At 37.6% G+C, this 72,089-nt stretch overlaps 4 protein-coding genes and 1 long non-coding RNA gene across 6 annotated transcripts in view; 2 read left to right on the forward strand and 3 right to left on the reverse strand.

Annotated features, from left to right (window-relative positions):
- The window catches only part of LOC109235323 (protein yippee-like At5g53940), a 13,624-nt gene extending 2,875 nt beyond the window's left edge, over window positions 1-10,749 (reverse strand). Inside the window, exons 1-2 of the mRNA XM_019401387.1 lie at window positions 10,496-10,749; window positions 10,301-10,344 (exon numbers count right to left, since the gene is read on the reverse strand). Coding sequence (XP_019256932.1) covers window positions 10,301-10,344; window positions 10,496-10,591 — 140 coding nt within the window. The 5' untranslated portion in view covers window positions 10,592-10,749. The remainder of the gene's footprint in view (window positions 1-10,300; window positions 10,345-10,495) is intronic.
- On the forward strand, window positions 15,217-19,539 carry LOC109235324. 2 transcript variants are annotated; one of them, XR_002069367.1, is made up of 5 exons: window positions 15,217-15,280; window positions 15,609-15,685; window positions 15,807-15,948; window positions 16,618-16,674; window positions 18,967-19,539. It is a non-coding gene; the product is annotated as an uncharacterized LOC109235324 (long non-coding RNA). The 2 variants fall into 2 exon arrangements; XR_002069368.1 differs by lacking the exon at window positions 15,217-15,280 and adding an exon at window positions 15,289-15,440.
- On the reverse strand, window positions 33,273-34,519 carry LOC109235911. The gene is made up of 2 exons (XM_019402155.1): window positions 34,153-34,519; window positions 33,273-33,937 (listed from the first exon to the last, which is right to left on the reverse strand). The coding sequence occupies exons 1-2, from the start codon at window positions 34,517-34,519 to the stop codon at window positions 33,273-33,275; spliced, it is 1,032 nt and encodes a 343-aa protein (XP_019257700.1).
- On the forward strand, window positions 50,939-53,588 carry LOC109235325 (putative pentatricopeptide repeat-containing protein At3g15200). The gene has a single exon (XM_019401388.1). It carries the CDS (start codon window positions 51,031-51,033, stop codon window positions 52,549-52,551), a length of 1,521 nt encoding a protein of 506 aa, XP_019256933.1. The 5' UTR covers window positions 50,939-51,030; the 3' UTR covers window positions 52,552-53,588.
- LOC109235326 (30S ribosomal protein S20, chloroplastic-like) lies at window positions 53,923-55,903 on the reverse strand. Its single transcript, XM_019401389.1, has 3 exons — window positions 55,671-55,903; window positions 55,190-55,356; window positions 53,923-54,353 (listed from the first exon to the last, which is right to left on the reverse strand). The coding sequence occupies exons 1-3, from the start codon at window positions 55,813-55,815 to the stop codon at window positions 54,105-54,107; spliced, it is 561 nt and encodes a 186-aa protein (XP_019256934.1). The 5' UTR covers window positions 55,816-55,903; the 3' UTR covers window positions 53,923-54,104.

Consider the following 72,089-nt stretch of genomic DNA (forward strand, 5'->3'; position numbering starts at 1 on the left):
ACCTCTTCATCACACAACTTTCTTTTGTTCATTCATCTCAATTGGGAGAAAAAACAACTTAATAACTCAAGTTTTCATGTGGCCTCACAATCAAAAGAAGATCCCACACACACAATATGCATTTTAAAAAAAAAAAAAAAAGTGGGATATCAAATAAAAAGAATTAAGCACTCTCTCTCACAAAAAATATTCAAATGATCAAAAGTGGTACCATAGGCATGCCCCTTGTGTAAATCAATCATTAATGTAGGTGCGCCAATTTCAAAATTTTTTAGGATCTGCGGGAATGTAATGTAGGCTTTTTGTTAGAGGTAGCATATCAATTTGGGTTATAAGTGACAACGACCTTCCTGAGCACTACACTTTCAACAATTCAAAGCACATTTCTTTTCAAAATTCTACCCATTTTGCTCATATTTCAACTTCAAACACTTTGTCACACCCTTTATATCACAACTCTTTTTAATCAATTTTTTTAATGCATTTCTCTATTTTCCTTTTTTTTTGTGAATATGTATAGGTAGGGTATCAATATGGTAAAATCACTTCCACCTTCAATTTAACTTCATTTAGCTTCCACCATACTCTTTTCCCGTCTCTTCCCTCAAACTTAGGCTAAGAGCCAAAGTTGTAGCTTCAATTGCTCAAGAAGGTCGGGGCATCAAAAGAGGTCAAGACAAAAGGGAAAAGACTTGTAATGTGGTTGCCAATGAAAATGCTAAAGGCTCAAGCAGGTTGACTAGGGTAAACATGCAAAGGGTAGGCAATTTAAGGCACAAGCGTCCAAGGAAAGCCTAAAATCATTTTTCAAACCAAGTGCAACCTGCGTTTTTTTCTTGAAACACACTTAGGCCAAGTTCTAAACCACAAGAATGCAAAAGAACTCAACAAGAACCTCAATACTCATGGCACATGTGAAACTCAAGTAGGATATGTATTCAAAAGCCCAATAAAAACAAATGAACTCAGAAAGTCACACATAGCTTGAAAGGCCACTGAATGAATCGAAGAACCAAAGATAGAACATCACAACAAAGACTATCACTTCAATTATTATTCATTTCAAAACCACCAACAACTCATATGCTAAGGTTTAACTTGTATTAGCACCAAACAAGTCACAAGTTGACTTTGGGACAACTACATTATTTTATTCACTACTACTATTAAAAAGCTAGAAACAATTAAGAGTGTCTGGTTCAATATTCTTTGGGAAAGAACCATGGCAAAAAAAGATCCAAAGAGATTATTGCTAACTCCAAACATGAACTAAACAAAAGCTAGACTAAAATAAGAGAAAATATCAAAGAGACCGAAAATCGTTATGTGCAAATGGCATCATGAACAACCCCAAACACAAAAATTTGCACTGCCCTCAATGCAATTAAAATAAAGTTGGGGGAAAGGTACAGAAAACTTCCTCAATCCAAGTGTGGTGGCATCCGAGCCGATCTAAGCTCCTCAACACTAAGTTCTCCTAGACGCGATGTCCTAACCACAATAGTGCGAGAGTGAGCAGACGCAACTGTGTGCTTATCAGTAGGCGGCTCACTCTCTCATCCTCGTCTAAAGCTTCATCTCTAATGGCATCCCCACAAGTCTAGGAATCATCTCGTGGAGATCGGCCCACACTGTGCTCCTCCAACCTGCTATCCATATTCGTACTATACCATCCACGGACTGAAGCGTATCCAAAATGGCATTTTCCTCCTTACTCTTCTCCCTAACTTTAGCAGCTTCTTTCTCCCGATTGTATTGTGCCGCTTGAAACATCACCAAACTTCGCAATGTTGACTCCGTTGGTGCTAAAATTTGCATGTGCCAAATGCCTCGAAGGGGAACATTGGATGTATACGTCAAGCTTGTCATTTGTGTTCCGAACGGATGAGCCAATCTATTGAACCTCCTTTATAAACTCTACAGAATTCAGTAAGTAGCCAACATAAGGCATGTCAAGGAACAAGTGGTTGACTTTGAAACAATAAGAGATGTGGTAGAGCCACCAGGGGTAATGGTGACAGAGGGTGGCAATGATGGTAGAGTAGGAGCTCTTGATGGTTTCTTCTTCTGTGGTGCACTAGTAGCTGATTTTTCGTTGATGTGCCTTATGATATGGACTAGAATAGGAGTGGATTGAGTAGGCACCTTATACTTCTTGAGGAGATTGGTTATATAACCAGGGACATGGCATAACATATGTGCTACTAGAAAATTTATCTCGCAGCTCCTTCACGATTACCTGACTCACATCTATAGGCCATGTTGACATAATTCCTACAATGAGGATGGTCCTTTGTTGAGAGAGCTCAAACTAATTCTTCGTTGGCATTAATCTGTTACACACAAAAGCGGTCCAAGCCAAGGCTGTGTTGTTAAAAACCCACCTTATGTATGCCCCTGAGGTTAACTATGTTGGATCTGGCTCATCCTTCTTCACGATCACTGCTGCTCAGACTCTATTAGAAGCAAGATTAACTTTACGCAAAGAGGTGTTAAACTGACTTTGATCTTGCAATGTAAATCTCAATTGATTGTTGAACTCTTATGCATTAAATAGGATGCTCACACCTCTAGTTTTGAATTTAGACACTGCCTCTTGCTCCTCCTTTTTCAAAGCAAAACCGTGAGCAAAAAATTCCGTCACAAGTGTCTCATTGATAGGCAAAGATTGTGTGAGGGGTAACCATTTCTTTTGTACTAATCCATCATAAAATTCTGAGCAATATTCTTTAGCATCGTCTACAATGAGAACATGGTCCTCATTAAGCAATCTGTGTTGTAGCTCTTCAAATGCTTGTTGCATCTCTTTATGAAGTATCATTAGGAGGGTGTTTTGATTGGCTTATTTTAAGTGCTTATTGGCTTTTAAGCACTTTTTTAGTTTGTGTGGTGTTTGGCAATGATAAAAAGTGCTTAAAGCACTAACTTTTAGGCATAAAAAGTACAAAAATAAGCCAAAAGCCAAAAAGTTAGGTATTACCAACTTATGGCTTTTAGCTTAAAAGCTACTTTTTATAAGCCAATCCAAACACCCTCTAGGTCCTCGCCCCTTGGCTCAGCTTGTTGCAAAAACATATATACAAATATCAGCATTTATTTTGTTTGCCGATATCAATCATTTTCTAATATGGACAATAACTTACTCTCATCTTCTGGGATAAAGTCATGTTTTTTTGCACCTCTTTGTTGTATTTTTTCCAAAAGGAAGGTGAATGTACCCTTTGCATTCAATAATTTTTCGTTATTCCATCGTTCCAGAAGTGCCCTCATGTACTCTAATAGCTGAACTACGGGCAGCTCTCTTGCATCTTTGTTTACTGCATTCAAGGATTCTGCAATATTTGATGCCATCGTTCATGTTCTATTCACTGTTGCATGTACCCGAGACCATTTGTGATAACCATATCGTAAAGGTGTTCTTTTACCCGTGTGTCGATCTCTTCAATCTTTGATATTCTTTCATTAAACTCATCAAGAGTGTATGATCATGCCGGGGGAAAGTACAATTTACTTAACTTTGGATGACCTTATATTTGTCCAAATATGCCACATGAAAGCATAATGTGGATGCTGGTAAAAACAGTTGTAGTTGCCTTCAATATACTCTCATTTCTGTCTGAAACAACACACATATTTGATTTTTCACATGCATGTTTGAACTGCTCAAAAAACCATATCAATGATGCGTTATTTTCTGAATCAACTATGGCGTAAGCAAGTGGTAATATGTTACCTATCACATAGTATAAAAATAATAAATTCAATTCAGTAAAACTACAAACATACAATTCATAAACAACTTGAATTTAACAAAAATACAATTAATCTACACATATTAAACAGAATACTAACTGCGAGTAAAATGTACCTGTTGCATCCATTGTGCTAGCTGTTAGCATGGTTCCCCTATATGCCGATTTTAATAAGGTGCATCGACTACTACAATTGGCTTATAATACTCCCAACCCATTATGGATGTATTAAGAGCAACAAATACATACAGGAAACATTCATCTGTAGACTTTTGCAATTTCACCACCGACCCCGAATAAGACTTCTCCAAAATGTACAAGTAACTCAGTAGGCGACTGTATGATTCAGCAGGATCACCTCTCAAAAATTGCACAACCTTTTCTTTTGCTCTCCAAACTTGCATGTACGTTATGTTCACACCATGTTCTGACAACATGTCTGTTTGTATGTCTTTTGGTGTGTATATTGTCTTAGGATCTGCATATTTTGGCATGACAATGTTGCCAACTACCATGGCAGTAGCTTTACGTTGAATAAATATATTGTCCATCAATGTGCATGTTGTTGAATTTTCCAACATTAAACAGTGTTGATTCATTTATGCCGGTGGACTTAAAGTATCATGTACAATTGTCACCAACACATATGAGGCAATAGCTACAGAAGTAAAACAATGATTTTGTTATGAAATATTATCATGAAGACAGTAGGCTATTGTTGTACTATAACATGTTTTGAACAATTTATATACAATTTATACCTAAAAAATACAACCTAAAAACATTACTCCCTCCGTTTCATATAAAATGAGGTACTTTCTTTTTTAGTCTGTTCCAAAATAAATGATATATTTCTAATTTTGGAAATAATTCAACTTTAAACTCCTCATTTTACCCATTTTACCCTTAATGAGAAGCTTATAACCACACAAAAGTCATGGTCCCACAAAGCTTTACCCCTTAAGCTTTTAAGACCACAAATTTCAAAAGTCTTTCTTTTTTCCTTAAACTCCGTGCCGAGTCAAACTACCTCATTTAATTTGAAACGGAGGGAGTATGTTTTTAAAGACAGATAAAGCCAATAATGTATTCCTTACCTTGTTGCACTGGACCTTAACTAGTTGTAACAATTTCCAATTTAGGGATAAGGTCCGGTGCAACAAGGTAAGAAATACATTGTTGGCTTTATATGTCTTCAAAAACATAATGTTTTTAGATCGTATTTTTTATGTATAAATTGTATATAATTTGTTCAAAACATGTTATTGTACAACAACAACCTACTGTCTTCATGATAAATATTTCATAACATTATTGTTGTTTTACTTCTGTAGCTATTGCCTCATATGTGTTGGTGACAATTGTACATGGCACTTTTATGTCCACACGCATAAATGAATCAACACTGTTCAAGGTTAGAAAATTCATGCACACATGCTCATTGATGGACAATACGTTTATATAACGTAAAGCTACTGCCATGGTAGTTGGCATCATTGTCATGCCAAAAGATGTAGATCCTAAGACAATATACACACCAAAAGACATACAAACAGACATGTCGTCATAACATGGTGTGAACTTAACGTACATGCAAGCTTGGAGAGCAAAGGAAAAGGTTGTGCAATTTTTGAGAGGTGATCCTACTGAATCATACAGTCGCCTGCCGAGTTACTTGTACATTTTGGAGAAGACTTGTTCGGGGTCAGTAGTGAAATTGCAAAGAACTACAGATGAGTGTTTCCTGTATGCATTTATTGCTCTTAGTACATCCATAAGGGGTTGAGAGTATTGTAGGCTAATTGTAGAAGTCGATAGCACCTTCTTAAAATCGGCATATCAGGGAACCATGCTAACAGCTGGCACAATGGATGCAAGAGGTACTTACTCACAGTTAGTATTCTGTTTAATATGTGTAGATTAATTGTATTTTTGTTAAATTCAAGTTTTTTTTTAATTGTATGTTTGTTGTTTTCAAAACTTAACTGAATTGAATTTATTGTTTTTATGCTATGTGATAGGTAGCATATTACCACTTGCTTACGCCATAGTTGATTCAGAAGATACGCATCATGGACATGGTTTTTTGAGCAGTTCAAACATGCATATAGTGAAAAATCAAATATGTGTGTTGTTTCGAACAGGAATGAGAGTATATTGAAGGCAACAACAATTGTTTTTACCAGCATCCCACATTATGCTTGTATGTGGCATATTTGGACAAATATAAGGTCAAAGTTCAAGAAATGTCATCTAAAGTCAAGTGAATTGTACTTTGGCACGGCACGACCATACACTCTTGATGAGTTCAATGAAAGAATGTCAAAGATTGAAGAGATCGACACACGGGTAAAAGAATACCTTTACGTTATTAGTTATCACAAATATTCTCGGGTACATACAACAGTGAATAGAATATGAATGATGACATCAAATATTGCAGAATCTTTAAATGCTGTAAACAAAGATGCAAGAGAGCTGCCCGCAGTTCAGCTATTAGAGTACACGAGGACACTTCTTGAACGATGGAATAACGAAAAATTATTGAATGCAAAGGGTACGTTCACGTTCCTTGAGAAAAATATACAATAAAGAGGCGCAGGACAACATGACTTTATTCCAGAAGAAGAGGGTAAGTTATGGTCCATATCAGAAGATGATTGATATCAGCAAACAAAATAAATGCTGATATTTGTATATATGTTATTGTAAAATTGTTGCAACAAGTTGAGCCAAAGGGCGAGGACCCAATGATACTTCCTAAAGAGGTACAACAAGCATTTGAAGAGCTACAAGACAGAACGTTTACTGAGGACCATGTTCTCATTGTGGACGATGCTAAAGAAAGTTGCTCAGAATTTTATGATGAGTTAGTACAATGGAAATGGTTACTCCTCACATAATCTTGGCCTATCAATGCGACACTTGAGAGGGAATTTTTTGCTCCCCCTTATGCTTTGAAAAAGGAGGAGCAACGATCTATTGCGGTTTACATTGCAATATCAAAGTCAGTTTGACACCGCTATGCATAAAGTTAATCTTACTTCTAATAGAGTCTGGGCAGCGGGGATCCGGAAGAAAGATGGGCCAAATCCAACATGGACAACCTTTAGGGAAACACATAAGCTAGATTTTAACAAAGCAGCTTTGGCTTGGACCACTTTTGCGTGTTACAGATTAATGCCAAGGAAGAATTACTCTGAGCTCTCTCAACAAAGGACCATCCTCATTGTAGTAATTATGTCAAAATGGCCTATAGATGTGGGTCAGGTAATTGTCAAGGAGCTGCGAGATAAATCCCCTAGTAGGACAGATGTTACGTAATTCCCTGGTTACATAACCAATCTCATAAAAGAGCATAAGGTGCCTACTAAAACCCACTCCCAGTGATCGCACTTTTAGTGTTCTCATTCCGGTCCATATCATAAGGCACACCAAAGAAAAAGCAGCTACTAGTGTATCACAGCCACAGAAGAAGAAACCATCTAGAGCTCCTACTCCACCATCACTGCCACCCCGACACCGTTGTCACCACCACACCTGGTAGCTCTACCACATCTCTTATTGTCCCAAAGTTAACCACTTTTGAGCATTTTAATAATTTTTTTTTGTAAAATAGAGTGCTTAATTCTTTTTATCTAACATCCCACTTTTGTTTTGAAATACATATTGTGTGTGGGGATCCTCTTTTGATTGTGAGGGCACATGAAAACTTGAGTTGTGAAGCTGTTTTTTCTCCATTGAGAATTGAACAAAAGAAAGTTGTTGTGTGATGAAGAGGCAAATTTCAAGGCTTTAATGTCATCACTTAGGTTGTTACTTTGATTGGTTTAGTGTTTGAGCACTCATAATGAAAATTGAGTTTTTTTGAATGTTGTGATAATTCATATGCTAGGGAATTAATTGTTGGTACCAATTGAAGTCGTGAGTTCTTGTGCTTGATTGCTTCTTGGCTTGGTTGTTGTTGACTTTGATTGCTTGTCTAAGTATCTAGTTAGTCTTAGACGTAATGATTGTGTTATGATTTACTTGCGGACAGGCAAAAATGTAAGTTTGGGGGAGTTGATAGAGTTTTATGTCCATTTAATTTTCTTTGTGTTTTGATAAGTTTTATGCCCCATTTATTAGAATAAGTTGACTAATGCTTTGAATGGTATACTTTCAGGTCTTGAAGTTGTGTGAGAGCTTAGAGATTGAAAAGCATCAATTTTCCGCAAGAAAGGGATCAATTTCAAGCCAAAAATGCTAAAAATTTGAAATATGTAGATGGAGACCTTGCGTAGCTAAGCAACAAGACGCCCGAAAAGCTGAAAATTTGGGGAATCACTGAAATCAGCTACGCACAAGAGCGTAGCTACACAGAGGAAGAAGTTGTTGTACGTAGCTAGACACAACTTCTTGCATAGCTGCATAGGCATCCAAGGGACGATTTTGTCACAACTTTTAGACGGCTATAAATAGATTCTTAGCTGATTTTATTAGGTCATCTTTCATTCTGTCGTACTCCATAACAGCTTTTAGCTATTTTGGGAAGGATTGAAGGATTTTCATTATAGTGTTTAAATTTTCTTATTCTTTTAGTCCTAATGATGTTTATCTTTTCATCTCAACTCTTATTTTCGATTTCTAGTATGAGTAGCTAAACTCCATAGTTGGGGTTGTAAACTCTTATGGCATTAATGTGAATGGGTTTTGTTTATCTTGCTTATTATTACTTGGGTTGTGATTATCTACTTGTTTTCATGTTTTATTGTTAATTTGGTGGTTGCAAACATTAGATGGAGCCCATTTTATCTATTTCTTACTTGGAAAAGGAGAAATTGGATAAAAAGGGCTCAATAGCAACTTAAGTAGTAAGCTATTTATTACTTTTGCTTTCCTGATAGGATATAGTGCTATCAGCCTCTAACCCTTTCCTTTTATTTTTTAAATTAAGCTAGCTCTAACCCTTTCCTTTTAATGAAAAACAAAATGGTTGTTGCTGCTTAGCACATATAGATTGTTAAATGTGAGATTAATATATGGGTCTAGTTTTCATGTTGATGACGACATTGTTGATTAGAAAATAGCTGAGTATAATTTGTTGGATAGTTTGATCGGTGGGAGACAAAGTGAAATCCCACAGTGGTGGACTTCTAAGCTATTTGAGGGTATAAAATAAAAGGCCCACCATGTGTCCTTAAATAAGCAAAACCCACCAAGTACAACTATGTCTCCTTTTCTATATGTATGTATATAATATTATACACATATGGGGTCTTGTTAACCTATTACATGAAGGTAGTACTTAGTAGGTTAGCATTGTACCCATTTTTTATTTCTCTTAAATGCCCCTAAGATAACATCCATAACACATGAATTAAAGGGACATTTTTGTCATTCTATTATCCAATTCTTCTTCTCAACCCAAAGCATATTCTTCCCAGCCTTTCTTCCTCAAGCAAGAGCTCCAATCTCTCATAGCCCTTTCTGTTTTTCCCGGTATCGCTCTCTCACCCGTGAGAGTTTAATTTTTCCTCTAACCAAAAAAAAGGGCAGCCCGATGCACTAAGCTCCTGCTATGCACGGGTCCGGGGAAGGGCCGGACCACATGGGTCTATTGTAAGCAGTCGTACCCTGCATTTCTACAAGAGGTTATTTCCTCTTACCATGAAAAAGAAATCTGGACTAGCTGTTCGCTAAGAAGGGAAGAGAAGAGAAAGAAAGCTGGGCATGAAATATCTCACATATAGAACCAGAAATTTTGCGCCTCAGCTACCGTTGATATGTATCCATTACTCCAACAACAAACAACAACAACAACCCAGTAAAATCTCACTAATGGGGTGTGGGGAGGGTAATGTGTACGCAGACCTTACCCCTACCTCGAAGGAGTAGAGAGTCTGTTTCCAATAGACCCTCAGCTCCAATGCTCCTTAAATCAATCTCCGGATTATGTTTTGGCTAATGTTTGTGTTAATGTGGCTTGAAAGTTGACAGAGTTGTTGGGGAAGCCATTAACTTGAGATTTTTTAATTTTTATATTCTTTAGACCTAATATGTGCATAATATTGTGGTTATAGTATGATGGATTTGAGATGAATAATGATGACAGGCCTAAAATTATGAATTGCTTCCGATACCAAGAAGACTCCACCGGATTTTAGCATGAAAAAAGGTAGGCTTAGGATCACTTAGCGCCAATCATGGTTCCCAAGTTGGGTTATGACTTATGACATACCAACTCTCTAGCAAAAAGAAAAAACTCAGTTCAGTAAAGATAGTATCATCAAGAATCTAATATAAACTACAGCTAGAAGGTTGTGAAAAGTAAAATTAGACTTAACCAATTAGGGGAGCGCCTTCATTTCAAAATGATCAATTGCAACAAAGATTTGCTGATGTACCAAACCTAATATAAATCCCAAGCTCTTAAAAACATAACTAGTCGCATGTATCACTCAGAGATAAATGCATAACAAAATCAATTCAAGTGCGAAATAAGCAAATTAACTCATACAGAACCGGTTATCATCAAATTGTTGTTAACAAAATTACAAGGCACTCACGCTTTATTGAATAGGTATGCTTTTCCTCTGCGGCAATGAAACCCCTGACCATAAAACCAATCGTTAGAAACCACAAACCAAGCATGCCAAAGTACAACAATCTTGAAAAGTACCATTACCAACTGAGAAAAGTGAGATTTTTATTTGTATAAACTTAGTTATATGACCAGAAGAAAAAGGGGGAAGAAATAATACCCTGGAAACAAGGTCGTCAGCAAGGGCAAGATGGGTTTTGCAGAATTTGCACTTATATGTCCTACCTTCAAGATCTACCACAAATATCCTTCCCATTTCCAAAGATTTCAACCTAGAAAGAGTAGTGGGATTTTGTAGAACGAGACTGATTTTTGGTCTGTGACCGTGCGGCTGAGGGTTTAAGGTAGAGAAGTGGGTTTGAGGGTTTAGTCAAAACTCAAAAGTACACCGCCCCGCTTGTGGACCAGAAACTTTTAAGCTCCAAGGAAAACTAGAACTTGGGGTCCCATTTATTTTGAAAAAGAAAAAGGTGAAATTATATAGGGTGAAAATGTTTTTCGAAAATTATTCTTCACACTAAATTCTGTTTACTATCCAACACTCTTTAAAATTTAAAAAATATTTCAAATGGATCATTGGAGAAAAATATAAGCGAAAAAGACATATTTTTTCATTTAATAAAAAAATTGTTTTTCACGTTTGAATGCCAGAAAATGACTTGTTTTTTGAAAAATATAGTAATAACTTATTTTCTGAAAATATTTTCAGAAAATAATTGGCATCATTATCATTACTAAATACACGCTTAGTTTGTTTGTTTCAGAAAAGAAATCACCCCCTCCGTCCCAAATTAGTTGTCACATTTGACTTCCCAGGAGTCAAATTATATGAACTTTGCCAATATTTTGAAATATATATTTTTATCATATTGACATGAGAATAATTGCTACTTGTAATACTTTTTATATAGTTGATCTAATCTAATTTAGCTTTGAAACTTGGTCAAATTAACTCTCGAGAAGTGAAACATGACAACTAATTTGGACGAATGGAGGATTAACATTGTTTTCCCTTCTTTTTAATAAACAAGTATCAAATGACCCAGAGGCAGCCTATACTATGTCAAGAGGGGTCATTGGCACCTGTAAAGTTTGACAAAATTTTATATATTTTTATAAAATAGTGATATGTTAGCAGTGACACCCTATATATAAAGCAGATTTTGATTGAATCTAAAAGTATACCTACGACCTTCAAATCTTGAGTCCGCCTGTGAAATGACCAGAATATGATATTAGTTCATTTTTGAATTGTTAACTGAACTTCATTAGGTTGAGTTCCATTCTTCACTTTATAATCCCCTCATATATTTTTCCTTTTTTTTTCTCATCTATAAAAAGTTCACATAAAATACAATTGAATCAAGCAAATATAAAAGCATATGGGAAATGTGCACCCGTATTTCATTTTTCTTCCTTAATAGTCATTTTCGATCTCTTCAACCGTATACTTATGTGGCCTGTATTTTGTTTATCTTTCAATTCGTCGAAAAACAAGTGTTAAAAAATTTGTGAAAACTTCAATTATATTTGGTTGATTGTTTCAAATAACAATAGCATCTATATATTCATATATTTTCACAGTACCCAACGTGGAACTCGACGTTGTGCTTGACTCCTTGGTGCAGATTTCGACAACTTTTGTCTTTGATTATTCCTTTTAGCACGATAGAATTGGCAGATACCTTCTGATATTTCGCATGTTTTCACGGGAATCGTCCCTTTCTGACGTGCTTGGTGCCACAAAAAAGTAGGAAAATTGTGAGAGTATTTGATAGTTCCAAGGATCATATTAATGGAATGTCAAAAATAATTATTTTACTTATGAATGAAAATTATTTCTCTTTACAACTATCTCAACTCTTAATTTCATACTATTGATTCAAACAACACAAATATTATTATTAATTTTTAGTATTAAAGTTACATCAAAACACTAGTCAATTTGCCAACATTACAATCAAGCTTTAATATACCAACCCAACCCAAGCTTCAAAAGAGGTGAATTAGTTTACCGAAAAATATATTCTTAAAATTGTTTTGTTCAATTCAAACTGGTCGCTTGTGACATATTATATCGAATTCAATCCCCAAATGTATGCTTTGGGCTCTAAATTTCAAAGGTGTAGTAAAGAGAGCAAATTGCATTTAGGGATGTAACTTATAAATCACATTTATAATCGAAATTAATGAACGACTTATACGGGGATGAACACTACGGATGATACAACGCACATATCCCCATTGACAAATACGACTTATATACCAATCGACAGATTGGCGTTATTTGATAATTGCGACTTATATCGCAATGCGACCTATATATTGTAACTAGTTAACTTAGCGCGATTATATATATAAATAAATGACCGTGAGTTTGTTAGTGATCATTTTATAAATTAGTTCATATAGAAAAAGAAGAAACGTGGCAAATACTAAACTACTTTTTACTTATAAAAATCAGATCTAAACTCAAAACTAATCAAATGTATAATTTTAAGTAAAATTGAGAGTATTAAAAAAAAAAAAACTTGATTGAAAAATCTTCTAAAATTATAGAAAATTACAACAAAGTAAACACTTTTTCAATCATTCCCCATTCATCAAAAAAATTATCTAAAATAACCAAAAATACCTACAATAAAAAAAAGGAAAGAACGAATTCCTCTTTTGATCTAAATTTAAATAGGAAAGGAACTTATGGATCCTAATCATAAAATTGAAAAGCATATAATCAATGCTTAATCACGCAACGGAAAATAACTTGTATCTTTCTCTCGATCATGTTAGAGTGCATACCATATTATAGTAGATATAAAAGATAATATAAAAGATAAACAGAAAAGTCTAAAGAATATGAAAAGGAATTTGTGTAAGTTAGCCTCAAAAGTGAATCCATTTAAGTTACTTTTTGTAGGGGTTGAACATGTCATTGTCATAGACTATTTTTTAAATGTAATTAGATATTTATGAGGGGCTTAAAAAGAAAGCTATATTAAATCAAGCTGAAAAAAGGAGTTATTCATATAACACAAATGAAAAAAAATAAAATCCATATAAGACTAATTTCCGTCTAAAGACTATGAAGAGGAAACATGAAACATTCTTTTCCTTTCGTTATGCTATTTTCTTTGGAAAAACGATTCAACCTGAGACCTATTTTTTCAACTATGAACCTAAAAAATAATTACTTTTTCTAGATAATTTTTTCTATCATTTAATCTCACAAGTTACATTTCTCTTCCATATAAATCTTAAAAGCAAATTCTTGAAAAAGAATCAGACTAATATATACGCAAGGTCATCGGTGATGATTACCGTAACAAAAATTACTGAACAATTTAAAAGTAGATATTCACTTTAATATGCACTCAAATAAAAGTTTGGAGGAACCGTTAAATCTCTCAATTGCTTTTTAGAAGTTAAAGTGAAGAAGAACAGCCAAATTAGAAGTTAGAGCGAATGAAAGAATGAAGATGAATAGCCAAAAAGATAAGATTTCAAGTTGAGAAAAATTTCAAGAACTGAAATTATCTAGTGCAACAATTTATAGGTGCTAAAATTATATAGAATAGTAGTATTTACACAGAGTGACATATTAACTACCACACCTTTTCAAAGAATAGATATGTTTTATGAAAAGAAATGACACATCCTCACAATTAAATTTGTTATTCATCTAAAATAACTACACTATTCTTCTTAATTTTCGTCATTTATTTCTCTCCATTTTTATACTTTTTTGTTACCCATTGAATGCTAATTTTCAACGTTTAGAGAATTTATGTAAAGAAAACAGAAGAGGCATAAGACTAACATATTTTTTTCCAAACCATGACTATGAGAAAAAAGAAAAAGAAAAAAAGAAGAAGATAAAATGCATGTCGTGAAAGCATGAAGCAAAACCAATTTAATTCCTCCATCATATACATTATACAAAGAGCATAGCAACAATTAAAGAGCATAACAAATATTGAATCACATTACCTGTGAAAGAGAAAAACCATGGACAAAGAAAAGCACATCAAAAACAAAAATCTTTACTTTAACACAAAATGTACTTCAAACCACACTTGATATACCTAAACGATAACAGCGGGAAGCCAAACAACTAAAACAATAATCTATTAACATACTCTTGGAAGCCCCCGAAAACGTGAAACCAATTGGAACGTATAACACGCCTAAGAAAGAAATTTTTTGGCGTTGAATCGGGTCAGGAAGAACAAGTTGTTCCAGCTCCGGGGAAAAGATTTATCAGTCTATCAGCTGCAATAAGGGCTGTGGGGACGAGTGCTGTGCTTGCCCCGACCGATACCACCATTCATTACCGTGAACCAGCCCCTCTTCAGTATAGGCAGGTCTTTCTTTAGAACAGATGTTGACCAGTTTGATTACTGCTCCAAGTCAATTTGCTGTCATTGAAAGCCCAATCAAATACTCCAAACGAGAAAATCATATCTTCAAAGCTCATCACTTCAATAAAGGCATTGAAGTCAGGAGGCCGACCCCCAAGTTTTTTCTAATGGCTAAAACACTAGTCAAGGGAAGAAGGTCGGTAACAAAAGGGAATCTTTCTTTTTCAGTTAAGTCTGCGGCAGTGAAAGGGAAGGAGCCTAAATCGAATCCCTTCTTTTTTTCTTTGAAAAAAGCAGTAAGGAGTAAGGAGATTAAACTCTCGGATGAGTCTAAGCAGCTACGGACCGTTCCGACGCGCCCTTGACCTATTTTCATGTCTGTTTTGTAAAGGTCGAGGATAATTTAGTCATTTTGCATCATTTCCTATCAATCTTATACGCGTGGCTTGATATGTAAAAAAAAGACACGTGTAATTTATATGTTACTCCAGCTGTATTTTAATAATTAACATATTAGGTTTTCCATTAATGCATCTGAATACACCGCTTCTCCCTGTTTGTCTTCTTGCTCTCAGGGCTAGCTGCAGGTACTTTTTTTTCCTCCTTTATTCTTGGTTCTTCCTTTCTTTTGGGTCATTATTGTTAGCTTTGAAATTTAATGGTTCCTGATATGTTTTTCTCTCATTTTTTCATCTTTTTTCCCCTTTGTATTTTTTGGCTAATTCTGAAGTTTAGTGGCTATTGCAGGTTCTCTTCATCTGTTTCTTCTCTGATTTTTCCCAAATCCCTTTCCCTTCTCTTTTTCTATTTTGGGTTCTTTTCATGATTTTTAATTTTGCAATTGAAACCTTTCTGAGTTTTGAAATTGCGTGCTTTCCTGGGTGCTTCACTTACTGTTTAATTTTGCAATTTCAGGGCTGTTATATGCTGCGATACTTAATAACTCTTCATTTTATCACCCAGATACTAAATTTTATCACCCTGATAGTAAGGTATTTTATGTCATGCTACGCTGTTGATCTTCTTTGTTTTATTTTTATTTTTTAGATGGTGTGTAACTCTTTTTTCATAAAGCTCAATCTTTTATGGACTCTCTTGAATATGGATCTGCAGATAAGTTAAACTGGAGAAGGAGCGCTGACAGGCATAGAGACGAAGAGGAACGGAGAAGGAGAAACATCAGGAATACACATCCGTAATCTATATATGTAGTCCAGCTGAATCCACCTTTCCAGAAAATCTTCAAAAATTCAAGGTAATCAGGTTTAGAATTAGGGTTTGAGAATTGACAATGCTACGTTTATGCTTTGTGAATGATATCTTCTGCTAATTATAGTAGAACTTAATTACCCCAATTTTTGCAACAATAATATTTGAATAATAGAAGTTTTGGAATAACGATACTTTCAATGCTTTACTATGTTATTTCTTTATGAAGAACATGGATTTGAGTTCATTTTCTTTCATTCAAAAGTAGAATTGTTTAGTGTAAAATTTGTGGTATCTGTGTAAGACAAACATAATACTTTCTGATGATCGTTAATTGTTTTTTCCTCTGCGTGTGAACTGTCAAGTTTTAGACCATTCACTAAGGGGACTTTTGTTGGCCGAATCTATTATTTGAGTACTTATATCTAAGATGGAAATATTTTTTCCTTCAAGTAGGCAGGTCAAAAGTTTAATTGATACTGGAAAGAAAATTTTTACACGCAATGACTCTTTGTGGATTTTTCCTAATGTGTGCTTAAACCAATAATGAAGATAAAGAAATTATTGCAAATATTTTGCTTATAACTTTATCTTTGGAGCAATGTATTCTAAGTCTTTGGCCAATTTTATGTCTCTATTTAGTATATTGAATCAATAATCAGGTTTTTTATACGTTTTAGCAATAATTTCGGTTAACTTTGTCTTACTTTTGCAGGTGGTTTGCCTATGATGACGTCCACACTCTAGAGGAGATATATTATCTATGTGAGAGGTAAACTGTAAACAAATGCAGTTCAATACTTAGTCAACTAGATTATAATCTTAGGAATTCCTGTTGTTAAGAAAACTAATTAGATACTCTTAATTTTTCTTCAAAGGCTGCCTTGATTGACATTTCCATTCTATGGGAAAAACTTATGCCTATGCTCAAGATAAGTTCACACATGAAATCTTAGTTCCGCTTTCGTATTGTAGACTTAGAGCAGAAATTTAATCATCAAATATACAAAATTTAATCAAAAAAGACCATACAATTCTCAAATTTTTGGCAGTTGTCCTAATGATTGAGGAGATTGGTGCTTTTAATTGGTTGTTCTCCAAGTGCCTTTTCCATGGCAGGAGAAGATGGATATAGTTAGAGTTTCTAAAAAATAGTATTATAAGAATGGTAGGGAGAATAAAGACAAATGGGAACTTACAGCTTTTGTAGGTTCTTGAATTTGGTCAAAATAAATATTTTACCTGTACGTTCGTTGCTCCCCAACCACCTTTAAATTGACTAATTTTGAATTAGTATAATATTCCATTGACAGAGAAATATTTATAAAACTGGTAGTATTATAAGATTGGTAGGGAGAATAAAGACAAATGAGAACTTACAGCTTTTGTAGTTTCTAAAAAATAGTACTTATAAGATTGGTAGGGAGAATAAAGACAAATGGGAACTTACAGCTTTTGTAGGTTCTTAATTTGGTCAAAATAAATATTTTACCTGTACGTTCGTTGCTCCCCAACCACCTTTAAATTGACTAATTTTGAATTAGTATAATATTCCATTAACAGAGAATATTAATCTTGGAATTAAATTAGAAAATTACCATCTCAGTTGTGGTGTGGACGAACCCCCCACATATTAAGCTTAGAAGTGCTGTATTTTTTTATACATAGATAAGATAGATGATAATAATCTTTGTATGTAGGTCATTATAAGAATAATACACTTACGTATTTTGAGTTTAATATGCTATAGAATCTTTTTAGATTGTCTATAGATATCAACCGATGAGGTAGGTATGCAAGGTGATTAAATGGCTAGCAGCGAATGATATATAGAACACAGAAGGATTATAAATGTGAACTGATTTGGTCTTTTAGACATATTGCCCGGCAAAATAGAAAAATTAATATGAATGCACCTATAAGAATTAGAAGCTCATTTTAATCAGAATGAACATAGGAGCTCAGAAAACATTAGCACAAAAGGTAAATGGGTGTTCTGCAAATCTCCCTCAAATACATATTATAGCGATGAGCGATCTAAATATGTCCACAGTAGCATGTTTGTGTTCCCTCTTTATTTCACACTGTTGGTTTGTTTTTGAAAGAAACAGAAAATGCTTTCAAAGGAGTAGAACATGATTTTGATCTTTCCTTGATTTTTTCCCGTACTTTGGTGCAAAATATAAATAGTATGGATCAAATGCTAGATTCTATTAGCTTTATCAATAGCTATAACCAGAGTGTGCTTTTGCTTATTTACACCACACTGAAGATTTGATTGAAGGATATCATTGAATTATACTGGTCTAAGTCGGAATAGAGGGTAGAACTAATAACACGTTCTATGATGATGCGCTGCATATCATAATGAATAGTTATGAAATAACGGAAGTAAGAACTAATAGTCTGTTATATAATGGTGTAGCTCATGTGATAGAATATACAAAGCAGATAAAACTACAATTTACTATTGGATAGGTTTCTTTAACTTGGTACCACAAATTAAATTCTCAAATCTGGAAAGGAAAGAATGAGCTAGCTGGACCCTTTATGCTTTTTTTTGCATGAGACAATATCTGCAATTGACACGTGAAGCTATCTGACTAATGAGGAAGATTTGTAGTACTATTAGTACAGAAAGAGGGAAAAAATAAGATGGCATTTGTGCAATACTAGACAGGCCGTGAACTGTGTAAATCGTAGTATTACAACTGGGACAAATTCACATATAATATATTTTTGTGGCTTCTTTTTGTTATTCACTTTATGATTGCGTTATACATAGTTTTGCCTAGATATTCTCTGTATTGTAGCAAGCTATAAAATTAATTGTTGTATGCTTACCGAAACATATTTTTTGCATTAGCATGTGTGATCTTTCTGTATCGTACATCCCTTGATTGTGTTGTAGATCATGTAAATTCTTATGCTTTATTCCATCAGGAAATGTACCCTTTTTATTCTTTCGAGGAAGTCTTACTTGACAACTTATCTACATACTTCTTCCAGATACAGATATACCTTTAGCTTTTTTTTTTTTTTAATATTCTCTTGTTGCTTGTAGGATGCTCCTGTACCGACGTGCATCTCACAGTTAGAGGGTGAGTCCGAAACTTAAATAGTGCCCTTTTGGGCACAAAATACCTTTCTACTATTAAAAAAAAGTTACATAAGTACATAAAATGCAGTATAATACTACGTTTCACTTTAACGGAAAGTTAGCCGTTAAAGTTAAACGCAGTACTATACTGTGTATTATTTAAAAAATAATTTTTTTTAGGAAAACTCAGTACAAAACTGCGTTTCCCTTAAAAGCATTATATTGTACTATGTTTTCCTTTAATAAAATATAGGGCCCCTTCTTCTTCCCCAAGATAACGACAGTCACTCCTCCATTTTTAAAAAACTCCCCACTCACTGTTGGACCCCCCCCCCCTCCCGAAATTAAAAAAAAAATTTGGGCCCCATCCGTCACCCAAAAAGCGAAGAGTGTAGGTCCCGCACACATCACAAGCCTTGGATTCCTTCTTTCGGGTTCAAAAATTCGATTTGGATCTTTTTAAAAAAACTTAAATCGAGGTATTTCGATTTTGTTTATGTCAAAACTCGTAGAGTATACGCATATTTGTTTTGTTGATTGTGTTTCCATGTTAATTTGTGTTATGTTTGTGTTTAAATTTGTATCTTATTTATACCTGGATTGATTTATTAGCTTTGGGACAAATAATAGTTAAAACTTGATAAATAATTTTTATTGTTAATGTTATGTTTTTATTTGCTTAAATAATAAATAAATATTATTTATTTAGTTTGTTGTTCATATGTATGTTATGTTTGTTGTTTTTATATGTAATAGTGGCCTTTTAGCGTAATAAAATATAGAGCCTTTTAGCGTAGTAAAATATAGAGCCTTTTAGCGTAGTAAAATATAGAGACTTATGGCGTAGTGAAATGTAGAGCCTTTTAGCGTAGTAAAATATAGAGCCTTTTAGTGTAGTATAATATAGATCCTTTTAGCGTATAGTCTCTGTAGTTTAAGTATGTACTAACTACAAACTCTATCCAATTACACTCTACAAAATTAATTATTTAATTTATAAAAATAAACTTGCAAAACTAATAAATTAATATATGTTGTCAAATTAATTCAAATATCGAGCTTGGAACCCATATATAATTACTCAGTCCAATTATAAAAATAATTGGACTCAAATATCGAGCCTGGAACCCATAGATAATTACTCAGTCCAATTATAAAAATAATTATTTAATTTATTAAACTAACACACACAATTAATTTTGTTTAAATTATAGTAGACGACATGGACTTGCCGCCTGCGCATCTTGGACCAGCCGAGGATCAGCTATTAGTGTTGCAGGGCGACCATAGGTCCTCCTTTGTATGGGAGGGACATCTATCGGATCAGCCTCTCCGCGCCAGGAGACCTGACGATTTGTTGGAGTTTTTGAGGCAGCATCATTTCTATGCCCGCGTAGTCTCGCGCCTACCGGCTACGGGCTTCTTTACGATTTTGCAGATTGGGCGGATGCAGCTTGATTGGTCTCTCATCACGGCCTTGGTAGAGCGGTGGCGACCGGAGACGTACACTTTTTACTTGCCCACTGGAGAGGCCACCATCACGCTTGAGGATGTTCAGGTTTTGTATGGGCTGCGCGTAGATGGACGGGTCGTTGCACTGCCCCAGTACATGAGATCCATGACGTGTGCCCAGTATTTGGATTTGATGGGGCAGTATACTGGTTACAGACCTTAGGGTGACGCTGTACAGAGAGGGGGCAGTCGGGTTTCTTTGTTAGCTATCAGAGATCATATGGCGTTTTTGCACCCAGACATTACCGGCAAGACAGAGGATCTCCATATTGAGCGGTACACGTGCTCCTGCTTTTTGGGGGTGTCTTGTTCCTGAACACTTCGGGAAGTCTAGTGAGTATGCGCTTTCTGCATCATCTGCAGCAGCTAGATGATTTACCCCTGTACAGCTGGGGTGCTGCTGTTCTAGCATACCTGTACCGGAGTATGTGCCGGGCGAGCATGCTTTGCCAGGTGGACATATGTGGTTTTCTGCCCCTTTTACAGGTGACAACATTTTCGAATACTCTGTTCATTACTTCGAACCTGTAGGAGGGGCAGAAAATCACATATGTCCACCTGACAAAGCATGCTCGCCCGGCACATACTCCGGTACAGGTATGCTAGAACAGCAACACCCCAGCTGTACAGGGGTAAATCATCTAGCTGCTGCAGATGATGCAGAAAGCGCATACTCACTAGACTTCCCGAAGTGTTCGGGAACAAGACACCCCCAGAAAGCAGGAGCAGCGCCAACCTCGTGTACCGCTCAATATGGAGATCCTCTGTCTCGCCGGTGATGTCTGGGTGCAAAAACGCCATATGGTCTCTGATTGCTGACAAAGAAACGCGACTGCCCCCTCTCTGTACAGCGTCACCCTGAGGTCTGTAACCAGTATACTGCCCCATCAAATCCAAATACTGGGCACGCGTCATGGATCTCATGTACTGGGGCAGTGCAACGGCCCGTCCATCTACGCGCAGCCCATACAAAACCTGAACATCCTCAAGCGTGATGGTGCCTTCTCCAGTGGGCAAGTGAAAAGTGTGCGTCTCCGGTCGCCACCGCTCTACCAAGGCCGTGATGAGAGACCAATCAAGCTGCATCCGCCCAATCTGCAAAATCCTAAAGAAGCCCGTAGCCTGTAGGCGCGCGACTACGCGGGCATGAAAATGATGCTGCCTCAAGAACTCCCACAAATCGTCAGGTCTCCTGGCGCGGAGAGGCTGATCCGGTAGATGTCCCTCCCATACAAAGGAGGACTTATGGTCGCCCTGCAACACGAATAGCTGATCCTCGGCTGGTCCAGGAGGCGGCAAGTCCATGTCGTCTACTATAATTTAAACAAAATTAATTGTGTGTGTTAGTTTAATAAATTAAATAATTATTTTTAAAATTGGACTGAGTAATTATTTATGGGTTCCAAGCTCGATATTTGAGGCCCGGTAGCACCAAGTTATCCTTAATTATTATGTGTGTCGTTTTTAGAATTTTGTTAGTTTTATGAATTAAATAATTATTTTTATAATTGGACTGAGTAATTATCTATGGGTTTCAAGCTCGATATTTGAGTTAATTTGACAACATATATTAATTTGTTAGTTTTGTAAGTTTATTTTTATAAATTAAATAATTAATTGGATAGAGTTTGTAGTTAGTACACACTTAAACTACAGAGACTATACGCTAAAAGGCTCTATATTTTACTACGCTAAAAGGCTACTATTACATATAAAACCAACAAACATAACATACATATGAACAACAAACTAAATAGATAATATTTATTTATTATTTAAGCAAATAAAAACATAACATTAACAATAAAAATTATTTATCAAGTTTTAATTATTTTTTGTCCCAAAGCTAATAAATCAATTCGGGTATAAATAAGATACAAATTTAAACACAAATTAACATGGAAACGCATTCAACAAAACAAATATGCATATACTCTACGAGTTTCGATATAAACAAAATCGAAATACATCGATTTAAGTTTTTTGAAAAAGATCCAAATCGAATTTTTGAACCCGATAGAAGGAATCCAAGGCTTGTGCTGTGTGCGGGACCTACACTCTTCGCTTTTTGGGTGACGGGTGAGGCCCAAATATTTATTTTTAATTTCGTGGGGGGGGGGGGGGCAGCAGTGAGTGGGGAATTTTTTAAAAATGGAGGAGTGATTGTCGTTATCTTGGGGAAGAAGAAGGGGCCCTATATTTTATTAAAGGAAAATACAGTAATGCGTTTAAGGGAAACGCAGTATTGTACTGAGTTTTCCTAAAAAAATTATTTTTTAAATAATACGCAGTATAGTACTACATTTAACTTTAACGACTAACTTTCCATTAAAGTGAAACGCAGTATTATACTGCGTTTTATGTACTTATGTAACCTTTTTTTTTAATAGTTTGCGTCGTGCACGTGACGATAGAAGCCGAGGACCGTGGCCGTCAGCAATTACAAAGTAGATATTCTTTCAACAGTTATGGAAGTTTGCCTCTCATTTGCTTTAATCCCTTTAGAGTTTCATGAATGAATATTTCGTTCCAAAATGTGTGTAAATGGTATCCAGTAGTTAGTTGTGATGTTTATATCTGATTTGACAATAATTTACATGAGTCAGCTTTTATTATACGAAATTTCATACCTAAATAGAGTTTATATAATAATAGTTTTTCTTAGTTTATTGATAAAAGGAAATGTTATGGTGAATGGGAAGGTGAAAAGTTTGTAACTCATCTAAAATTATAATGATCCCATTAATTAATGATTCAATCAATATGATTTAGATTTAAGAGCATTTAAGAATGTTTTTTTTGTGTTGTTTAATCTAGCACGTAAATTGAAGAAAAAGGAAGGAAAATCCAAAAAATTGAGACAAAAGATAAGTAGGTTTCTTGGGCAAAGAGGGGTGCCAAGTCAACATTATTTTTCCCTCTTTTTATATATATATATATATATATATATATAGATGCACAAATAGCCATTTTTAGGACTGCTATTTAATGAATAACTAAACTTGAGAAATAAACATTCTATCCGTTTTAATTTATGTGAACTTATTTTTTTTATTTTGTGCCAAAAAAATATTCCTTTCAATTAATTTTTTGTTATTTTTATACATATTAAGGAATCCATCTTTTATCATTACTTAATAATGAAATTGACTATATTAACTTTAATTTGTTTATTAGAAATATAACAAATATTCCTAGGCTCTTTACTCCGATGGTAACTTTGAAAAAAAAAAATCCTTCTTGATATCTGAAAAAATTTAATATTGTGGATCACAAAATAAAAGCAAAAAAAATCAATTAAAGTGGACCAGAGGGAGTAATTTCCTTTCGCATTTGAAAATAATTTACCTTTATGCAATAATTTATAGCCACAAAAAATATATATATTTTATTTTATACGACAAATAGGTTCATATAAATTAAAGGAAGTATATTTTAAATAGAAATACTCAAAGAGTTATTTGATACAATTTCTATTTTATTTCAAGGAGATGGAACTAAATGGACTTTAGACCATTTTTCTCTTTAATGGACTGATCACGCCCAACTATGCCTTATAAAAAGGATTCAGCGGTCGCTGCATATATAATCAGGTTCAGTCCGGAGTCGAATCCCACAGGGAACTAACCTATTTACTACAACTTTTACCGCAGCTAATGAGAAGTTCAAACAATTTTCGGATGCAAGATTTTTGATGGATAATGAGTACAAATTGGTTAACTAAGGAAAAATAGCAATGAAACTAGCAATAATCTAGAATAGAGTTGAATTCAATGGTAAAATGGTCTAGGGTTACTGATTTTCCCAATTGTCGGATTAATTTCTGACATGTTAGCTATAATCTCGCCGTAACACTCTATAAGAAATATGAGTTATGGGTTACCGCAATTATCTCTCGATCAATTACGATAATTTACTAGAAGCATTCTCTCGAACTACTCTAGCTAACAATTTATGCAACTCAGAATGATTCCACCAAAGCTTCGTTATCTCTAACCCTGCTTTTAAATTCAAGTAATTAATCTCTTAACTTACCCGAAAGCGGTGTTGTTCAACAACAATCTAACCAAGTGTTCTTTCTCAAGCAACACAAGATAACTAGACACGATTAATCAAGGGCCTTTTCAATTAATCACAAGACAACATGTAGTTGAACAATCATAGAGTAAAAATGGCTCAATTATATCAAAACATAGTCAAGACTTTATCCAACAATTGGTTCCGTCAACCCTAGATGACGGGTTTAGCTACTCATACTAAGAGCATGAAAATTCAATAAATAAAGTCATAATCAACAATGGAACTAAAAAGAAGAAGAATAGAACTCTAAGGAAAATTCTCTGTCTTTCTTCCGTGTTCTTGCCCTCAAAATCTCTATAAAAACAGCTCTCCCTCCCTCTTGGACGAATTAGGCTTCATATAGATTTAGGTTAGTCGCCCTAGAAATTACATAATTGACCCTATATTTTTGGCTCCCGTCCGCGGTCGCGGATTAGACCGCGGATGGACCGCGGATTTCACAATTATACTGTCCGCGGCCGCGGACCTGACCGCGGACCTGGTCCTTGCTCTTCTTTCTCCTTTTCGATCGTGCTATCCTCCGATTGGCCTTCCACGCTCTATATTGACTCCAACACACTCTTTAGCTTCCTCCTAACTCGGTGTGGCTCCTGCAAAACGTAAAACTCTTAATTAGAGCATTTTGTTATCTTTTACATTCAAACATTGATAAAGTGCGGCCAAATTAGAATGTAAATAGTGTCTAAATTGCATAATTGTCGTCTACTATCAACACCCCACACTTAAACCTTTGCTCGTCCTAGCAATCAAACCACACTCTACAGAGGCCTAGCTTCGCCGAGCGACTGCTCTAACTCGTTACACCAAGAATATTCCTCATAGATTGAGTATATTAGTGTAACATCCACACCTTAAGAATTGACTCTCGCGAGCCACGCAATATTCCTAACCGGCTTACTTACTCTAACTCAGAGGTCCAAACTTACCTCTCCTTCATGAATCAAGTGCATGCTCACAACAAAGGAGACTCATTCCACAATCAATAACATGCACACACACTGAGGAACTTCAATATAAACAGAATTCACTCGCCCTCAGAAATGACATTCATATGCCACAAAAGATGCACCACAGGCTTGCCCATAGTGTACTACTCTACTAATCGAGCTCATTCAGTCTAGGATCAATTATGGCTTTATTTGGTTGTAATGTAGGTTGCGGGACGGGTAGGATACATTTAGATATACGAGTGGCTACACCTCCCTAAGCACTTTAATACATGTACGTTAGCATTTAAAACCCCACACTTATGTCAAACCATGACTCCACCTTCACATCACTATATATTAATTCCCTTCTTCTTTAAGCACAATTACATCAAGAGCCACTACTTATTAAGGAATATTTTTCACAACAACATAACTATTTTTTTTTCAAGCGGCTCTTACTTTTTTTTAAAACAGTGCACCTTTCTCCTTATCTCATTAGTTCCACTCAAAAGCCACCAACCACCCCACCCTTTAACTTTTACAAAGTTCATACAATTCAAGTGCTCATGAGAGGTGAAAAGATTCAAAAAGATGGTTAATTCAAACAAATGGGTAAGGCTTGTAGTGTGGTTGCCAAAGAAACAGGATTACAGGCTCAACGGGGTTAACTATGATACATAACAAATGAGTGGATGAAGTATATATATGGTTCAACAATGAAATGTCTATATCACTTTCAAAACTAAACAAGATTACTATTTCGCTTTGCAGACACACATGGCAAGTTCCAGGCATCAAATATCGTGCACAGAATACAACAAGCCTCACATACACATGGCACATGACTCACTCCAGATTGGGTCATCAAACACTCTAATCAGGGTACTTAGCCAAATTAAGAACATACGTTTTAAGGCATTCTTACAAGAGTCGACAACTGAGCCTAAGTGTCACACTAAAGTACCCGCTATATTCAAGACATTATGACGTTAAGAGATCCTATTTTGTTTCCGCCCATAGCCTACAAGTTCCTACTAACAATATAAAAAAAATAACTAGTGCGGTTCAAATGAAACCCTTGGAAAAGAGCCGTGGCTTAAAGAAAAACCATGGGGAAATTGATACACTACTACAAAGGAAAATCTTTTTGTGTTTTTTTTCCGTCGACTTTAGTCCCTCAAGAAACCCGTCGAATGACAAAACTATGCTACATACAACACACCACAAAGCATCCCCCACCCCACACTTAAAATGATGGCATGTCCCCATGTCATACAAAATAGAGTAAAGCGAGGTTAAGGAACTTCCATGGAAGATCAGTCCTGATCGGAGATAGTGCCGGGGTCGAGATGACACGCCCTCCCCAACGCACGCGGCTAGCCCATGATTTTCTTCTCTAACTTCGCATTTTGGGTGGCCAAGGCATCAACTCTCGTCCCCAAATCCGTGACGGAAGTGCGCAGCCCTGCCATTTCCTGTTCTAAGGCTGTCAGTCGCGTACTCCGTCTGACTGCAGATGAACCTCCAACCGCGGCTACTTGATCCCGTGGGGGTGAGGATGGCCCAACTTGTTCCTGTGGTCTTGAAGATGGCCCAACTTCCTCCTGCTCTTCATCGCTCTCCTCTGATGCCTCTGAATCATCACTATTAGTTGAACTGGGTGCCACCGTGTCTGTCCCAATGGTCACTTTGGATGCCCAGAACATTGTTTCTTTTTTCACCTTGCCATCCACATTGGGGGTTCTCTGACACCCCTACAGCCCGACACAATCTAGTGACCAGAGATGGGAAGAAGAACCCATACCTCCTCAGTGTTGAACGGCTGAACATATCAGAGTGAATAACCTTGGCCACATCAAAATTGTGGCCATTCACGAAGCACCAGATCAAAGCAACTCTCGGTCCATTGACCTCAGTGGTGGAGTGGGATGGCAGCAGTCAACTATTGATGATGTACAACCAACACTTTCCTTCAAAGGTGAGTGAGGCGGAGTGCAACTTCAATCCTGGTACAACCCACACTACCTCCTTGTCTGGTTTACAGATAGTTTGGAAAAACAATTGCCAATTTGTGGGTTCTCGTTTGTAAGTATCATAGCAATCCATCTCCCCAGTAAATGCAGGCAAGCGCTACACTCTCCTGATGGCTTCCATCGAGGCATTCACCCTCTTTTGTCGCACAATGCAAATGTGATCCTCATGTTCAGAACAGTTGGCGTAGAATTCCCTAACAAGCAACAAGTTACCGTTCTCCGCCTCTTCGAAAAAGATGTCTATCATGCGCCTGATCAGCTCCCTATACATATTGGGGCACTCAGCCTGGAGGGAACCCCTGTCAACTCCCCTTTCTAGTACAGGCTTTCTAATAGCCTTCCAACTGAAACGGTCTTGGGTAGCTCTGGAGACAAACCTGGTGCTATCATACTGCCCAGTACTGGCTGATGCCCGTGCCCGGGACGAGCCACCGGTAGTGCGTCTCTTCTTTGAAGATCTCATTGCACCTACACAACAACCACCATTATCAATAATCAGCGGAATAGGTGAACCAAGGGCGGTTACTCAGACTTCACTCGCACCCTTAGTCACAATTTATACCAAAAGGCTCATTGTGGCAATTCAACAAACACCTACTGTGCATATGCCCCCCAATGTACCCAAAGACCCAATTAAACTCCCATTTTTCACAATTCAACAATGCTTTCCCAACCCAACCAACCCAATGTCCTCATATACCAAAAAAGGGGGGTTTTAATAATTAATAAAACTAATTAAAAGGGGGGGAAGGGAGAAGAAAATAAACGAAAATAAAAATAAAAAATGAAACCGGAACGGCGCCAGGTCCGCGACCGGATCCGCGGCCGCGGACAGAACATCTGCAAACTCCGCGGTTGATCCGCGGTCAGATCCGTGGCCGCGGATTAGGCATCCAAGATTTTTTTTGCTTTTCTGCATTTTTGCCTATCTCCGGGATACTTCCGTCACCCCGAGTCCTTCCACTATGCGTACCTTCGTTCCTGCACCTTAGTTGATCGATCAATATTGTCACCGTTCAAAAATCAATTACAAAAAAATAAGAACAAAGAAAAACTGATGGGTTGCCTCCCAACAAGCGCCTAATTTAACGTCGCGGCACGACGATTTACAACAAACCATGGGTTGCCTCCCCAGGAAGCGGCTGATTTAACGTCGCGGCACGATGCAGGCTTTCATTATTACTCTTCGCTCATATATTGGGCTCTTCTAAAGAAATCACCACTCTATCCCCCTTTTCTTCGACCATTCCAAGGTAATGTTTCAACCTTTGCCCATTCACTTTGAACTTATTCGTTCCATCTTCGGACTCAATTTCTACAGCTCCGCTTGAGAACACTTGCACCACTCTGAAGGGTCCTGACCATCGAGACTTCAATTTACCCGGAAACAATCTTAGTCTCGAGTTGTATAACAACACTAGATCTCCGGGTTTGAAGTTCCGATCCAGGATATGCTTATCATGCATCATTTTCATCCTTTCTTTGTACAATCTTGCATTCTCAAATGCATGGAACCTGAATTCCTCGAGTTCATGTAACCTAGTGACTCTACTGGTGCCTGCGGTCTCCATATCCAAATTCAACTGCCGCAGTGCCCAAAGGGCTTTATGCTGGAGCTCTACCGGAAGGTGACATGCTTTGCCAAACACCAACTTGTATGGTGACATACCAATTGGAGTTTTAAATGATGTGCGGTACGCCCATAATGCATCATCCAACATTTCTGCCCAATCAGTCCTTATCGCATTCACTGTCTTGGTTAGGACATTTTTGATTTCCCGGTTTGACACTTCAACTTGTCCGCTCGACTGTGGGTGATAAGGGGTGGTCACCTTATGACGAACTCCATACTTTTCCAACAACTGTGCGAATTCTTTATTGCAAAAATGGGTTCCACCATCACTGATTATAGCTCTCGGGTGTCAAAACATGTGAAGATGTTTTTCTTTAGAAAGCCTGTCACACCCTTTGCATCATTGGTTGGGAGAGCCACATCTTCAACCCATTTGGAGACATAGTCAACTGCCACCGGTATGTATTTGTTACCATACGAGCTGACGAGTGGCCCCATAAAGTCAATCCCCCACATGTCAAATACCTCCACCTCTTGAATGGTAGTCATCGACATCTCGTGACGTCGAGATATATTGCATGTCCTTTGGCACTCATCGCATCTCTTCACCCAAGCATGGGCATCCTTGAACAGATTTGGCCAATACAAACCCGATTCCAACACCTTAGCTGCTGTCCGAATCTCTCCAAAGTGTCCACCATATGGTGAAGCATGGCAGCCTGCAAAACAAAAGGTTGATCTTTCTCAGGGATACACCTCCGGATCATGTTATCTACACATATTTTAAAAAGTAGAGGTTCATCCCAATAATAAAACCGACAATCGCGAAAGAACTTTTTCTTTTGAATTGAAGAGAGTTCATAAGGTACAATACCGCTTGCTAAATAATTAGCGATATCAACATACCATGGTGTCTCCTCCATTGTCACTGCTAGTAACTGTTCATCAGGGAGTGTCTCTGTTATATCTTCAACCTCTACTTTCTTTTCAGCTCCTTCCAACCTTGAGAGGTAGTCTGCTACCTGGTTCTCTGTCCCTTTTCTGTCACGGATTTCCAGATCGAATTCTTGTAGCAAAAGAACCCAACGGATCAAGCGTGGCTTTGACTCCTTCTTTGCTATCAAGTACCTAATTGCTGCATGGTTAGTATAAACAATAACTTTTGAACCAATCAAGTATGACCTGAATTTGTCGAATGCAAAAACTACAGCCAACATCTCCTTTTCAGTCACGGTGTAATTGAGCTGTGCACCGCTTAGCGTTCTGCTTGCATAATAAATTGGGTGCATCAGCTTATCCTTTCGCTGCCCCAAGACTGCTCCGATAGCATAGTCACTTGCGTCGCACATGAGCTCGAACGGTTGCTCCCAGTTGGGTGCAACAATGATGGGTGCAGTCACCAATCTCTTCTTCAGCTCCTCAAATGCTAACCTGCAATCATTGGAAAACACAAAACGCTGATCCTTTTCAAGGAGTTTGCATAAAGGGTTAGCAATCTTAGAGAAATTTTTTATGAATCGCCGGTAGAACCCGGCGTGCCCAAGAAAACTTCTCACTGCCTTGACTGAAGTGGGCGGTGGAAACTTCTCAGTCACGTCAACCTTAGCATGGTCAACCTCAATTCCTTTGCTGGACACTCGATGCCCCAAGACTATCCCTTCTTTTACCATAAAATGGCACTTCTCCCAATTCAGCACTAAATTTGTCTCCACACATCTTCTGAGCACTCTTCTTAAATTGCGAGGACAGTCCTCGAATGAATCCCCCACCACAGAGAAATCATCCGTAAATACCTCCATAATGTCTTCAACCATGTCCGTGAAAATGGCTAACATGCATCGCTGCAATGTAACCGGTGCATTGCAAAGTCCAAAAGGCATTCTCCGAAAGGCAAAGATGCCATACAGACAGGTGAATGATGTTTTCTCTCTGTCTTCGGGGGCTATTGAGATCTGATTGTACCCCGAATATCCATCCAAGATACAGAAGTGAGATCGCCCAGCCAACCTGTCCAGCATTTGGTCAATGAATGGCAAGGGAAAATGGTCCTTCCGGGTGGGTGTGTTCAATTTCCGATAATCCATGCAAATTCGCCATCCCGTGAGAGTACGAGTTGAGATCAACTCCTTATTCTCATTTTGTACGACCGTCATTCCTCCCTTCTTTGGCACACACTGAACATGGCTGACCCAATTGTTGTTAGAGATGGGGAAGATGATACCCGCTGATGATATGCTATAATTGCGTATTTTAGTCGCTTATTATACTCTAATTTACTGTGCTTTAATTGAGTTTGAGCTTTAATCGCTAGTGTTTTGCACTAATGGTGTGTTTTATGCCTTGTAGGAGTGATTCCGAGCTATGTAGATGTTATGGAATGAATTCAAGTGATTTGGAGCTTTGAAGTCTGAGTAAAAGCCTAAGGAATTAAGCCGGGATCGATTTCGAGGATCAATGGATGATAGTTCAGAACGAAAAAAGAATCGAGCAAGCATAATGCGCAGTGTTAGTAAAATGCACATAACTTTTCTCTCAGAACTCCATTTGGTCTGCACAATATATGGTTGGAAAGCTAACTCAAAGGGATACAACTTTCATGTTTTACGTTTTTCCAAATTCCAAACAGAACAGGGTAAAAAGTGCGCGTCAAGTGCGCGGCCGCGCTCAGGCCGCGCTCGTCAAGCAGAATCAAAGTGGATATGCGCGGTCCAAGCGCAGCTGCGCACGTCCTGTCTGGGAAAAGTGTCCTTTTTCGCGTAGGAGAAGGTGGAATTGTTTGGGCCCGACCCTATTTGATATATATACATGGAAAAACGGTATTTTGAGGACTTTTGACATAATTTAGACCTAAGGAGGCTAAGGAGACCGGAGATTCGACCTAAGGAGGCAAGAACATATTGGGAGCAAGGCGGAGAATTTTTCCACGAGTTTGTCACTTCCTTCTTCCTATTTCCATTATTGGTTATGCATTCTAGTATTGTATTTTTGCATACTTTTATGAATAGCTAATTTGTTATCTAGGGTTTTGATGGAACCTTTTGTAGGATAAATACTTGTTATGTTTTTATATAATTGAGCCGTCGGATTTCTCTACTTGTTCAACTACGTATTTGTTGCTGTTGATTGAATGGCCATCAATTGACTGTGCCTATTTAGTGTGTATTGCTCGAGAGAGAGTGCATATTTAGGTATTTGTTGAACAACGTCACTCCTAACGTATGTGAGAAATCAATACATTGGGTTTAAAGGTAGGTTTAGAAATAACAAAGCCTTGACGTGGTCATAGTGAGCGGTTAGATGAAGCCAACTAGCGTAGTTCGAGAGAATATGTCTAGTAAATTGTTGTAGTTGCTCGAGAGAGAATTGCGGCACCTAAAATGCTCACGATCAGTAGAAAATACATCGACGAAATTGTAGGGAACATAGCTGTAAGGATTCCGACACTTAGGGAAATCATAACTCTAGACCTTCTTAATTTAGTCTCCAACCCTTTGTCTCGTTAGTTGATAATTAGACTGCTTTCTAGTATTTGCCAGTTAATTAGTTAGAAATATAAATATCAATCTTTATAATTTAGAAAATTATTCAAACTTGTCTTTTTAGTGATATTAAACAGATATAGCAAAGCCTTAGTTCTCCGTGGGATTCGACTCCGGATTTTTAGACCGGATTATATCTGCAGCTACCGCTTATCCTTTTTAGGACTAGAGTTGGGCGTGATCACCCGCATCTAACCATTTGATCACTTCCTTCTTCACCACCTCTTTCATATTCGGGTTCAACCTTCGTTGATGTTCTCTGGAAGGTTTGTGCCCTTCTTCCAAGAGAATCTTGTGCATACAAAAAGCTGGGTTGATCCATTATGTCTGCCATGGTCCAACCAATAGTAGTCTTACATTCTTGTAACACTTGTAGGAGTTGCTCTACCTGCACAACTAGCAAACCGGATGATATAATAACGGGTAAAGTAGAATTAGGCCCTAAGAAAGCGTACCTGAGATGCGCTGGAAGCGGTTTCAGGTCCAACTGTGGCGGCTCCTCTATCGATGGTTTCGCAGGTGGTGATGTTCTTTCTACTAAGTGTAGGGGCTTGAACTCGGGCTCCCTTTTCCAGAATGCTTGACCTTCAAGAGCCATGACCCACTATGCCAACTCTTCACCATCAACATTTTCCAGATTCAACAGGCAGGCTTCCAACGGATCCCTGACATTAATAGTAGTCTCATCCTCCTCCTGTAGTATTACATCTACGGCCTCCACTAGTGAGCAATTTGCAAATTCGCTGGGTCTCCTCATAGATTGTTGAACATTGAATATTATCTCTTCATTGTTCAACCTCATTTTCAATTCTCCAGTCTCACAATCAATCAATGCTCTCCCAGCGGCTAAAAACGGCCTGCCCAAAATGATTGGTATCTCTTCATCCACTTGACAATCAAGAATGACGAAGTCTGCAGGGAATACAAATTTTCCCACTTGAACAAGCACATCATCAAGAATTCTCGTCGGTCTTTTGACTGTGCGATCAGCCAGTTGCAGCAACATTGAGGTTGGTCTAGCTCTGCCAATGCCCAGTTTTGTATAGATTTCAAATGGCATCAAGTTTATACTGGCTCCCAAGTCACACAATGCTTTAGCAAAAGCATAACTCCCAATGGTGCATGGGATAGTGAAACTACCTGGATCAGACACCTTTTGAGCCATAGGTCTTGTCACTACCGCGCTGCAGATCTGTGTCACAGTTATAGTGGACATGTCTTGGAAGTCAAATTTTCGCGACATCACGTCCTTCATCATTTTTGCATACCCTGACATTTCCCTCAAAGCATCCATCAGTGGGATATTCAATTGAATTTGTCTGAGCATTTTCATGAATTTCCTGTATTGATCATCTTTCTTTTGCTTTGCCAACCTCTGAGGGAATGGTGCAAGAATCAACCTCTGCCCACTGTTTTGTGTCTTTTCTTTGCTGGAACTTTTTCTACTACCTGTTCTGGGAGTTGTTCACCTTCCTATTCCTTACCCTTGTCAACTTGTGCTTGCTCGATTGCAACCTCGGTGAGCTCTGCTGACTCATCGGTCTCTAATGTAACTGGAGTAGCTGGAGTAGTTGGCGTTGGCTCTTTCCTGGATTGAGCAACTTCTTGCTCCCTGTCTAAATCTCTCCCATTCCTGAGACTCACTGCCATGAGCTGATTTAGACTCTGCTCCTTTGGATTAATGTTTGTATCTGCAGGCAATGTTCTTTGTGGGCGATTGTTCAAGGCCATAGATAGCTGTCCCAATTGAGTTTCAATGTCTTTGATTGCTGAATCATGTGCAGCTAACTTCTCTTGCATCTTTTCATTTGTCCCAATGAGTTGTTGCAGCATACCTCTGATTTCAGTCATGTTACTATCCTGCTGCCGATGAGGTGGTTGGTAGGTCAACTGTTGCTGGTGCTACTGATTATAGCCATGTTGCCTTTGATAAGGCACAACTTGGCCTTGTGGTCGTGCTCCTCCGGAGTTGGGGTTGTGCTGTGGCTGGTTTGGTCTATACTGTTGGTTTGCTGTTGGTCCCCATTGCTGCCCACCTTGCCTCTGACCTCCAAAATTATTGACATAATTCATATCTTCTCTGAAACCCTGGCTGTCATTCTCTCCACTCGACGAGCTCACATATGACTGGTTTATGCAAGGAGTGCATAAGCCTCCATTTGTGGTATCAACAATATGCACCCGTTTCGTACCCATCTCATCGATTTTCTTTGTCAGCAAGCTCATCTGGGTCATAAGAGTGGCTATGTTTTCTGCATTTGTGTTGTTTGGGTCAAGAGCGACAGAATGCACTATTGGTGTGAGTGTTGTGTCTCTCGTTATCCAACCTGAATTTTGAGACATCTTGTCAAGAAGAATCTTACACTCTGTGAAGGTTTTGCTCAATAATGCACCCCCGGCAGAAGCATCTACATTGGCCTTCATACCCTCAGCCAAACCCATATAGAATCTCTGTCCCAGCATCTGATCCGGAATGCCATAGTGATGACACTTCACCAACATACCCTTAAACCTCTCCCAGGTCTTTGCAAAGTCTCAATCGGTTTTTGCCTGAATTTCAATATCTCATCAATCTGCCTCGCAATTTTGTTGAGTGGATAAAACTTGTTTAAGAACTGCTTGACTAGTTCCTCCCAAGTAGCAATGGAGTTTGTTGGGAGCGAATTCAGCCAAGTTTGAGCCTCCCCGGTCACTGAGAATGGGAGCAGTAATAATTTGATTGCCTCAGGAGTCACACACGGCTGTCTTTGAGTGACACATATTGATAGAAAGTTCTTCAGATGTTGTTGTGGGTCTTCGATTTATGACCCGGAGAACAGCCCTTTATTCTGCAACAGGTGCAACATGTTGTTGGTAATCTGAAATGTCTCCGCTTGTATGGGAGGAACCGCAATTGCTGTGGCCAGGTTATCAGCAGTTGGTTGCGCCCAATCTTAAAGAGTAGTTTCCGGCACAAGAAGTGCTACCGCTCTGACGTTTGGATCATCTCGATCATTCCTGTTGTTCCCGTTGACGTTGTTTACGTCATCCATTTCAATTTCAATTTGTTCGTTTTGTTTCAATTGTTTGCTCTTCTTGTTTGCCCGATTCAATGTTCGGAATGCTTTCTCGGGATCTGAGAGTCCTTCAAAGAGTTCACCAGTTCTCAAAGAGCTTCTAGGCATGCACCTGTGTCACAGAAGAGTTCAAACGTGAGAATTTCAATGGAAATATTTTTAACACCACAGAAAATTGATCTAAACTAGTAATCTTAGCAATTCTTCCAAGTTGCAATAAATAACACCATTAGTTTCCCGTTAACGACGCCAAAATTTGATCACGCCCAACTATGCCTTATAAAAAGGACTCAGCGGTCGCTGCAAATATATAATCCGGTTCAGTCCGGAGTCGAATCCCACAGGGAACTAACCTATTTACTACAACTTTTACCACTGCTAATGACAAGTTCAAACAATTTCCGGATGCAAGATTTTTGATGGATAATGAGTAGAATTTAGTTAACTAAGGAAAAATAGCAATGAAACTAGCAATAATCTAGAAAAGAGTTGAATTCAATGGTACAATTGTCTAGGGTTATTGATTTCTCCAATTGTCGGATTAATTCCTGACACATTAGCTATAATCTCGCCGTAACACTAACACTCTATAAGAAATATGAGTTCTGGGTTACTGCAATTATCTCTCGATCAATTACGATAATTTACTAGAAGCATTCTCTTGAACTACTCTAGCTAACAATTTATGCAACTCAGAATGATTCCACCAAAGCTTCGTTATCTCTAATGCTTTTAAATTCAAGTAATTAATTTCTTAACTTACTCGAAAGTGGTGTTGTTCAACAACAATCTAACCAAGTGTTCTTTCTCAAGCAACACAAGATAACTAGTCACGATTAATCAAGGGCCCTTTCAATTAATCACAAGATAACATGTAGTTGAACAATCATTGAGTAAAAACGGCTCAATTATATCAAAACATATAGTCAAGACTTTATCGAACAATTGGTTCCGTCAACCCTAGATGACGAGTTTAGCTACTCATACTAAGAGATGAAAATTTAATAAATAAAGTCATCATCAACAATGGAATTAAAAAGAAGAAGAATAAAACTCTAAGGAAAATTCTCTGTCTTTCTTCCGTGCTCTTGCCCTCAAAATCTCTCTAAAAACAGCTCTCCCTCTCTCTTGGACGAATTAGGCTTCATATAGGTTTAGGTTAGTCGCCCTGGAAATTACATAATTGACCCTGAATTTTTGGCTCTCGTCTGCCCGTCCGCGGCTGCGGATTTGACAATTGTTCTGTCTGCGGCCGCGGATCTGACCGCGGACCTGACCGCAGAGCTTGTCCGTGCTCTTCTTTCTCCTTTTCGACCGTGCTATCCTCTGATTGGCCTTCCACGCTCCATATTGACTCCAAAATACTCTTTAGCTTCCTCCTAGTTCGGAGTGACTCCTACAAAATGTAAAACTCTTAATTAGAGCATTTTGTTATCTTTGTACGGCCAAATTAGAATGTAAATAGTGTCTAAATTGTATAATTATCGTCTACTATCAGTAACTAGAGGGAATGTAACTAGGGAGACAACAAAACTAAATTTCAAGGGAAACTAAAAGATTACTGACGTAAGATCTATAATCGGTAAGACATAAGAGCATTCCTACTTAATTTTAGAAGAAATCCGAGACACCGGATCCCCCAGTAGGTATCATATGTCTTTAAGAATTGGGACTTTTTCGTAAATTTTATATTTATCCGATTTGTTTAAAAATATTATTTACAGAAAATAACTAGAGGATTTTACAAAATATATACAAATTCGGTCTAAATCTATAATTTATCTACAACTTAAATTCAGTTTTTTTTTATAGAGTCCGGTCAAAAACTATCATTTACATATAATTTATATACAATTATGTTAGTTGTATATATTTTGTATGCCGTTTCTACACCCGATATATAAATATCTATAATTTATTTTTGTCTTCTTCTTCGAGTTTCAATTTAAAATTCTAACAAAAACCACCTCGAGTCTTCTCCAAATTCTCTCAAAATTGATATATAAACTCCAAAGGATATTCCCAATCATCCGAAATAATACCCAATCAAACAAATAACAATTTCACAAAATTTTATTTTATTCAAAGCTTTAAAGCTTTTTAATGGTTGCCAAAGAAAAATTTTAGTAGTTGTTATCTTTTTTACTGTTTCAAGATAACTAACTCATATGATTCTTCTCCGTTATATCCATTTTCCCCATTGTTTCAAAAGCTCCAATTGCTTTATGCAACACAATCATGAATTTAGTCATGGTGTTTGGGCATTTGAGTCGACAAAAACTACTCAAAATTCACCAACTAACATTTTCCAACGATTTTATTTGCCAAGGAGTGAGTTTTTGCAGTATTTCAATTGTATTAAGTGTGATACAAACGTGGGAAATAAAAAAAAAGGGAGAAAAAATGAGTAAGATTTGAGTCTAATATAAATATTTTGTATATAAATGATAAATTTTATATACTAATGTAATTAAGTGATAACTTCTTTAGAAAGGATAAATACGTTTATAATGTAATATAGATAAGTAAAAATTACCTTATGATTCCCCGCAATTTGCGGGTCGTTATCCACAGTACACTGAAACTTAAAAGCAAAATGTCACTGAATGTCAAGAAGTGAATAGATCGGTAATCCATTCCATTTAAGTAATTTAATTAAGAGTTACGTTGTGCATCAACAATACAATTTTTACTTGTCATATTAAGTTAAAATAAAAATATTATTTTCGTTATTAATCCGTTTATAACTTGGAACTAAGGGTGTTAAACGGATCGGGTCAGCCCGGTTCCGGACCGGCCCAGGCCGGTTAAAACCGGAACCGGTATAAGGGGGCTGGGTTGGGCTGGATTAAGGGTGATTCGCGGGTTGCACCGTTCACATTCGATATAGCGGTTACCCGGACCGGTATAACCCGGTCGATGAACAGTGTTATGAAACCGGTTAACCGGCCCGGCCCGGACCGGCCCAGACCGGTTTAACGGTATTTTTTTTTTAATTTTTTTTTTTTTAAACTGGGCCCAGATCTGACCGTTGGCAACGGTCCATTTCAGAAAATGGCTGTTGCCCAACGGCTGAATTGCACAATTAGCCCAATTTTGGTTTTTTTTTTTTAAAATTAACCCCCCTTTGAAAAACTATAAATACCCCCCCCCCTCTTCCTCATTTCTTCACTCGTCTCTCAATTCTCAATCTCAATTCTCATATTCTCTCATTCTTCAATCTTCATTCTTCACCTATTAAAGTGCAATCAACTATTTGGCTCTTTTTTTTTGGAATTTAATTTATCGTAGTATTTATTATTTGAAGTTTGAACAATTGAACTTCAAAATTGGAACAATTGACGTTTCTTCGTGGTAACATTGGAGTTGTGAAATCATCAAGTGCTCAATTTATTGCCGAATTCGGTGCACTCCCTCCAACTCTTTCTCTTATTTACTATTTTATTTGCATATTTATTTGTTGCTAGTAGTTAAATTTTTACAATATGTTTAATGCTGCAAAAAGAGTTTGTAACAAGGTTACTAATCGGGGAAATAAAAAAAGAGGTAGTACTTCAGCTTCATCATCCGGTAGTAATTTAAATACCTCTCCAAATATTCCTGAAACATTACCCGATAATAATATAGATTATGAACAATCGCAGGAAGATTTTGGTATAGATGATAATGAATTAGAAATGGAAGATGAGATACTACTTACACCTAGTAGTGTTGGAGCTGCTAGTAGGGGCGGTGGTCGTGGTGCTAGTAGTAGACCACCTGTGGCCCCGACTAGTAATCGTAGAAAAAGAAGTAAGGTTTAGAATTTTTTTGAGGAAATAGAAGGTACTGATAGAGTTAAATGCAAACTTTGTAATGATACTTTTAAACATAAGACTGGAGGACAATTAGGGGGGACTGGGACACTTAGTAGACATATGAGAATTGAGCATCCTATAGAATGGAGATCTGATGGAGATGGAAATCAATCAACTCTAAACCCTACTACTGGAAGTCTTGTGAAATATGATAAAATGAAGGATCGTGAGGAGTTAGCAAAAATGATTGCTTTAGGTTGGCTACCTTTTTCTTTTGCTTCTTCATCATATCTTATTATGTATATTCAAAGGATTTACAATCCTTTATTAAAGGTATCCCTAGAAGTACTTGTAGATCTGATATCTTTAGACTTCATGGACAATATCAAACATACATACATTATTTGTTTCCACCTTCCTTGTAGAGTTTCTCTAACTTCTGATATTGGCCATGCTGTTAACGGAAATGATTATTTGACAATTACACGTCATTGGATAGATGATACTACTTGTATGCAAAATGTATTATCGCTTTTAAATATGATGAAGAACAGAGTCATACTGCTGCGTTTATAAGTAGTACTATTTGTGAAGTTGTTGAATTTTATAATCTCAAGCAAAAAGTATTGTGTATGTCGTTTGATAATGCTTCTAACAATAATGCCGCAATTTCAATATTAAAACTGCATTTGCAACCACCTCTTGATGAAATTTTTCATGTTAGGTGTGCATGTCATATTTATAATTTAATTGTTAAAAGTGGCCTTGATTTATTTTCAACTGAGATTATTCATGTTAGAAGAGCAGTTGGTGTTATTCAAGGAAATAATAGACAATCTAGAATAAAGGAATTCAAGAATAAGTGTGTCCAGTATAACCTTAAACCCAGATTCATGCCAGACGAAATTGTTACTAGATGGAAGTATACCTATATATTTTTAAAATGTTGCTACAAATATAGATTTCCAATAACTGAAGTTGCTAATGCGCATTGTACTGATCCAACCCGTATGTTAACAACTATTACTTGGGAGGTCATTAATGATGTTGTTAAATTTTTACATAAATTTTATACAGCTATTATTGAGTTTTCTGGAGCATATTACCCTACTGTTACTATGGCTTTAGTACATATAGCTGAAATTTCTTTTCTACTCTTTGAATTTAAGAAGAAAGAAAAATATAGGGATGTTGTTGAAAAAATGCAAGCAAAATTCAAAAAATATTTCTTTCCAATTCTTCCGATTTACTTAATTGGTGTTGTTTTAAATCCTTCTATTAAGATGTCTGATTGGCACCAATTAATGAATGTTGTACATACTTATATGGAGATTGGACCAACTGAAACCACACATTTATATAATTGTATGAACAAGCTAAATGAATATTTACAATAATTATATAATTATTATGCAAATGTAATTGATGATCCCGCTCGTAGTGTATGCAATGTTAATCCCACTATGCACTGTACCACTTCTGCTACTGTGGATGATGAAGATGGCCTTGATAGTTTTAATATTTTTTCTATATTTTCTAACACTCAACCCGGTAGCAGGAACATTGATGAACTTCAATTCTACTTGCAGAAGCAAAAAGAGCCTCGCACAAAGGAATTTTCACCGTTGGGATGGTGGCATGAGAATGGAAAGCAATTTCCTGTTCTTTTCGCTATGGCTCGGGACGTGCTGAATGTGCCAATTTCAGCTGTTTGCATCAGAGAGTGCATTTAGCCAAGCAAGACAACAACTTGGAGACACCCGTCACTCATTAGGAAGCAATGCTTTGGAAGTTTTAGTATGTTTCAGAGATTGGATTAGATCAGAACGAAGAAATCAAGGATGTGAAGATGTTAATAGCCCATAAGATGAGGAACTTGGAGATATATTAATACATGGTAACCCATCCGAATTTAACACTCCAGAAGAAGGTCACTCAGTTCATATTGATTATGAAGAACTTACTAAGGCAATGCAAAACCTTTGAATTTACTCTTTTTTGGTTAATTTACTTGTTGTTAAATGTAAACCTTTCAATTTGTAAGTTTGAATTTTGCAATAAATGTAGCACTTGCAATTTATAAGTGCAATTTTTTCCCATCTTCCTTGTATTCTTTATATTAATACAAAGTATTAATATAACTTACAAAATTATACAAAATACAAAAAAAAAAAATTAAAAAATACACTAAACCCGGCCCGGCCCGGCCCCCTCAACCCGTAACCTTTACGGTTCAATTTTTACCCGGATGAACCCGAACCCGTTAAACCCGGTAAGCCCCAACCCGTAACCGGCTCGGACCATAACCCGTACGGGTACAAAAAATCCCTACCCAACCCGGCCCGGCCCACCCGTTAAACACCCATACTTGGAACACTTGAAACTTATACTCAACTTACCGAAAAAGGGATGAAATTTGAAAGTTCTTATTAAAAATGTGAGTTAATTTTATGAATATATGCTCAATATTTATTTTATTGCACCAAAAATTAGAATAAATAGCAAAAATGGTCCCATATGTTTAATGGTAGGTCCAAAGTAGTACTTTAAGTATGCAACGAGCAGTTTTGATCCTTAAAATTTGCCAAAAGTTAATACTTTTGGTTTCTATCAAATATTTAACGAACTATTTCTGTTAGATTTTATGGGTAGTGAAAAAATTTGTCAATTCGTTAAATATTTATTGAACTCTTTCTGTTAGATTTTACGAGAACTATGAAAATTAAAAGAAAATTAGCGGAAGCTCACATTTAGAGGTATATTTCTTTATAACTTTTGCTATTTTTTATTTATTTCTATAGCCTTTTTGAAATATATTTTGCTATATTTGGTATCTTTTTGGTGTCTAGTGTAGTTTTTTAATATTTCTTTAAGCTTTGATGGAACTTTCCTGGTGTTCATGGTTAAATATTTTTTCCCCATAGTTTCTAGGCGAGGTGGCCTCTTTTCAAACTTGAATTGGCCAAGTGACCTTCAGGTTTTAATTATTATAGGATTGACCTTCATGCTTAATTAATGGTTAAGTGGGATTATAAAGTGAGGGGGAGTTTAGTCTTTATCCCTAATGTTTCAGTTATTATACTTTGGCCCCAATTTATATAAATGTAATATTACTAGATTAAAAAAAAAATCTCATCCTTTCCCGCCTCATCTGCTGTCACAATCACAATTTTCCACAACTGATTCCTCCATTGCAACTTGTTTTTCTTGCATTCAATATACAGAGATCGTCTCCCTTATTCTACATTCCTATCAAAGCTTCATTTTTTTTTATTTATCATTTACTTTGAAGAAATCAAAAAAATTGGGGTTTTTTCTGATCTGTAGAATTTAGGGAAGAAATTGGTGGTATATTGGATTGATAATTCATTCCATATGGTATATTGTGTACCTTCTTCATCTGGTAAGTGTTTTCATCTCATCTTCTTCGTCATTGTTAATTTGGGTTTCTGCACAGCGCTCGATCACTAGTGTACAATAGACCACTGGTTCACAATAGACCGATGAGAGATTATATATTAGTATGCGGTCTATATTCTGGTGAATGGGTTGAGGGGCCAACTAGTTGGAATTGGAATTCCTATACAAAGGCTACAGTACCTATCTGTATACCTAGCAATTGTACATTTGACGAATTTGTTGATGTCATCATTAAACGTAATAAACTAAAATGTTCTCCGAGGAATTTGAATATTACATATCTGCTTAGCTCTGCATCGAAGAGGGACAAAATTCCTCCTTCCTTTATTAAGAATAACAATAATTTGCAATGGCACCTCCTTAATGTTGTAATTGATGGTATGAGGCCTTGTTTGGAGATATTTGTGGCTAAAAATGAGTTTGAAGGAGGGGCTAGAGTTCCTGTTGAAAGGTCTCATCAAATTTCAAATGCCACGGCTGCACCACTACCACCACCACCAACACTAACACAGCCACCAATTTTAGAAGTAGAGGAGAAAAGAAAGGTAAAAGATGGTTTCAGTGGATTTAGTGATGACTTGCATGATTTTTGTGACAATAAAATGAACTCGTATGGTCCGGAAGATGCAGATGGAGCGGAAGAACTCCCAGATATTATCAGTCGGACAACTGGAAACGAAGGCTTGGTGGACTCGTTATCTACACAACGCAGCCACCCTGATGGTACAGGTTTTTTTTTGGGAAATGTTCTGACAACAAATTGGATCTAATGAAACAGTTGGAGATTACTTATGTGAAAATACATTTTACGTTTCGTATGAGGAAGAGTAGTAGTAAATTAACTTCAGTGGCATGCCGAGATGTGAGTTGCCCGTGGAAGTTACGCGCTTTAAAGTATGAGAGTTCTGATAGGTTTTATATTACCAAGTACCATGGCAAGCACACATGCGTAGTACGGCACATATCAAGACGCCATCCTAATGCGTCGTCGAAGATTTTGGGTGCATATTACCAGGAACGACATGTTAATGGCAAAGGCTGATCCCCGCCAGATATGAAGGATGCTATTTTTGCAGATTTTAATCAAAATCTTACTTATTGGAGGAGCTGGAAGGTAGGTGAAATAGCCAAGGCTACGATCAGGGGTACCCAGGAAGAGGGGTATGCTTTTTTGGAAGCGTATTGTCGTGTTATACTATCCTATAATGAAGGAAGTATTGTTGGTCTGAATGTTGACGATAAATTGCATTTTAGATATTTTTTCTTATCTGTTGGAGCTTTCATTAAGGGATTCGCGCATATGAGAAAGGTTGTTGATGTTAATGGGACATTTTTGAGTGACAGGTATAGAGGCTGCTTGTTGTCTAATGTGGCACAAGATACAGAGAATCACATTTTTCCAATTGCATTTTGTGTAATCGATAAAAAGTGCGATGATTCTTGGACCTACTTTTTTTAACAATTGTGGTACATTATTAACGATAGTGATGAATTGTGCATTATCTCTGATCGACATCTGTCTATTAGGAATGGCTTCAAAAAAGTTTTTACTGTCGCTCATCATGGTTTTTGCACGCATCACATTGCTGAAAATATGTGCAAGAGGTTTCATTGTGGAGTTTTTATTAAGCATTTCCTTTCTGCCGCAAAGTCATACACTACTGAAGAATTCTTTGACCATTTTCAACAAATGCGTGATAAAAGAAGGGAAGTAGCTAACTGCCTCGCGAATGAAATTGGGTTCCAAAAGTGGAGTAGGGCCTTCTTTCCAGGAAATCGATACAGCGTGTTGATAACAAACATTCCAGAATCTCTTAACGCAATGATTAGGGATCAAATAGACTTCCCGATCATCGGCCTATTCAATAATCTTATTCAAAAGTTTGCAGAAAAATTCGAGGAGCGGCGTAGTGAAATGAAAAATATGTTTACCCTCTTTGTTCCTTCTGTTGAAAAGAAGATTGGGAATAATATGGTTGTCGGCGACGCGCTCCTTGTGCATCAATTAGAGTATAACCAGCTTAGTCGTCAGGCACGATAGGTATGCAGTAGTTGATCTGAATTTGAACACATGTTCTTGTTGTCAGCTTTATTTGGAAAAAATACGCCGCACACATGCAATGGCAGCTCAGAGATTGAGCTTTGGGGATGGATGTGGTTCCTCCATTTACGATCACTCATCTCCGTTCTATAAGGTTTCAACATATTTGGCTGCATATGAAGGAACCATTCACACAATCCCTACAGAAGAGAAATGGGCGATGCCTGACGAGATTCAATCCACAAAAGTACTTTCACCCGATGTCGAGCCTACAAAGGGTAGAAGGAAGTTCAAGAGATGGCCAAGCATTTTAGAACCTAGTTCTTCTGGCAGCAGTAAAAAGGCAAAAATAAATGTTCCATTTGCAAAGAACTTGACCACAAGAAAATGACTTGTAAAGTATTATTGCAACATTCTTGATCTTTTAGCTACTGGTGTTGTAATAAAGATAATTAACTTTTTTAATAGTCTAGACTTGTTGTTTGTAATCACTTGTGTTTCTACTAGACTTGTTATTTCTACTATCAACTGTTGCATTGTACATCGGAGACTATTGTTTTATGGTCAACCACCAGCATTTTCTATTGCAGACCTATGATCTAGAGTCAACCATCCCCTTATTTTAAGAAGGATTCATGTGATCAAGTTGTCTCATAGACTACTGTTTTATAGTCAACCACCCACATAGTCCATTGTAGACCTATGATCTATAATCAACCCCCTTATTTTAAGAAGGAGTCATGTGACCTTCTGTTGTAGACTACTATTTTAGAATCAACCACCTCTAATCAATCAATGTTCTATTGTCGACCCCCACAGATATTTTCAATTTAACCAAGATTTGTTGTGCCGGTTTAGATGGTCTATTGACAACCACTAGTTTAGGTAGTTAATTTAATGTCTAATGTTAATAAGCGTTGACAGCCAACATGAAAAAGACTTGTCTAATTAATTGAAATACATTGGATATGCGGATTCAAAGAAACAATTCGTTTCTCAAAACTCTCAACAGTCACGTCATTTTACGAGAAGTCATATGGAGTGGCACCATTTAATGTCAAATTCTGCCTATAAATACACTAGATCTGATGGAAATATTTATTCATCATTCTTCCAAATATCCCAATCACTTAACAGAGAAATGCCTATGAGGCCAAGGCCAAACATGGACGCCATTTTCATCAGGGAATCGCTGGATAGGCTCATCCGAGAGATCCAAGAAGACAGGTGTAGACACTGAAATTTTAATAGATCAAGAGAAATCCTAAATTCAAGACAACTCTTGAAATATTAGGAGTTAATTAGGGTTACTTGATTGCTACTCCACCCAAACCCTAATTCATCCCTATAAATAAGGCTACATATGTTCTTCAAAGACGATCTCAAACGCAGTTCCATAAACTCCCAGAATATGCATAAAGAGATCAAACATACGATCTCCGAAATTCCATAAAACTTTTGGGATATTCATTAAGAGGTCAAAGACATGTCAAATGTGTCTTGCTCAAAGTTCTAGCAACATTCAAGATCCAAATGGAGTGCTGCTACATGCTTCTTGATCATCAAATACATCAAGAAGATGCATATCATCCTACGTTCGAGAAATACGCCGCTAAGGCCCTCGAATTACGGATTACAATTCGGAGGGAAGAATCAAGGGATAAACAGAGTTGTAACCCGCAATGTTTATCAATAAAATTCTTTTTTATTTATAGTTGTTTATGATAGCAGTTTTATTTTTCTGCACAAATTTATTTTGCAAACAAATTGACACGCACAGTGGGACCCGTTCTGCCCTTCATCTCTTCCTCCTGCAAATCAAAAACTCCAAGTTGCAAGATTATCTATTGTGATGGTCGGGTACTTCAAGTCTCCTCTTCAAGTTTCAGCAAGCCTACACATCGACAAACTTTGAAGTAGGGGGCATTTGTAGACATTAAAATTTTAATAGATCAAGAGAAATCCTAAATTCAAGACAACTCTTGAAATATTAGAAGTTAATTAGGGTTTGGGTGGAGTGTGAGGCAAGAGAGGAACATTTGCCATAACGCACGCATGTTACAGATTCTCCTTCACAACCTTCAACACTTCGCGCATGTCTCTATCACTTGGCTGAGCATTGCACAACTTGCATGGTCCTCCTCTACCAATATCAGAAAAACCACCAACTAGTGTTGAAACAGGATTACTCCCATCCAAAAGGTCATCATCAGCAATGTCAGCTTCATCATTAGTCTCTAAGATCACTGCACCAGGTGCCTTTTTAATGGCAGTCACCCATTCCAAATCAACCGCTAGCTGGTCGATTATAGGATCCGCTACCTCATCGTCGTTTAATACCAAGTTCTTCATATAGTCCATATATATATCACGTAGGGTAGGAATAAGGTAAGGGTGCAACTCCTAAAATATAGCATAGATAGAAGTCAATAGACAAGCAATACAAAACAATAGATACGAGGTCTATGATAATCTCCTACTTTGGTTGATACTAATCTACCGGTGGAGTGTTATTGCACTCCCTATCTTACGACACTAGGGTCATCAACTCTCTGCTTAAAGGGATCTCAATCAGGGTCAATTATCACTTTCTTGCTATGCCATCTCAACATCCTTGGCGGCGGCATCGGTTCGACCTGTAATTTTTCGGCACTGCGACCAAATAGCGAAATTGCTTCGTACGCCCATGCCTACAATCTTTCATGAACCAAAAGTATTAATTTATGCCTGCAGTAAATAAAATAATAGTACTCAACTGCAAAAAAAGTTTGAGAAGGATTTTTTAATACTTACCATGAATGCCCATGGGAAGCCGTACGGGGCATAACTAACCGATTTGGACTTTTTTACCAGAGATATTATTTTTCTTCCTCTTTCTCACATGTGATTTGTATATTGGCAACATGTCCTTCTTCAAGTACTCAATTGTAAGATCAAAACACTCCTTACCCCATGGATATTTCATGAAAACTTCTAGATTGTTAGCCATACGAATCCACTTCTTATCGGCACGCGTTATGTTATCCCTTGCAAATAAGACTGAATGGACAAACCACACCAATGCAATCTTAAACCTCTCGACTCTGTCAAACCTCTTGGACTTCAACTGTTTCAAGAGCAGCTCTGCATCCACCCCTTTCCTGCTAGACTAGCAAACTTTATCGCAGAATGCTTGGCCATCATCCATCACTTTCTTCATAGCTTCTTTACTGGGTTTGGTACTACAGTTCAATCTAGTCATCATAGCAAACTCTTTCAATCCAAAGTGAACAAGCTTGTCTCCAACTAAAAACCAAAACTCGCACTTCTTCACGTAATAAATTCGGCGGATCAGCAGGGAGTTGACAAGTTGTCCATTGAACTGTGTCCAGTGCTCTGAAAGTTTTGCAAACTGTCCAAAAGAACTACTATTAAACTTTTCTATCAATTTGATTGTTCTAAGTTTATCCTTGAACTCATGGCATACATTGATCCTAGACCTCATATTTATCTTGGTCGAGAAACGTTTATGCTTTCTTATAGAAGTCCTGAATTTGTATTTGGATGTGTTGATCGCCCTTACAAACACAGGATTTGACATAGCATCCTGGTCACCTTCAACTGCTGCATGTGTTTCACTTTCCAGTCCATTTTCACCATCTTCAAGTTGTTCATCATCTTCATCATCATCATCATCATCTTCTTCTTCTTCTTCTTCTTATGCTACATGTTCTTCTTCTGCTACATCTTCTTCCCCTGCTACTTTTTCTTCTTCAGCATCTTTATCAGCCTCCGGAGCAGCATCATTACCATTTTCATCATCCTCCACACCTAAAGCTTCATCATCACTGTCCTTTTCTTCTTCGATAATTATTTTTTCAGAAACGCGTTCTTCCATTTTAGTTTGTGTTGCATTTATGTCCAAGCCTTCTTCCTCCTCCTTATCAATACCCTCTAATGCTAACCTCCTTGAAACAGATTTTTTACTAACAGGTATGTCCTCGTCAACTAATCTAGACCTTGATCTTGTTCTTTTTTACCGATAGACTTTGATGGCTCTATGTTCTTTTTTCTCCTATCATGCTTAGAAATCTCAGCATTTCCTTTACTAGGGGAAGCTTTAGAAGTATCTACATTTCATTTTCTAGTAATAGTTTTTGAAGGCTCAGCAATTGCTTTACTTGGCGATGCTTTTTTTTTTTGTATTTTCTTTCCTATTTGAAGGTTTTGAAGGCTGTGAAGGTTCTGTCAAAAAGAAAAAGCTTCTTAGCAATTGATTTCCTCCTTCTGTTACCTACATGTAAATATGCAATGCCACATTTAATAATTTCAAACTTATGATCAGAATAAGAAAAATAAGCCCCAATTCCGACAAACATCTATGACCAGAAAATAATCGACCACAAGTTTCTCAATAAACATTAGGTTACCAGTTACGACGAAATTCTAAAATACAGACCACAAAGATAGTCCAAGAAGCAAATATAACCACCAACGCCATATAAGATATACTTATACATAACACAATCGATCTTGAACATGCACATGAACGAATCACTCTACAAAACCCGAAATAAAAAATGTAAGAAACGAAAAAAAGAAGAATTTAGGATTTACCAAAATTGACGCGTTCTGAGCTTTAATATCGTGCTTGATGGGTCTATAGAGACGATTACACCTAAAATCGAAGTTTGATTCTTGTCCCTTCTCGCTGAAAACCACCTTGGTCGATGGGGTTGAGTGATAGAGAGAAGAGAGAGTAGAGAGATGAGAGAGAAATTTGGCGGAAAAATGAGAGAGAAATTGTGTTTTTCAAACTTTATAGGTGACCCACAAGTTTTAAAATGTTAAAAAGGCCCCATCCACCCTAACCCCACTCATTTAACCATTTTTCAATGCAAAGAAATTGAGAAAGAAAATAAGAGGTCACTTGACCTATTCAAGTGTTGAGGAGGTCTTCTTTCCAAATGTTCTCTAGTTTCTATCAAATTTAATGAATATAAATTGTTAAATATTTGTGGAGACCAAAAGTATTAACTTTTGGCAAACTTATTCATTTTGAAATCTATATATTTTGTGGTAATTGCGTTGAGTATTGTCCAGCAAATTCTTTATCAATGACCGAAGAATATGCACTTTCTACTTTTGATCCTCACAAATTGAATTATAATCAAATCGCTTTAGGTCGCTTATCAATGTCAGTAATTGATGATTACACAATTCGAACAATTTTGAATTTACCTTAATAAAAAATGAATAAACCCTAAAGTCGGAAAAAAAATCAAATTACGAAGGCTTAGATCGGATCTAAAAGAATGATATTTTTGGATCAAAACTGCTCAGTACATACTTAAAAAACTACTTTGAACCTACCTTCAAACATAAGAGACCATTTTTATCATTTTCCCCCCAAAAATTGAGTAACTAAGTTTGAATATCTACGTAAATTTAAGTGATGTTTGATTCAACAAAATAAAGGTTGAGTAAGCATACTAGAAATTACCCAAAAAAGAATGTATGCTTGTGAAATTTTGTTCGCAGTATGAAACATCCATTTTCTTCTTATGTACAACTTGAATTAACTGTACCAAGTATAAAAACAAAAAAAATAAAATGGCAATCGTATTAAGAGGACTCTAACGCGTGACACTACGTAGGCGTTTGGACATAAAAATTGTAATTTTTTTTACAAAAAATAATATTTGAAGTTAAGTTAAAAAATAGTATTTGGAATTTGAAATAATGTTTGGACATGCATTTCACTTGAGAAAATATTGCAGTTTTATGAGTATGAAAAAAAAAATTCTGAAAATTTTAAAAAAGTGATTTTAAAAAATTTATTTTCGAAAAATCTCCAAAAGCTTGTAAAATTTCATAGACAAACTCGTTTTTTAAAAACAAAAATTGAAAAAAAAGAAAAAAAATCTATGGACAACCGGTCCTACATCTTTTGCATTGGCTCTTCATTCCATAACTCCACTCCCCCAGCGTTCCCGCCGGAAAATTCATCCAAGAGTAGCAATTTTTTCAGCTAGCATCACGTATTCGGCATTCACTTTCTGATTACCAATGTCAACTAAACAACTCTACCGGAAAATTCACCGTTTATGCAGTTTTCAACCCATATATCTATTAACAAACAAAACAACGCCTCTCTTTCCCCTTCCCATACAAAACTATCATCGCCAAACGCACACAAAATCCGATGGCTTCGCTGCAAATGTTGCTGAGGAGAACTGTGCGTTGAAAGTGCAGACCCTTCTCAAGATTGAAGCAAATAAATCAGTGAGTGACATATTTCAATCCCTTAACCAATGCAATTTTGCACTATCCGAAGATTTCATTCTTGACGTGCTTAAACGGCACCGTTCTGATTGGAAACCAGCTTTTACGTTCTTCAAATGGGTATTAGCAGGCGGGTATCCACCAAAGACTGGATCTTTCAATGAAATTCTCGATATACTTGGTCGAATGAGGCGTTTCGATGAACTCAACCAAGTGCTCGACGAAATGTCTAAGAGAGAAAATTTGGTTAATGAAAGAACTTATGGCATTGTGATTAATAGATATGCTGCAGCCCATAAAGTTGAAGATGCAATAGAGTTTTTCTATAAGAGGAAAGATTTTGGTTTGGAGCTTGATCTTATTGCTTTTCAGACGCTTCTAGTATGTTTGTGTCGATTCAAGCATGTTGAAGCTGCTGAATTCTTGTTTCACAATAAGAAGAACGAGTTCAAGCATGATATAAAGACGCGGAATATCATTCTGAATGGATGGTGTGTTTTAGGGAGTTTACGTGAGGCAAAGAGGTTTTGGAATGATATTGTGACTTCAAAGTGTAAGCCAGATAAGTTTACTTATGGGACATTCATCAATTCGCTATGCAAATCAGGGAAAATAAGCACTGCAGTGAAGTTGTTTCAGACAATGTGGGAAAAAGGGTGTAAGCCGGATGTGGCAATTTGCAATTGTATTATTGATGGATTGTGTTTCAAGAAGAGAATTCCTGAAGCTTTGGAGATTTTCCGTGAAATGAATGAGAGAGACTGTTTGCCTGATGTCGCCACTTATAATTCGTTGATTAAACATTTATGTAAGATTAGGCGGATGGAGAAGGTTTATGAGCTTTTAGACGAGATGGAAACGAAGGGAGAGGGTTGTTTGCCAAATGCTAGAACTTATGCTTACTTGTTGAATTCCGCCAAAACGCCCGAGGAAGCTATTGGGATTTTGGAAAGGATGAATAAAAATGGATGTAAAATGCTTGGAGATACCTATAATTTGCTGTTAAGGTTGTTTATGAGCTGGGATAATCAAGATAGAGTAAAGAGTACCTGGGATGAGATGGAGAGGAGTGGACTAGGACCTGATCAACGATCGTATACAATTATGATTCATGGACTTTTTGAAGGGGGAAGACTAGAGGATGCTTTGTGTTATTTTAATGAGATGATTTCAAAGAATATGGTGCCAGAGCCAAGGACAAATTTGTTGGTGGATGCCATGAATATCATGCTAAAGGAGAAAAGAAAAGAGTTGGAGAAGAAGGAAATGACCAAAAAGGGAAAAAGGAATGAGAACACTAGGTAAGGCCAGCTCCACTAATTATATTATTTTTGATTGACGTTCTATTGGCTTGCATTAGAATGATGAGAAAGGCACTTAACATTTTCTATGGAAATGTTAGCAAATCAAGATCAACTAGGGGCTTTGATCACTGCGTGTTGATGCAAACATGTTATCAGCAAACAATTAACTGCATGGTGATAATTTGGAGTGAACATTTGTGTGTAACAAGTTTCATGCACTCTCATTTAGGTACCCCTTAGAAACAAACTTGGAGGTATAAAAACTTGATAACATTATTTCTCCAATCTTTTCATATTATAATTTATAGCCAATGCTGGTCCTTGTTGGTCTTCAATTTGGAAGTTATATTCTTTGATAAATCCGCAAGTTTTACCTGCCCGAACTTGGAGAAATGATTGGGCGGCTTAAAGTAGCATTGCTGGTTAACTGCCTTGAGTTGCAGAACTGGTAATGTGGATTTCACTGAACAATGTCCTGTGATTCACTTGTCCCCCTTTCTACTCGTTAATTGTGGTGGAAGCAGAATAAGCAATCTTGTCTGGCCTTACATGATTCGCGGTCATAACGACAGTGGAAGATAAGATGACAGATTGTATCATCTCAATGAGATGACATTTAAGGGATTGGTGCTTGGAGCAAGGACAAAATTCTGGAGGATGCTGTAAGAAATTTATGGGACAATGAAAGAGGTTTAGGAAACAGAAGAATGAGAAGTTGAATATGAAAAAGGGCAGGTGATCCGTGAACGGTGCACTAGAGCTAGTTTTGTACGATATCCTTTGTTTTCATAATAATGTAAACATCAATTAAGAATCTTAAAAGGCATCTCTTTTGATGTATTTTCTAAAGCGAAAAGCGTCATCAGCTTATTATATGCAGTGCCACAAATATTGCCCTTCGGTTTTGTTTCAAACACTGGATTATATAGGTGGCTTCACTATCTATAAAACAAGTTCCGTTTGTTCAAGGAATATTCTCATCTATAATCTTTATCCACTGAAGGCATCAGCTTACCGCCCTACATCCTGTACCAATTGTTCAATGCAGATTTACTTTTGGTAAATCTGCATTGAGTTGGCGAGTGCGTAAATCTCACTACAACTTCTATAAACCCCTGTTGAGTGTTACTAATCAGCTAAAACATTATGATGACCTCTAATTAATTTTGAGAGCACATTCTTTGTTTTTGACACTACTGTGTATAAGCACATTCTGCTCGTATGTAGCAGTGTCACCAAAACATCAATATGAAACAAGTATATCTGGAAAGGATGCATTAGTCTCCACATGTCCCTTCTTTTTTCCCTTCTCTTTTTTTGGTTCACCACTCTTCTGTTTTCTTCTATCCAACATTTTATGGAAAAATATGTCTAGTTGAAACATGCTTAAGTGTCTTAACAAATAAAATCACATTGCTGATTTCAGTGCTACAGCAGAAGAGAACAATGATTGCACAAACAAGGTGATATATTATATAAAAAGTGAATAATTAATCATACTCTAGGTAGCTGATTACTCAAGTTGTCGCTGCTTTACATTCAACAAGGAAGAGGCTAAACTGTGGCTGCAGAAGCAGGTTCAGTGGCTGGAGTTGGTACATACCAGCCATGATGGATCTCAACTGCTTTCTTTCTTCTTGCAAGCCGTGATTTCCTTCTTGCTCCAGTATTCCTGTGAAGTGTTCCTACTTTGACTGCTTTGTCAATTACTGAATATGCCTCTGCAATCAATTTTTCGATAGTAAGAACTTCCTCTGGCTGTGCATCTGGTTTCTTCCTCAGCATGTCCAATTCTTCCAAAACCTGAAACAGGAAAACATACCTTTAATACGCAGATAAACAGGTTGTCATGTAGCTTTAACTTTTTGGCAAAGTAATTGTTAGTCTTTCTGGAAAATGTGCACTTTTGATCCTAAAAACTATTAAGTGGTGACAGTAGAACACATTATGGGACATTCCAAATATATGAGATAAGACATTAGCTTCACGCGGAGATATGGAACACAGCTTCATACGGGGACTTGCACCTTAAAAAGTCATTACTTACTAGCAACAGTTTTTTCTTTGTTTCCTAAAATTTCCTGTATATGCTGTGTTCTCATTTTAGTTTATTTACAGCGTCCCACCAAGTTAATCAACCTATCTTGACCCAGTAAACATTGGACAGAATTGACCATTTATTGATTCAACTTTTCCGTTGATTCAACTCATTTTGACTTATTCAAGTTTGGCCCAATATGCTTATTTAACACCCATACAAGCGGTGGCGAAGCTACACCATCTTAAGAGTGGTCAACTGACCACCCTTAGGAGAAAAATTACACTGTATATATAAGTTAAATATTAAGTTTTAGAGGTATATAACATATATTAAACATCCTTTATTGGAGATTTTTTGCAGTTCTTTCAAGTTTGAACACCCTTGAAAAAATTACTGGCTTCGTCACTATATACAAGAAGCTTACGCGAGACAACTTAACTGGAGACGAATATGATCGTGCAGAAATTTTTTGAGAACAATGAAAAATTAATGCACAAGTTGGAAAATCAGTGGGACATGCAATAGGGGACAACTGAAAGAGAACTAAGCTCAATCAAACTAAGTTTATCAAGAACCACTAATTAGGATTGCAGTATACCTTCTTCATCCGAGTTTTGACCTCAGATTTTCGAGCTTTGTTGTAAATTCGCCTCTTCTCAGCTTGGCGTGCCCTTTTGGCAGCTGAATCTGCTTTTTTCGTTGGAGCAGCTTCGCAAACAATGGAAGGACGTGACGGCCTCTGCAGATGAGTCATTGAAACAAACCCTGAAATTTTACGAATTTTGTAAATCGTTAGGGCCACAAAAGGTATCAATTCTTCTAGAACAGAGGAATGTCCACCAAAATCGCATCATCAATCAATCAATCAACTACACCTAAATCCCGAACTTTATATAAATTCAGGTTCAGTTCATTCCATTATTTACACATTCCATCACAGCTAAACTAATTTTCCGCTAGCTATCAGCTTATCACTAACTCTCCTAGCTTGGGACCCGCTATATTTTGCAAATATATGGAAAAGGTATCAAAAGAAGACATAGATTAAAGCAAATGGTTGTTGTATATGAACTGAGTACCTTTTGAGAAGAGATTGACCGAAGTGTTAGCAGAAAAGCTTAGGGGATTGAAAGCAGCAGCATTTGGGTGAGAAGGATTGAGAGAAAGGGTTTTGAATTTTGCAGTTAAGCTCCAACAAGAAGAAGATATGGAAGCTCCCGCCATCTCTCTTGCTTTCTAATTCTCCTCGTTCCTCTAGAAAGGAAAATCCTCATCAGAAGTTGAGCAACTTCCTCTTCCATCTTATCTGCTTAGCATGTTTGTATTTGATGTTTACAAATGGGCTCGTCTGTTATGGATAAGGCCGCCTCCTTTCCGGGGCAAGTGCATAGACAGGGGAGAAATTCAAAAATAGCGAGATTTACGAATGGTCATTTGAAAATAGCCAAAGTTTTAAAAGTAATCGAAATTTAGTCATTTTTTATGTAAAGATAAATTTGAACGAAAACACTGTTCAAAATCCAGAAAATACTCCAGCATAATATACTGGAACTCCAGTATAATATACCGGTCCAGTATATTATGCTGGAAGTTCATACGCAGTTGTTCCAATCTCCAGTATATTATGCTGGAATTTTTTGTGTTGCAGCAAAATAGTGGCTATTTTTTCAGTGACTTTGCAAACGCTGGCTATTTTTGAACGACCAATCCGAAAACTGGCTAGCCCATGCTATTTTTACCACAGATAGCCATTCTCAAGATATTATTTAGAGATTAGTCTGTACTTATTTTGTCCTAAAATTTTAAATTCAAGACAATTCAAAATTTTTGTCTTGAAAAATAAAATTTAAAAACTAAATTCAGAAAGGACTAACTAATTTTTAAATAGCAACCCTTTAGAGTGCCTATCTGGTGTCATTTCTATCTCCTTTTTTGTCTAATAGGTCCAACAGAAAGCATAGGCCCAATAATTAAGTGGCGTCCAAGTTTTCTCTGTTTCGTTCCACTTTGTTTGGTACTTTAGTCTAGGGGTGGGCATAAAAATCGAAAAACCGAATTCCGAACTGGACCGAATTAATTCGGTATTTTGGTTTCGGTTTTTTTTGGTATTTCGATCTAATTCGGTACTACATTTTCGGTATTTTGATATTTCGGTACGGTCCTCGGGTATTAAGATCTTAAAATTTCGGTATACCGAAATACCGAATTTTAAATTGGACCTATAGCTATAGTGCCCAGCCCAAGTTGTATATCTAATGTCCATTACCCAGCGCCCCAGCCCAGCCCAGCCCAATAAGGCCCTACACTAGTCTTTCACTTATCTGATTAGAGAATTAGAATTTAAAAAATAGAAAGGGAGAAAGGCAGAAAGTCAGAAATCGCGATTTAGGGTTCTTTCAGCGAGAAGACCTTTGAAGGTTTTAGGCTTTGCAGTGCGTTCACAGTGAGAATACTAACTACTAAGAGATCGACTGCTGTGACTTCAAAGAATCAAAGGTATGTTTGTAGTTTCTTCAATGGTATCTTTAGTTTCTTCAAAGAAAAATGGATGTTACCTGTTTTTGGATGAATTAGATGTAACTGGTTCGAGTAAAGACTGCATTTTTTTAATCTTTCTCTACAGTAAAGTCTAGTGATTTGCTGGGTCTTTGTAGGGTTTAATATAAGCCGAAACCTGATGTTTACTAGGGTACATTGGCTTGCTGTTGCTTGTTGTTTGACCCTTTAGGACTTACATTGCATATTTTAACAGTTTGAAGTTGATTTTTCTGTAAATGAATTAAAAATCAGAAGATTGCTTGAGTTTGTGGAAGAAGTCATTTGAAAAAACAGTTGTACAAGTGGTTTTAATTTGTAATTTTAAAGCTTCGATCGAAAATTGGTTTTGGTTGCAGAACTCATAGGTGACTATAATTCATTAGGATGTTGTTTCTACAAGTTACGCCCTGCTAGTATTAAGTTAACACTACCAAATTAACTATATGTTGGTATGGCTGCAATTATTAGATAGATACAATTCAGTTAGAGATTTATAATCCGAAATTAACTTCAAAATCAATCATATTACCAACAACAGTAAACATGAGTTGTAAAAGGTGAACTACACTAGTTTTATCATATAGCTTTTGAGTTGTAAAAGGTGAATTTAAGTCTTAATTTGTGTTTATATTTGTTTTAATTTTGTATAGATGGTAGATGAAAGTAGAGTAAGTGATGCCGGTTCAAGTGAAAGTTTACCTATTACAGCAGATAGCAACACCAACACCATTGATACTCAATTCCAAGAAAAGGAAAGCCATGCAACCTAGGTCTGACGTTTGGAACCATTTTGATAAATTTGAGGTTAATGGGGTTAGGAAAGCAAGGTGCCGATATTGTAAGCCAGCTTATGCTGCTAATTCATCTAGGAATGGAACAACAGGATTGAAGAATCATTTGCTTAGATGCAAAGAATACCCACTTAACATTGATAAAGATAATAGTCAAACAAAGTTAAATTTTCAATCTTGCCAAAATGATGAAGGATCACTTTGGAAATTTGATCAAGAAGTGGTTAGGAGGGCCTTAATTGAGATGATAGTTATTGATGAACTACCATTTAGCTTTGTAGAAAATGAAGGCTTTATGAAGTTTATGAGAAAAACTCAACCGCTATTTCGTCTTCCTTCTCGTAGAACAATAACAAGGGATTGTTATGAAGTTTACAGTGAATTGAAGCAAAATCTAAGAAGGTCTTTTAGATAAGCACAACCAAAAATTTGCCTCACAACAGACACATGGACTTCATTACAAAGAATAAATTATATGTGTTTGACAGCCCACTTCATTGAATGGGATTGGAAGTTGCATAAAAGTATACTAAATTCACTAGTCATAAGGGTGAAGAGATGGCTAAAGCTATTAGGGATTGTTTGCTTGAATGGAAATTAGACAAGGTTTTCACTATTACCGTGGACAATGCTTCTTCAAATGATGTCACAGTCAAAGAATTGTCTAAACAGTTAGATATGTGGAAACTAATATGATGAGTGGTAAACATCTTCATGTGAGATGCATGGCTCATATACTAAATCTAATTGTGCAAGATGGTTTGAAAGAACTTGATGCTTCTGTGACACGTGTTAGAAATATTATGAGGTATGTGAGATCTTCGCCTGCAAGGACCTTAAAGTTTAAACAGTGTTGTGCACATGTAAAGGTAGAATGTACCAAAACATTGTGTTTGGATGTTCCTACTATGTGGAATTTTACCTATTTGATGTTGGATACGACACAAAACTTTGAAAAGGCCTTTGACAAGTTTCATCCTTTTGATGATGGATTTTCTGCTTATTAATGTTCTCATCTTTGTGAAGATGGTAGTAGTTCAGGTCCTCTTAAATCTGATGATTGGGTGAATGTGAGGAATGTGATAGAGTTTCTTGCAAGATTTCACGAGTTAACTAAAAAAATTTCAGGTTCATGTTATGTCACTTGTAATTCTCATTTTGAGGATGTATCTAAACTTTATTGTCATTTGAAAATGTGTTTAGTTAGTGAGGATGATCATTTGAGAAAAAATGGCTGAGCGAATGCAAGAAAAGTTCAAGAAGTGTTGGGTGAGCCTGAAAAGATGAATAAAATGATTTTTATTGCTTCCGTCTTGGATCCATGTAACAAATTTGAATATGTTGAGGAGGCACTTGAAGAACTTTTTAGGGGTAGGAAAAAAGGGAAAGGAAAATAAAATAGCTGAGNAGCGATGGACATAGAACAATACATTTATAATCTGCCGTGTTTGCACGTCTTTGTGCTCTCTTTTTACCCTTGTTTATTTTTTTGATTGTCCTGTTTCTAATGTGTTGGATATCTTGAGCCTTAGAAGATAAAAGACGCACTATTATACATAAAAATGATGCATTTATTCCCTGGTGTTCTGCAATCTGCAGAAAATATATTGAAATGTTTGCTGTAATGTTTGCTGATTTACAGAGAATATATTTAGTCCATGTGTTCTGGTTCAGTTCTACGTTATATGATGTAGTTGTGCTGTATGTTTGCTGATTTACAGAGAAAATTTGAACTTGGTTGGATTAGTATCCATCTGTTTCTTTTGCATGTTATTTTTAAAATACATGATTGTTAATTTGTGTTTATATTTGTTTAATTTTGTATAGATGGCAGATACAAGTAGAGTAGGTGATGCTGGTTCAAGTGAAAGTTTACCTATTACGGTAGATAGTAACATCAACACCATTGATACCCAAGATTCCAAGAAAAGGAAAGCCATGCAACCTAGGTCTGACGTTTGGAACCATTTTGATAAATTTGAGGTTAATGGGGTTGGGAAAGCACGGTGTCGATATTGTAAACAAGCCTATGCGGCTAATTCATCTAGGAATGGAACAACATGATTGAAGAATCATTTGCTTAGATGCAAAGAATACCCACTTAACATTGATAAAGATAATAGTCAAACAAAGTTAAATTTTCAATCTTGCCAAAATGATGAAGGATCAATTTGGAAATTTGAACAAAAAATGGTTAGGAGGGCCTTAATTGAGATAATAGTTATTGATGAACTACCATTTAGCTTTGTAGAAAATGAAGGCTTTATGAAGTTTATGAGAAAAACTCAACCGCTATTTCGTCTTCCTTCTCGTAGAACAATAACAAGGGATTGTTATGAAGTTTACAGTGAATTGAAGCAAAATCTAAGAAGGTCTTTTAGATAAGCACAACCAAAAATTTGCCTCACAACAGACACATGGACTTCATTACAAAGAATAAATTATATGTGTTTGACAGCCCACTTCATTGAATGGGATTGGAAGTTGCATAAAAGTATACTAAATTCACTAGTCATAAGGGTGAAGAGATGGCTAAAGCTATTAGGGATTGTTTGCTTGAATGGAAATTAGACAAGGTTTTCACTATTACCGTGGACAATGCTTCTTCAAATGATGTCACAGTCAAAGAATTGTCTAAACAGTTAGATATGTGGAAACTAATATGATGAGTGGTAAACATCTTCATGTGAGATGCATGGCTCATATACTAAATCTAATTGTGCAAGATGGTTTGAAAGAACTTGATGCTTCTGTGACACGTGTTAGAAATATTATGAGGTATGTGAGATCTTCGCCTGCAAGGACCTTAAAGTTTAAACAGTGTTGTGCACATGTAAAGGTAGAATGTACCAAAACATTGTGTTTGGATGTTCCTACTATGTGGAATTTTACCTATTTGATGTTGGATACGACACAAAACTTTGAAAAGGCCTTTGACAAGTTTCATCCTTTTGATGATGGATTTTCTGCTTATTAATGTTCTCATCTTTGTGAAGATGGTAGTAGTTCAGGTCCTCTTAAATCTGATGATTGGGTGAATGTGAGGAATGTGATAGAGTTTCTTGCAAGATTTCACGAGTTAACTAAAAAAATTTCAGGTTCATGTTATGTCACTTGTAATTCTCATTTTGAGGATGTATCTAAACTTTATTGTCATTTGAAAATGTGTTTAGTTAGTGAGGATGATCATTTGAGAAAAATGGCTGAGCGAATGCAAGAAAAGTTCAAGAAGTGTTGGGGTGAGCCTGAAAAGATGAATAAAATGATTTTTATTGCTTCCGTCTTGGATCCATGTAACAAATTTGAATATGTTGAGGGAGCACTTGAAGAACTTTTTGGGGAGGAAAAAGGGAAGAAAATAAATGCTGAGGTGTATGCTTATATGAATTCTTTGTTTGGAGAGTATCTAAAAAAGTATTCAATTGGATCTTGTCCTCAATCTCCATCTAGTTCTACTTCATCTAACAACACATCTAATACATCTAGTGGGAGTGTTATAAGTGCATCTTTAATAAGGACAAAGCTTCACTTGAAGAAACAAAAGGAAGACAATGGAAGTGGGGGTGCTAAAACGGAGTTGGATAAATACATTAGTGAAGAAAAAAAGCCTTTTAGTTAAGAATTTGATATCTTAAGTCGGTGAAAAACACATGCTCCTAGATTTCCTATTCTTTCGGAGTTGTCTCGTGATGTGTTGTCCATTCCAATTTATAGTGTGGCGTCGGAATGCGCGTTTAGCACCGGTGGCCGTATTCTTGATTCATTTAGGAGTTCATTGACTCCTAAATGTGTGTGTTTCTCCCAAACGCACACGCAAGTATACGTGGCCGACAAGTAATATAGGATTGTAAGTCCAGATATCGTACCCACAGGGACTTGTGATTAACTATAACTTAAATTAAATCCAAACAATTAATCTATTCAAGCTAATTCTAAAGTACGAATATTTAACTAAAGCTAATCTAGAGTAACAAATTAAGAGATTAAAGAAAACAAGTTGGCGAATTATAGAGACGAATTCAATGTGAGTGAATATTCTTGAGCTATGGGTTAGCTAACAATCCCGTTGAGTTTTCTACCTAATTTGTCTAATTAATTTATCTAGTTTATTGATTGACGAGGTTAATATTGCTCGTAGCCTTCTCCCGAAGTACAACTCGCCTATTCAAGCTAACCTAACGCTTATATTCCTATGGAATTAGGATTAACAAGAATGCATTAATAATTCCTGTATAATAACCAAGCAAGGCGATTAGGTATATTCCTATCCTAACCGCAAATCTGCTCCCCCTAAGAGTTAAGATCTTGCTCTACTCAATCTTATATGCAATCTAGAATTCCCTCTCCCGAGTTCAATCCTAGATTCGTAGATAGTATTCAATTGGTGATCAAGCAATCAAATAATTAAGCGCAAGATTGAATAAATAAACCAATATGATAAAATAATAAGAACAATTCAAGCTTCAAACTACAACGTTCATGTAGCACCCAAAACTCTAGAACTAATAAACTATAAATTTAAAGGAAGAGAAGAGAAGAAAAACTAGTTGAAAGCCTCCTCCAAGCGTGGTGTGTGTTCCTCCACGTGAAACTCCCTTCAAAGTATGTTAGCTCTCCTCCAAATTAGGTTTAGAACCCCTTATATACGAGTTGGGACCGTGTAGGGCTGAAATAACCTTGTCCCGAACAAAATAGGAGAGTACCCGCAACACAGCGTCCAGGCCAGCGCCTAGCGCTGGACCTGGCGCTGAAAACAGAATGTTTTCACGTTTGCCTTCTTTTGAATTGCAAAATTTTCCTTGGTTTTCTCCACTTGGGGGGAAAAAACCCAAAGGGTGTCCCCCTTTTTTTTTATTTTTTTTATTTTAACTTTCTTTCTTTTTCTTCCGCGTTTTATCCAATTTTGCTCCAAATCTCTTCATATTCATACCGCTTTAATCCTGCACGGTTAAAATATAATATTAAGCACAAAATAATATAACTAATACTCAAAAGACGATTAAAAGTACTAGAATATGAGGCAATAATGGGTAATTATATGCATTTTAGGCCGAACATCAACACCCCACACTTAGACTCTTGCTCGTCCTCGAGTAAGCATTAAAATCACTCTCAATAAATCAAGTGTAGAGACACCACCACTTTGGTTGATACTAACAATTAGGCCCTATGACAACTCAAACCATCATATACACACTTCCTCCTCATTGTGCAGGATATATATGTCACAAACAAACAACAAACTTCTAACCTCCTAACCTCATAGCTGGACTCTAACTTACCAAATCTAAGCTCGCTCACTTACTTTGTCAAAGAAGCTAAGAACATCACCTATCCATCATGAGACAAGTTCCCTCACATGAAGAAATAGTCCATACAGTCAAATCAAAGAATGAATATAATTTAAGGACTTTGCATCAAAGAACAACTCTCGCACTCACAAACGAATTCACATGTATGCACAAAGAACCATAGGCTTGCCCATTATGTACATCTCTACTAATTAAGCATGCTCGAATAGAATCAAATAGGACTTTGACGGGTTGTAATGTTGGCTAGGGGACGGGTAGGAGAATCGTATAATAGTGACTTACACTTCCCTAAGCACTTTGCAATTTAGACTTCATCACCCATTATTTTCATCTCTTAACTTTATTTTCAGCCTTCTCTTCATCTATTGCTTCACAAGTATTTCCCTCATATCAAGAGCGTTTCATTTTTTTTTCAAAATAATTTTTTTTCATGTAACATTCTTTTCAAGAAGGCCTTTTCATCACCTTTCAGCTATCATTGATGTCACGACCCAATTCCCAAAACCGGTCGTGATGGCGTCTCTCGTGAAGACAAGGCCAGCCAACAGAACATCAATACCTCTTCAATACTTACTTAACATGAATAAGCCTAAAACATTAATAAAATTATCATATGTGCGGAAGAAAAGTGATAAAAATAGGGAACCGTCCGGACACAGCCCGACCGGGGTGTCACAAGCCACGAGCATCTAGAAGGATTTTTTTAATACAACTACAAGGCCTGTAATACATGGATTAAAATTTTGAATAAAAAAGAAGAAATCCGGTGCCGCGAACGCTGGCGGTCACCTTGCTCAGCTACGATAGCAAAATCCTCAACCAGCTCAGACCCGCTACCGGGTAAACAAATACCTGCATCTGCACGCGAGGTGCAGGGAGTAAAGTGAGTACTCCAACTCAGTGAGTAATAAAGGTAAATAATAACTGAGCAGCAAGAAACCATGTAAAGCAAGCCATCATGCTATATAGAACAGTGTAACCCTTTGAGAAAAACAGTGAAACCGTGAAAATCTTTAGAAATATCTGGACTCAGTTAAAACCTCTTTTGAAAATATCTCTTTCCAACAGTTAAGCAAATGAATGCAAAACAGATAGTGCAAGTCAGCACAAAAGTCAGCCCCTCGGGCACAACACTCCATTAACAAATAACACCAGGGTATCAAATAAGCAGCGCAAGAAGTAGCATAGAAGCCAATGAAATGCGAGTGCTGGAATGTCATGACAAATAGGAACAAATACATGAGTGCAATGCAATGCATATGACGATACACGCCGGTACCCACTGCGGCGTGCAGCCCGAGCCATCCATATATTTAACGTCGACGACGCTCACTAGGGGTGTGTACAGACTCCGGAGGGGCTCCTACAGCCCAAGCGCAAATAATCAAGCCATCTCGTGGCACCAACCAGGCCCTCGACCTCAATATCAACACCATACCGCTGCGGCGCGCAGCCCGAGCCATCCATATATCCAGAAATCACTATAACACTGCTGCGGCGCGCAGCCCGATCCATGCTCAGTCCAGAAATGCACATAAGCCACTTGGGCAATATCAAAATAATGGTTCTCAGCTCACAACGTCAATAAAATATTGTTTAAATTTTTAAATCTTAGAAAAATGGCTGAGTTTGCAAAACAGTATTAAAACCCTGGGCCGAGATCAAATAATATGCAAAGTAATGCGAAAACAGTGATATCAATCCCTGAAGGATTCACATAGTTGACACGAAGCCCAAACATAGCAATCAACCCAAATTATGATGATAACAAGTAGTTTCAGTCAAATACGTAGTAATTTCATCAATCGGGACGGACCAAGTCACAATCCCCAACGGTGCTCTACCCCACGCTCGCTATCCGGCGTGCAAGTCACCTCAATACAACACTATGATGTGCAAATCCGGGGTTTCAAACCCTCAGACTATCATTTACAATCATTACTCACCTTGAACCGGTGAAATCTCTAGCTCGCGTCGCCTTTGCCCCTCAAATCGGCCTCCACGCGCGTCGAATCTATCCAAAATCAGAGCGAATACATCACAATATGCTAAGAGAACAATACCCAATCGAAAACAATCGAAAAATAGCAAAAATCTCGAAACTAGCAAAACCCGAGCCCCGGGCCCACTTCTCGAAAAATCAAAAAATTCACATCAAAGGATTCCTCATATCGCCACGAGTCTATACATATCAAATTTACCAAAATCCGAGCTCAAATGCTCCCTCAAATCCCAAATTTAAATCTCAAAATCCCAAGCCCTAGTTCATCAATTTTAGGCTTAATTCCATGAATTTCTAGGTTAATTTCACATAATAATTACGTTTTTAACTCATAAAACTTACCCCCAGTCAATCTCAGTCGAAACCCTCTTCAATTGCTCCCAAAAAACTTTCTTAAAACCTTCTCTGTCCAGCACTTTTCGCTTATGCGGTCCCGTCCCCGCTTATGCGGGACCGCTTCTGCGACATTTATACCGCTTCTGCGGTTCTCCACTTAAAGGCCTCGACCGCTCCTGCGGCCTAAACATCCGCTTCTGCGGAAAACCTCAATTCGAGTCCAAAACCGCTTCTGCGGTTCCCCAATCGCATAAGCGATACCGCTTCTGCGGTCCATATTCCATAGAAGCGAAAATATACGAGAAGCAGCAGACTTAGCAACATGAAAATCCCAAAACTCTCCGTTTAACCATCCGAACTCATCCCGAGGCCCCGGGACCTCAACCAAAAATACCAATACATCCTAAATTATTATTCAAACTTGTTCCAATCATAAAAACACCACGATTAACACTAAAACCATCAAATCACATCAAATCCAAGCCTAAGTTCTTCAAAAACTTCCGAAACACGCATTCGATCAGAAACCCAACCAAACGACGTCCGAATGACCTGAAATTTTGCACACATATCCAAAATCACCTAACGAAGCTACAACAACTCTCGGAATTCCATTCTGACCCTCGAATCAAAATCTCACCTATCAACCGGAATTCGCCAAAATACCAACTTCGCCAATTCAAGCCTAATTCTACACCGGACCTCCAAAATCAATTCCGATAACACTCCTAAGTCACAAATCAACCCCCGAAGCTAACTAAATCACCGGAAATCATATCCGAACCCTCTAACTCAATAGTCAACATCCGGTTGACTTTTTCAAAACAAACATTCCTTGAAGAGACTAAGTATCTCATTTCCATCCAGAATCAATCCAAATCAACTCATTCACACAATACTCGTATAATAACACATAAGGAAACCGAAAAATGGGGAAAACAGGGCGGTAACTCACGTGACGACGGGTCGGGTCGTCACATCCTCCCCAACTTAAACAAACGCTCGTCCTCGAGCATACCCAGAGTTGTACTAGAAGCCAACCAATAGCCGAATGACCTTACCAAGCATACACCCGGGGTGATCCCACGTCACCCTATCTCGCATAGGTCCGATAATACAACATAGCTGAAATCTCACAATCCATCTAGACCATAAACCGTAGAACCACATTGCACTTTCCGAAATCATACACAAGATCAGAACCTCACGTCTATATTCAGAATAAACCCGAACCAGCTGTAATAACCCATACCTGCAACCTCAGGTGAGACCATCCGATATACCACATTATCCAAACACTCGAAACGATAACCTCTATTCACAGCAGTTGCCCACAATAACCAAATACCGATAGAAAACCTCTTATTAGCTAAAGTCTTATTCCAACACTTTCATATACTGCCAACGATAAATAAAACACGCGATAAACCGTAACCATTTCTCAGATTAACCATTCATGAAGCCACTTCCCTTTTGACTAATACCACAATAGATTTTCGGGCCGAACCTCGATATTATCCTTCTAACAAGCTGAGATCAAATCTGTTCGTATTCATTAATGACCCCAACGACCACCTCGAATCCAACACTCCACTCTGGTGATATGACACCTCAATACAGGCCTAAGCCACAACTTGCATAATACACGCACCAATAAGAAACGGTCTGAACATACTCAAATCATGACAAGTGACTCAAACGAAAGAGCTGTAACTCAAGTTCATCAGTACCATCACCACACAAGGCTGAGACCCCGTCTCACATCATAGAAATAGAACACCTGAATCTACCTCGAAAGGTCATAACTCCACGTAGCCTCGCTACAATGCGCGATCCTATCCAAACACTGTTACACATGAAGCACCTCAAGTCACTGTGATCAAAAATCGACAGCCACGCACATTTTGATGTCTGAAACCAAGGCAATTCATTACATCCACGGTGAAACAAATAACATATGACACGCAACCCGATAGGTCATAACCGATACTCCATTTACCGATCAACACCCAATTACTCTTCCCGCTCGACTTTCTCTATGAATCCCCAATAGAACCGCACCACATGTGCCCATATCCAACAAATCATAACGTCTCACAGCACAGAAAAGCAACTCATAGATCTCCCCAGATCACTAACAAGTTCAATAACGATCGAATCAACCTATCCCTCAACAATACAACTCGGGACCAACCAAACTAACTCAAGCTAAATACGTAGCCACATCGGTCTGCCAACGAACTCAATACCAAGAAGGCATGAAACTGCTCCTTCCACTACCACAATTCCTGCCGGAGCCGTACGATACGGTGCCCGGCACCAAATCAATACCGAAATCCACAACCTCGCCCGACGACATGCCCGGCCACAAGAAACGCATCGGAAAAGTCTCTCAACACCGCAACTGAATCAATGGTAGAAACCTCTGCACTAACATCCATCACGAAGGCCCACTTAAGAAAAACAGTCCTTCCCAGTCGTCCGCTGGTCTTTGGAATACAAACCACTCTGCTAGAACATAATCTGATGCACCTCGCCATGCAACTTGTGGCATTTTCCGGCATAGCCCATAGCACAATAGTCTAGAACAACCCAACACTGAGACAACCGGTCTACACCCCAATATCATATCCAAAACCTAATATACCAAGCAAAGAAAGATCCACTCGAGCCTCCAAATCCCAATAGCCGCTAACGGTACCAATACACACGATCCACAACCACTACATAGTCTGTACCTGAGAACTCCCAGTCTCCAACTCCATATAGCACACGAATCACTGTACCTGATCCCAAATTCCGCCGTATGAATACATATTACACCTCGAGTACCCAATCATTCCACGAAAGATATTCTAAAATTCCCCTATGCCATCAAACAAACTCAGATATCAGCAGTCGATCTAGCAAGAAAGTGCCGCAATACTACCGAAGCATCATCAGTCTAATCACATTACCCTTCTTCCGAGACATATACTCTCGTCAAATCACTTCCATTTAGCAGTACATTTCCTTGATTACCTGAGGCTACCCGTTGCCCAAGAATTTTATGAACTTCTTTTCAGAACTGAACTGTAACTCATCTAGCCAAGACCTTCCGTCAATCCCATCTAGAAGAAGAATCATTATACATTCCATGCTTCGCATGCCCATAGAAAGTATATTCATCTCCAAACCACGGTAAAACCCAACAAGAACTCTCTCCCAATTCCATTTGCACAAGCTAAACTGCCAGGACTGAATCCTTCTATCCAAACCAAGCTAAGCAAGCTGTCAAAACTCAAGAGTTTTGCTGCACAATACCTGTAAGGGCTCATTGCCTTGAACACATATGAAGAATTAATCATATCCTTACCATACCTATTCGGTCCACTAACAAGCTACTTCATTTATCTAGATTTCCTTTTGATTCATTTTCACTTGATATCCCCTCTTGCTGCAGCACCACAATGCCTTTACCCAGGATCACCACACGAGACTGAAACATAGGACCACATTGTCTCAAACCCATGAGCCATTGGACACTCTCTCAAATATTCCCCGAAACACCACATTCCCAAAATAACCTACTATGAAGAACTTCCTGCGAATCTAAATCCGTTACCTTTACTTTCCAGATACCGATATATAGGATCCCATTATCCACGTAAAAATATCACAAGTCTTGACCTTTCCGATGAAAACACAGTCTCTGACCACATACACAACCTTAAGACACCTGATTATTACATGTAAAATCTTGAACACAACAAAACCATTCTCAAGAGTCCTTTACTTCTTATTCAAACTGCAATTTACCTGATCAAACGGACATAACCACCAGTGCCTCATTAGCACTCTGACATCGCAGGATATGATCTCATTCCAATACAAACAAACATCTTCTTTCTCTATGCGCCGAGCATTCTTTACCAACAACACTCTAGACATTTCGTGTTTCTCATACTCTATAAAACATAATATGACCTCTATCACAAATTTTGCTTCACTCGTGCCATCCTCGGCTCAATTTCTGCGACCAGAACTGATTCGCCAGCATGCCTCAAACCGGAACCAACATAGCACATAACCGTGCAATCAGCTAATCAACAGCAACCTCCCCAACTTGGCTCGAAGCCATATATCAGGACACACTCAATAACCCATAATACTTTTACTCTAATGATGCCACAATATCATAGTGAGAATAAACTCAAATCCTCCACTAGTTTGTGAAAACACAGATCATCTATTACTGTAATCCTCTGCAAACCTCGCATTCATTCCCGCATCAGTTGAGTCTACTCTCTTAAGCTACCCGAATTCTCAACCCTTCAATTACACTTGAGATCTTCTAACATACGCATAAGGATCATACCACTTAAGAACACTCCGCTGGAGATAACCCACCTGCTCCGCCTCAATTTAGTATTCCAGCACACCTTCCACCATCATATACGTTACACAGTCATTTAGTCTTCCTGAGTCTGAACTCATACCGCCACATGTAATGCACTTCACTCCCGACTAAGAGACATGAAAATATTCTCCAGACGCCCATAACTCAGGGCTACACATCAAATCACCATAGGAATCGAACACTTAACAGTTCATCTATTACCCAGCAGGCTTCTTCGTCACTACCAAGTCATACAGATACATCTCGCAGTACTAACATACTCATGACATAGATATCCAACCGCTATTCCGGCTAATAGAGACAATACCAAACATATAAGTTCAAAACACTTGCTCACACAATCAGCACCTCGGTGCTCAAGCCATAGGCAAAGATCCAGCCTCAAGTCCTCCAGACTGGCCCAGCATACTCACGAAGATCACATCTCGCCCCTTGATCGGGGAATCACAAACCATCAAGACACATATAATACTGAGCGCTCGCGTGCGCATACAGACGTGTGGAATGAATTTCAAGGGTTATATCCCGAGCTGAATCAAGTACGCACGATAAGAATTCCAAGAAAGTGAAGTTTACCTAAAGGTTCTGCAGCCTCTCGAGGATAAAACAGACGTCTCCGTAACGATCCGCGAGACTCTACTAAACCTGCTCATGACTCGTGAGACCTAGTAACCTAGGCTCTGATACCAACTTGTCACGACCCAGTTCCCAAACCCGGTCGTGATGACGCCTCTCGTGAAGACAAGGCCAGCCAACAGAACATCAATACCTCTTCAATACTTACTTAGCATGAATAAGCCTAAAACATCAATAAAGTTATCATATGTGCGGAAGAAAAGTGATAAAAATAGGGAACCGTCCCGACACAACCCGACCGGGGTGTCACAAGCCACGAGCATCTAGAAGGATTTTTTTAATACAACTACAAGGCCTGTAATACATGGATTAAAATTTAGAATCAAAAAGAAGAAATCCGGTGCAGCGAACGCTGACGGTCACCGTGCTCAGCTACGATAGCAAAATCCTCAACCAGCTCAAACCCGCTACCGGGTAAACAAATACCTGCATCTGCACGCGAGGTGCAGGGAGTAAAGTTGTCACGACCCGAATTTCCCACCATCGGGATCGTGATGGCGCCTACTCGTGGTAGCTAGTCAAGCCAACTTTTTTACCTTCCATTAATAAATAAATCTGATAACAATCTTTAGCATCTAAAAGAAATGTGGAATTTAATAATAACAATAGCGGAAGTCTAATTTATAAGTCAGAATCAAAACGCGAAATAGTCAACAATAGTCTCTACCCAAGATTTGGTGTCACATTACTCACGAACCACTAAGAATAAACTAAATACAAAGGTCTGAAAGAAATATAATAGCTGTCTGTCTCGAAAACAATGAGGCAACAGTCAAAAGGAAAACATAAAGAAGAGACGCCGGGCCTGCGGACGCCTGCAAGGCTACCTCAGTCTCGTGATATGAAAGCCTGCTCTCGTACTACTGCTGCTGCTGCCCCTCAAAACCTGGTCCTGTGCAAAAATGCACAGAAGTATAGCATCAGCACAACCGACCCCATGTGCTGGTAAGTGTCTAGCCTAACCCTGGCGAAGTAGTGACGAGGCTAGACTGGACACCACATAAACCTGTGCAGTTATAAGTATACAGCGGCAATCGAATATATAAAGCAGTCACCAACATGGGAGGGGAAGCATGCTATGGGGAGTTACAACAATAACAATAATCCAGAGTAACAAACTAAAGCAACTTAGAAGTTACAGCGAGCAAGAATCTAATACCAACAATAAGCACATTTGTATCAATAACTGTTGCGGCGTGCAACCCCGCCCTTAATTACCATTGTTGCGGCGTGCAACCCGCTCCACAATATCATTGTTGCGGCGTGCAACCCAACCCATTTCATTTATCATGTATCATTGTTGCGGCGCGCCACCCGATCCTCACATATTATTGTTGTGGCGTGCAACCCGATCCTCAATATCATTGTTGCGGCGTGCAACCCGATCCTCAATATCATGGTACAGTCCGACTCCTCAAAACAACAGTCACAATCAAGGGGCACAAAATAAGCAAATATTTGACAAACATCCCGGCAAGGGAAAG

This window comes from Nicotiana attenuata, chromosome 12, assembly GCF_001879085.1.
Source record: "Nicotiana attenuata strain UT chromosome 12, NIATTr2, whole genome shotgun sequence".
In the NCBI taxonomy this organism is placed as follows: Eukaryota; Viridiplantae; Streptophyta; class Magnoliopsida; order Solanales; family Solanaceae; genus Nicotiana; species Nicotiana attenuata.

What these genes read in the sequence shown, in the direction of transcription:
- LOC109235326 (XM_019401389.1), bottom strand. Translation starts at nt 55,815, where the DNA reads ATGGCGGGAGCTTCCATATCTTCTTCTTGTTGGAGCTTAACTGCAAAA. An exon ending in GGTCAATCTCTTCTCAAAAG is followed by an intron (nt 55,357 to 55,670) that starts GTACTCAGTTCA and finishes GTAAAATTTCAG; the next exon opens with GGTTTGTTTCAATGACTCAT. An exon ending in TCAAAACTCGGATGAAGAAG is followed by an intron (nt 54,354 to 55,189) that starts GTATACTGCAAT and finishes TTCCTGTTTCAG; the next exon opens with GTTTTGGAAGAATTGGACAT.
- LOC109235911 (XM_019402155.1), bottom strand. Translation starts at nt 34,519, where the DNA reads ATGACTGAAATCAGAGGTATGCTGCAACAACTCATTGGGACAAATGAA. An exon ending in GCAAGCACAAGTTGACAAGG is followed by an intron (nt 33,938 to 34,152) that starts GTAAGGAATAGG and finishes GGGAAATGTCAG; the next exon opens with GGTATGCAAAAATGATGAAG.
- LOC109235325 (XM_019401388.1), top strand. Translation starts at nt 51,031, where the DNA reads ATGTCAACTAAACAACTCTACCGGAAAATTCACCGTTTATGCAGTTTT.